The sequence below is a fragment of the Dicentrarchus labrax genome, unplaced genomic scaffold, assembly GCF_905237075.1.
Source record: "Dicentrarchus labrax unplaced genomic scaffold, dlabrax2021, whole genome shotgun sequence".
Taxonomy (NCBI): Eukaryota; Metazoa; Chordata; class Actinopteri; family Moronidae; genus Dicentrarchus; species Dicentrarchus labrax.
Window position 1 is genome coordinate 25,500,456 of NW_026136714.1, and position 55,446 is coordinate 25,555,901.

Here is a 55,446-nt window from a genome sequence, read left to right on the forward strand (position 1 = left end):
AGCAACATCCTCAACACAAAGAAACCAACGAATATTCACATTTGGGAAGCTGAAATCAGAGAAGACTTAGAATAGTTTGCAATTCATTTAATAGTTGACTGTTGACTGTAATTGATTAATCAGCTAATCGTTGCAACTCTAAACTGCTCATTTGTTTGTAACAGAACAGGGGGTCCATACCTTGTTCACCAAATGAATGAAGTGAAATGTGCTGACTTTCAATTCTTTATTTAATTTTATTAAATAAACATTATACATTTGGTGAATGAAAAAGAAAGTTTAATGAGTAGTGTTCACATGTTTAGGATTTCACCTTGTGAACTAATGACTATTCTTTCAACATTTTTAGTGGGAGTGGTACTAATTTGCCTAATTCGAAACATCACTGTTGGTGTATGGAAGCCAAAACATGGCACCACTGCATTTTTAAATTCATTTTCAAAATAATTTAAAAAGATTTTTTGGCCTTTTATTGCCTTTAATAGTTAGTGACAGCTGAAGAGTGACAGGAAAGTGGGGAGAGAGAGACACAAGGGCCACAGGTCGGAGTCGAAGCCATGGCCACTGCAGTAAGGACCCAGCTTTGGTATATGGGGTGCCCCCACAATGGCATTTTAATCCAGTCTCATGTCTACCAGTTAAAGTGTTTGTAATAAAAATGTCGTATAAAGCCTTTTGTGTCTTCAGAGGGAGCTGTGTGAAGTCTGATGAAGGGAAACTCTTGCCCAGTGCGTGCTGACACACTGCAGGCACCCGGAGAACCTGCAGTGTGAATCCCAGCAGACCTCCTCTCACTAAAAGCAATCATACAATTTAACAAAATAATCTAACAAAAAGGTGTTTTCAACTAGGGCTGCACAATATGGTATAAACATCACATTGAGATTATTTTGACAGATATTGCAATGACGATATGGTTTGCGATTGTGAGAATGATCATTTTTGTATTACAAACTCAGTTTTAGCTGGAAAAAAACATTAGAATCACGAAGGGACATTTTTTGGGGTCTGTACCAAACAAACACATTCTCCAACTTGGAGAACAAGATTTGTAGTCCAGGGCATCTCTGCAGAACCACAGTACTTCATTATACTGTGGTTTGTCACACATTTTACCTTTATCAAAAAATGAACGCTGTGATTACCATATTGCACCGCCATATTGCAATTTTGATAATATTTCGATTAATCGTGCAGCCCTACTTTCAACGACATGTCACAGTCAGTGGATGGAAAACTACTAAGTGGACCAATGCGTTAAGATAAAGGCCCAGAATGAACTTTCCCACTCACTCGGAGAATGTGACATTGGTTATTATTTTAATGTTGCTGGCAGCATCTTCACAGTTAATACATTCCTCGCTGCTCTCCACTTCATGAGGTTTTCTTCTCACATATTAGTTTGTGTGTGTTTCACCTCATTACTGCCTTTGCTTTTTATTTGACTTACAAACCCATAAAACCCTCTTTTGCAACCTGAACCTGGAACCGACTGGCACACTGATTTTTTCTGCAGAAATCTGATCTACTGACAGCCGACTATTTGTTGAAGTTTCAGTTAAGACGGTCCATTCTGTTGAAGGATAAGAATCCAGTGTTCTGTTATTGTGTAAATGCAGACAAAGTAGGCAACAGAAATGATGCCAGTCGGATTTCCCTCCCAGGATTTACCCTCATCTGCGTTTTTTGAAAATGCCATGGTATTTTGACAAAGAAAATGTGGCAATTTAATAAATTGTCCTGGAAATGATTTATGGACTATACTGTATTTTGCAATTATTCCCATACATTCACATATTGTGGCTTTCAGCTGTTCCACTGTGGTGGAACCCATAATGACCTTTTGTTACTTTTCTGAGATGAAAAAGTAAACCAGGAAGGAACAGCACTTTTAGGATTTGGAAGCACACCAACTTAAAAACTCATAAAACTGTTGACATCAGTGCTGCAGTGAGACCCCAGTCCTCTGCTTCCTTCTAGCCACACACATATAAAAACATGATCACTGCTCTCAGTGGCCTCATAGAGCAAGATGTGACATTTCTCAAAGCTTGTCTGTTGACCAAACATCTGTTGTTGGAAGGAGCAAACACTAGGTCTTTCATATTATACAAGCTCCTCACTTTTTAATCTCCATTATATAGAAAAAAGGCTTGTACATCGACAAAAAAAATATAATAGTAAGTAGTAAATACAGGGTCAGTTTACACAATTTAATATTCAAAAGTCTGATAAATGTAAAATAAATCATCAAGTATTATATAATATCTTACACTAACATGTATACAAAACCAAAATGCCATAACACTATACATGCATCTATATAATTTCAGATTTCCCCTCTAATAAATGAAACATAATTCTTAGAACCATATTAATGTTTTTGTTTACTCCATTTGTCAGTGTCCCACTGTTCTTTACACCTTGCAAACATGGCTACTGATGATCTTTTTATTATTAAATATTATAATACAGACACATATCCATCTCACTTACTAAAAAGCTGCTGAACTTGAAACATGTTACCAACTGGTTTTGAACGTCTGCCTAATCTTTTTGGACTTTGGATTTCCCGCCTGCGCCTTTGGATTCGTTTGCCTGTTTGGACTGCTTTTCTGGTTTTGACCTTTGTCTGCCTCATTATTCCAGAAGCCTAGTCCAGTTTTGTACAATAAATCCTTTAACTATCAGCCAGCCTGCATTGTCTGCATTTGGGTCCAACTTTTTACTTTTACCCCCTACATTCTTACACAAATCTCTGTACTCCTACATTTTCAAAACAGGCTTGTTGTTTTAGTTTCACTGCATTCGAGAGGAATTACTGATTTATCTTTTATTGAATTTATTTTTGCATCATGGCATGCCTTCCCAACATCAAGATCAACATCACAATGATAACATAAAAGACATAATAATGTAACAAGATCAAACAGATGAGCCAGGTAGTTTCAGTTAGCTTTGCAGAGAAACTTTTTTCCTTTTATACTTTCAGTCCATTTCAGAGCCTGTACTTTTTCACCTTTACTTGAGTAAAAAAGTTGTATGAGTACTTCTACTTTTACCTGTGTCTTTGTTTACACATGTATCTGTGCAGAAGGATGTGTGTACCTTTGCCACCTCTGGCTGTGACTGTAGTTTGCGTACGGGAACTACAATGGCAACATGGAGAGCACTGCACAGAAACTAGTGAAGTTACAGGTACAGGTCACATCCACAAAGGGCTCTGCTACAGTGGTGACAGGCGTTTAGGGCTGGAACTAACAATGGCATAATTGATTTATCTGCTGTTATTATCCCTAATTAAGATCCTCTGGATGAAAAGGTCTCAAGCAGAAAATTAATTTACAATCTGATCTAATTGACTCCTGTAACAGATGACTTTATATTGTTAGTGCATTTGGCACCTGTTCTCAAACATGTACTGGTCTCCGACTTCTTACCGTTACTTTCCATTTAGTGTAGCAGAGCCTTTCCAGTGAGCCAGCATGCACAATGACAGCCCCCTGACTCTGTTTGACCTGAATGGAACCGAACCTTAACTATCACTGATAAAGCCCGTTTACCCAACTACTTTATGTCAAAATCGCTGCTGTGAAGAAGGTCTATATACTGTAGTCCACATGGACATCAAAGAAAGTGAGTGACCCGAGCAGATTTACATGCAAGGCATTACTTGATAAAATGTACATGTTCCCGTGGAGTGTTGGACACCATATCAGGCTGTTTGCAGAAAAAGCTGGCCCTCTAGCAGCAACACAAAATAAATCTCAGAAAAAGAGCAGGGTGTTATTGTCTTATGTGTGTTGCCTAATATGCATTTAATTGAGGATTCTCAGCAATAAATTGGACTATAATAATTCAAGCAGCCCTCTGATGACCTTGCGCTTCATGCATGGTTAGACCTACAGTTACTGTGTGTGTATATATGGCTGCACACACTGCATGTAGTTTCTAATTCACAGCAGAAATTTGATATGAAGCACAAGAGATCAGATCGTTCCTTCCTGCGTGAATGCAGCATTTACACTAGAGACACTGCACATTTGTGTGAACCTGATGGGCTTCTCATCTCTCAGCCGTGCTGGGGCGAGTCCCCTCACAGGTCCTCCTGCTGTGAGACTCAGCTCAGTTTACACTGCAGCACAACAGATTGCCCAAACAGAGAAATGTCTGGCTTCACTCCAACATCCACAGCTAGTGTTCTCCTACAGAGAAAGCAGTCGTAATTTAAAGACCGCATAAAGATTTGGGGCAGCTTACTGCCTCAGTTCTAAATGACTGTACTTATGACAGCTGTAATTCATCGGCTTTATGGTTTATTGGATGTACTCTGGCAGAAAAAGTATAATTGGACTTTACTGTAAACATCCCTCCCCTTTGCCAGTGGGCTTTGAAATGAGATCTGTCTGTGGCAGATGGGGAAACAGAAGATTGTTTGGTATGCAGATGTACCACTCCTATTGTTTTGGTGAGGCAGCTGTATTTTCTCTCCGTGTCTGTGTGGGTTTTCCTCCCACAGAACAGAAGCATGCAGGTTAGGTGGATTAGAGACTCTAATCTACCTGTAGGTGGTGTAGGTGTGATTGTGAATGTAGACTTCACTCCAAGCCACATTTCTCTCCCAATGCATGCTGGGATATGCTCCAGCACCCTGTGGCAGCGGACAAGAAAAGTGATTTTGAGAATGGATAGCTGGCATTTGACAATTTACTGTGACTCACTTCTACTACAGCTACTAGAAAGCAAAGAATGTAATGTCTGTTTCAGGCCACAAGAGGTCAGTGCTGCGCCATTTTAGGCTCCTGTTGAACGCTACAGTACATCAGGGGTTGTGGCTTTGTTTTCTGGGAATCTGGGGACCTGAAGTGTAGTCTGCAGTTTGGAGTGCAAGTTTAAAGGACACATCGGCTTGCTAAGTAATGATTTCAATATTGTTTTAGACTCAATGTCCTTTAACCAAGAATGAGAAAAAAAAACATGCATAAATAAATAAAATTTTAGAGTAGTCAACTCAGACAGTACAGGACTGTGTAGGATTTAGTGAAGCTGCAGACTGCAACCATTCAAATACAGCTCAGTCTTCCAAGCGTGGAGGAGAAACTATTTTGGCTTCCTAACTCCTGAAAAACACGAAAGGCCCCAGCTAGAGCCAGTGTTTGGTTTGTCTGTTCTGGGCTACTGTAGAAACATGGGGTTTAACATTGCGTACTCTAGAAGAGGACCCGCTCCGTTATTATACACTAATGAAAACATAATTATGAATATGATCTTCCTAAATGTTACACTGCATCTTTAAGTACACTGTCCTGATAATACTTCCTGGCTTTTACTTTTGAATTTACTTGTAATTAAGTGTTTTAACTTTAAGGATATTGTTACTTTTACTTAAGAAAAGCATGTGAATGTTTTATCACTGGCAAGTGGATGTTTCGCCACCTGTTCAAGTGTTTTAATCTCATCCAGATGAGTATGGATTACCGAACCCTCAGGTTCACTGCCTGTTGGTTGGCTTTCGATCATTTAATTACCTCAAAATGTGTTTTTCCCCAACATCAGCTAGTCTTGGACCTGCATTATTTTGTAATGTTCACTTATAATGTTCAGCATGTATTCCTAAAATAAGGTTGTGGGAACCAGGGGCCATGTGCTGTTTGGTGAAAGGTAACATATGCAGCGCACTGCGGGCCTGAAGTTGGGGGCCATTAATAGCGACCCAACAAAAGGTCGTTGCTCCAGGCCCTTCTAACTGGTGAATCCAGCCATTCTCCTGGGCTGTAGTGGGGATTTAATTAATATCACGTATCCAACCCTGTTGAGACGTCCCCAAATCCTCTCAGAAATTTGGATCTGACAATATTTTATATTAATTAATACATATTTCAACTTCCCCAATATTTGTCTAAATGTTGTTTAGTCCTCACCACACTGCCAGGAAAAGTTCAATTTAGTCCAGTAAAGTAGTCCAATTTAAATAGATCAAGTCTAAAAATGCATGCAAGGAGCAAATGAAGGTCTAAGTGTCTGATGCCACACTGTTTGATAAACTGTTCACCACTTGTTTTGGTGCTTCGGATCAGTTAGCTGTCTCTTCATGAAAATAAAGTGTAAACGAATGCAGTAGAAAGAGAGATTTTTGGGATGTGGAGGCGGAAAAGTACTTTTGGAGGACAATGTTTATTTACAACCTCAGTACAATTTTTAGAATGTGCAATCTTACATGTCTGACACCTGGAGGGGTTAAAATCACATCTGTGGCAGTGTAAATGCTGCCACAGATGACGGATTGTCTCTCCTACCTCGGGTAAACATGTGGGGGGGGGCAAAGGCTCTTGGGAAATCCACTGCAACAAGAAAGAGAATCTTTTAGCACCGTGTCTGTGTTTCAAAGACACCAGCTGATGGCAGTGTGCTGAGCCGAAGTCACTCTGTCCATTTTAATGGGTTCTTCTCCATTGTACTTTACAGCAGTATATTTCTTATTGTCTCATGATGGTTTGAATGCAGGTTTAGAGCCTCTTCTTTTGTCCAGCTAAAGTAAAATAGTTTATCAGCAGCTGTGAATCAGTTCTTGCAGTGAAAGCAGGATGTGAAGCAGGGTGATACATGCACAAATAATTAAGGAAAAAATAATATTAAACACAGAACAGCAAAGATTTGGTTGCTCCATAACTCAGACCTTTATTATAGCTTAACACACAAAGCACATTGTTTCTTACGCTCAGTTCAAGTATACTGTTGGTATACATAATGTAGCTGTTCAACATGTACTGTACCCTCAGAAAACAGAGGACCAGTTTGATAGCACCATTATAAAAGTACAATAAAACAGGATTCACACACACATTATTGTACGAAAACGTAATTTTAAAATAGTAATAAAACTGTAAAAAGACTAACTTCAGTTAGGTACTCGTGGTTGTCTTTTGAAAATGTAAAGAGTAGAAAAATAGCATATCTGCTACTCTGACTGCCTGAACAGGGAGAAATGCTTTTCCATGTGCTCTCTTGGTTATGAGAAGATGCTATCTGTGCCACAACGGGATGGAAATCAGCTCTTCTGTTTCCTGGGTATAAAGCAGTGCTGTGATAGCAGTCCTGTGATCCTCCTGTAGAGCCCGCAGTGCCACTGGCCGTCCTTGACTTCAGTATCAGATATGAGGTTTAAATTAATCATTAGTATTTTTATTATTCATCAGAAAAAAGAATCAAAAATGTTTTCCAGCCTTGGAGCCTGTGAGTGTTTGTGTCAGTGTGCATGTTTGATTGACAGCTGAGCTGGACACACATGAAACAAACTAGCTCTGCTAACGTTGGCTTACAAGCTCATTTGTTAGAGTGTTTCAGCGATAGAACAGAGATGTCTGCTCACAACACAAAGTGTCATCAATTTCATATATAGTTGTACTTGAGGATCAAACTAAGCAGAGTTGAACGGGACAGGAAACATTCATGCATATTTACTTTGCCCCCTCGAACAAATCCACTAATCACAGCCGCCATTATAAATGCTGTGTAACCAGGCCTAGAATATATAGCACAGACAGGGCGTTTGGTTCTCCTAAGAAATCACAGGACATGTGATTTACACAGTGGATCTGTAGGCTGTAGAATATGCAGTTTAATGTCAGTTGGAAAATATTTGCCACATGCACAGTGTCGTTTCAGCATGACATTGAGCAGTTCATTGGGACATTAGGCAATCTCTGATGGAACCTCAAACAAACAAATACTGGGCTGATTCAAAGGATTACAATTCAGCAGTAACCTGATACCAGGCAGAAAGGCTGAGTTTCACTGCCACAGTATGTCACAGTGTACTGACACACCCTGAAGCACACTTCATCACTGCAGCAAGATGAGAAATTACACCACCATAGGGCAGCAAAAACAAGATTTTTTAGGTGGTTTAATTGCTCTTTAAAGATGGTGAATGAGGGCGTTTAGTAAAAAGGCACTGAACGAGGAGGAGAGAAATATGAGGTCCCATGTTAGTTTCAAAAGCAAAATATTGCTACATATCAGAAAGAGGAAAGAGAGAATATATCAGAACAATAGGATGATGTCTGGGAGCTGAAGCTGAACTCAGTCAGTTTGAAAAAGCTGTTCAATCGCTTCCATTTGCTTTTCGCTAACTGGAAAGTGTAAATAATGCATACTGTAATGTAAATTACAAGCAAATCTGTGAGCAGAGTTCTGCTCAAATAATATTTCTGGACAAACTGAGGTTGCCTAACACCAATGCCCACAAGAATTGTAGTCCAAAACCTCTTTGAAATGTGACTCAGACAGTCTTGTCCATGTATGTGTTTCCAGAGTGATTTCAGAGAACATATTCTCCAGTTATTTTAAAAAAACAAGGTATTGGGGCACTTTAAGGCACTAGGTGGGTTGGTCTTTCTAGCTGAATCAGGCAATTAGCACTTGTCATTGACTTGCTCATAGCTCCTTAGGTAAGGTAACTTCATCCTAAATAACCAGTAATGCAAAAGAAACGCTCTGTTTGCCTCAGTAATATAACCTCAGGGTATGTGGCCTTCAGTGTGTGAAAGCCACTTCATGAAAACTCTTTAAAATGTGGAAGAAAAGTGCATTTCTTTCCAAACAGACGGCTGCTGCTGTTATTGATGGCTCCTCTCAGTCCTCAGGGGACCTGGCACTGACATCCCAACTCTCCAGCAGGGTGAGCTTTGAACAAAGTGTTGCAGCAGGGTTCTGTTAAAGTGCTGCACTTCAAACAGGACACATTCTTTATCACGTTCTCCGACGCTGCACCTGGTGTAAAATACCTGCCTCTTCCCAGCAGGTTTATTTCATCACTCATTCAAAAGAGAAAAAGTCACAGGGCACACGGAGAGCTTTGCCGCTCTCTTTTTTAACCAGTGAGGTTGGAAGGGTTGGTGAGGCTGTAGCTTGGACAGAAGGGGGAATAAAATATTCTTTCTGCTGAGGGGGTCAAAAGGGGGGTGGGGGGTGCAGGGTCAAAGAAAGCTGCTGCCTCCCGGGTGAGGGAGAACATAAAAAAGATGGTTTGACCGGGGCAGGGCTGGCAGGAGCACTCCACCATAGACGGAGAGGTGTAGTGGTTCAGCGGGCTTCAGGTGGCCTCCCTGCCGGGTGGGGGGAGGTGGGGGGGAGACAGGCAGTCGACTCCTCTCCTCTGCTTTGTCTTTACCTGTGGGTCACCTGGTTGTTGAGGAGGCCTGGGAACGTCTGTTCTGTTTCAGTGCTTAATGAGCCACCTAGCAGAGACAGACAAGAGTTACCACATACACTTTGTTCTTGTTTCACACCAGTTTCAGTCACCCCCACTGATACATGCCGGCGGTTTCTGCCCTGCAAAGTGCCCTAGATAAAGAGTCAGTGAATTTTATATTGTCTCTCAGGGCTGTAAGTATTGCGACGCACAGTATAATAAAAGAGTGTAGAACATATTCTTGAAATTTGTACTTTTATAAAAGAATCCTATCTCAAGGTCTAATCACAAGCTTTTTCCAGAGCTTTCAACCAGATTTCACAGTCTCACTGAGACCAGGGTTAACATCTCCCTCCCATATGACAACCTCTTATCCCGTGGCCAAAGTTTCATACAGACTCCATGATGAAAGTGCAAAGTCTTATCTGCTGATGAAGACCATGAGAACGAGCTGAAAGCTTCAGAAATGGACTGTGGCAGTACTAGACGGCGAAGGAGCCTGAGAACCAGTTCTCAATTACTTTGTGAAACATCTCACAGGGACCTTCACAATGAAGAAATGCTTCTTTAATGATAAATGTCTCTTCAAAAAGCAAATGGGATTAGGGGGGTTTCAATGAAAATAAACCTAACAACAAAATAAGGCCTGCAGGCAGCAGGTTATCATGCAAGCAAAACTAGTGGGACGGGGGTCTTTAATGGCTTACAGACCAGAGTTTCTGCCTGAAAACATCTGCTAAAATAAGTTCTGCACTAAGTTAAGCTAGAATCAGAGTGTGCAGTTCCCCAGCTCTCTTATGCCCTAAGGAATAGGCGTTGTCACACCCTGATTGGCCGAGAGGGGAAAGCTGCTCTCAATCACTGTTGAGGAGTCAGTCCCCACACCCTGAGCAACAGGTGATCTGAATAACCCTCCAACCAACCAAAGACGAGTTTGTCAGCTAAAATGAACTGAAATGGGAAAATAAATGACACCAAGTACAAAAGAATCAGAGTCTGCTACAAATAAAAGTCATAACCCGAAAATGGAATAATCCAAAACATGTGATAAATGCCATGAGTGCCTGGCCTTCAGGGTCCATCTCCACCTGCCAATAACCACCGCTGAGATCTATGGTGGTGAACACAGTCGCACCTGCCAGAGATTTAAGTATCTATGTTCATTAACACAACAGAGAACAACATGAAACCGGGGTCTCCCACCATCTTTTCCTGGTACCAATACAACTGGGGATGCGTATGGTGAACAGGAAGGCACAAATAAATAAATAAATAAATAAATAAATAAATTTGATTTAATCATACATGCAAAAACTCTTACGCAAATAGCACTAAGATCTGCCCTGATACAGGTAACCTAGGGGAAAGGGGTTCTTTAATATTTACTCAAACTAAGTTTCAGAAAAGCAAAGACATGTCACAAGGGCCTAAAGACCTTGAGCTTGTAATATATGCTAAAGTGAGGTCTGTACTAAGTTGAGCTAGGATCAGAGAGTGCAGTTCCCCAGCTCTCTAAAAGAATGGGCGTTGTCACACCCTGAATGGGGGAGAGGGGAATGCAATTTGAACAATAAAGTTATAGCTTGATTCTTTTAACGTTATGTTTTAAGACATACTACTGATGTAATGCATTGGTGTGTGTTTTGTGTTCTAAAAACTCGCTGTTATAAATGTTATGAATGTATGTTCATTCCACATGACTGCCCCTATAATGGATGGAAATTACATAATGTCTAAGTAACTGCTGCAATTATATGTGCTCATCAATAACAGTCGGTAGAAGCTTCAGTTGTTAGGTCATCCACATTAAAAGGACAGCAGGTGTTAAAGATAATTGCGAGGTCTTACCATTATGGCAGCTGTACATCCACACACGATGGCCATCGTATCGACATCTGCATTTCATGATGTTATTGGAGTAGTCTGACTCAGGTACTTCATAGTTTGGATTAATTATTATCTGGGAGAGAAAGAACAAGTCAGAGGTGACAGTAAAAGGCTACGGTGTGTAGGTAATTTCACTCGGAACAACGGAACACAGGAAACTTTACCTGGAAAATGTAGTCTCCAGGTTTGAGATCAGTTATGTCGACCCACTGGCAGTCGATGTCGTGCCTGTAGGTATCCCAGCAGCCCACAGTGATGCCCTGCTCTCCGAAGTTAGCACATTCATACCTCTTTTCAATACCTGCAACAATGGTTAGAATACAAAATGAGTTCTAGTTTGCTCTCCTTTTAGTTCGGTTTTGGTCTCCACCAACTCCTTAGCCAAATATCTGGCTCTTTTTCTGCTAGATGCTCCAGCTAGTTGCTCACTGTGTCTGTCTGCTGTTTGGTGCTGGGTACAGCGGGTTTATCAAGACTGTTTAACTGAAAAACAGCTGCCTTGTGTCTGGAAACAAGGTTGATGAGGCGGTTGACTCAACCAAGCAGAAACAAAAATTGCTGTGAATGTCGTGTATGGCCCTATATCTAGAGCCAGTGTTTGGTTTGTCCGTTCTGGGCTACTGTAGAGACATGGCAGTTCAATATGGCAGACTGTAAAGAGGACCCACTCCCTCTGCAGACAAAGCGGCTCATTCTAAGGTAAAAAAACGAAAGACACCAAATAATAGATCCTCCTAAATGTTACACACTGGACCTTTTTAAAAGCTCAGACTGTGTGAAAAGAGTTTCTGCCACATTCTTGAAAAGTAAAAGTATTCACATCTTGAAATCAAGGTAGAAATCCTATTGTGCTTCTCACCTTCATCACACTCTGAGTCCTCCAGGCAGAAACTTGCTTTGTGTCCTTCCGCCACTTTGGTTCCATTGAGGCTGAACATGTCATAGAGCGTGAACACCTCCATGCTGTGATAATGCCTAAACACACAGACAGAAATGTAGTTTTACAATCCTAGTCAGGCAGAAAATGCCAAACAACTGTACAAGAACAAGAATGACAGGACTAATGTAGCCCTAGTCTCTGCTGAAGAATGAACCAATGTTCTTTCAATTCAAAATCACAAACTGGCACCTGAAATCCACAAATGTTCTTTTAAATGGTTGGAGTTTGGCCAGTGAGAGGTGCCTAAGGTTTGATGTGTTGAAAGCCGGTAGCTGTGTGAAGCGGTTCCTCCAGCCAGCACAGGAACCACAAGAATGTGGGACTTTTTGGAGTGCTATGTACAGTAACTTTAGCTCACAGCACACAGTCAATTACAGGGCAGCAGAACGTATGGAAGGGGAAAACTGCTCCAGAAAGGGGCTGAGTCATCTCTCTTTCCCTGAATTAAATCTAATTTGAGATGTCATTTCTGAATCGTTCAAATGTGTTCTTCAATTAGGTAAAATTATCAAAAAACATTGTCTTGCGTCATGAAGTTCAAACTTAGTCATTTGAAATCTTAGGAAGAGTTATTGATAAATGCTTACACAGGACTTTATGCTTGTGATTTCTAATTAAACTGTGATTTATGTTTCTGGAATATACTCTGGTTACAACCGCTTCTGCAAATCCTCTGTGTGTGTGATTAAGAGAGCTATTATATGATAAATGGCTATCATTTTTTTAAAGATATGAATCTGCAACAACCCTGCCTGCCATCATTTCCCATAGGGCACACATGCTCATTGTTCTGTAAGACGGATTGCACAAGTTTCCTTTTTAAATGCCAATATGAATTTTTTTAATTAATTCTGCCAATATTACATGCTTAGATTTAAATATCTTTCTATCGCTGCAAGTATTTATCTTTTAAATATTTTATTAATTTCAGAGTATTTAGGTTTTGGAAAATATACGTATTCACTTTCTATCTGAGAGTGAGACAAGAAGATCAATATCAGTCTCATGTCTGTGTGTTCGTACAGAGCTGGAGCCGGGAGGTGATTAGCTTAGCTTAGCATAAACACTTGAAGCAAGGGGAAAAAGTTAAAATAAAAAATAAAAAAACAAATAATTAACACATGACTTGTTTGTTCCATCTATGAATATAGAGTTTTAGGGGAAGTTACATGCTGGAACTATTTTTTGTCAAACACGACACACGATGGGACCAAAGCTGGCAACCTCGCTGTGGCGACAAGAGGAGAAAGGTCGCTGCACCCAGCTGCTGTTTGTCAAAAATAGTTCTATCTAACTCCCACTAAAACCATCAGCTTATTTATACATAGTGAGCTTTACAGGTGCTGTTAGGCATGTTTTTGGACTTCTTCCTGCTTCCAGTCTTAATGCTAAGCTAGGCCTGGCTCCAGCTGCTGTTCCTGGCTCTGGCTTTCTTAGCAAAACCTACCTGTTGGAGTCCAGTCTGTATGGCGAATATTTGAATATCATTGCTAATTTTATTTTATTGGCTAGAATATAGTCAGTGAAAGAATGAATAAGGATGACTATTCTGTTCATAGATTTCACATGCTTGTTACTCCTTCAGTCTACAGTATGGACAGTTATGCAAAATCTTATCAGACTTGGATCCCTGAGACTCTCTTTAAAAACGGGTCCTGGTCTAATGTGTATCAGTTTGGGGGCGATACCAAAAAGATTGAGAACCACTGAGCTGAAGGACAGCATGTCAGTGTCACGTTTTGCTTCAACTAGAAGTGATACATACAAGCCTTTATGAAGATGCATTACCAGCAGTATAAAGGGCCACAAAGTCTGTGTTTGGAGGAGGTGGACAAAAGTCAAAAACTGCGACCTCAGAAGTCTTTACCTTCAAAGTGTAACCTGATGTTGCATATTTATTATTGCTAACTGGACCACAAAATAGGAACATATAACATGGTTCATGTACTGTGTGACACTGACCTGTGACAGTCGTGCCACACCCAGGAGTGTCTGCTAGCTTTGGGCCGGAAGTCCGACTGGCCGTTGTTGTGGATCTGGGAGGAGAAGCGCAGCAGGCGGCGGTAAGAGTTGGCCGGCACCTCGCCGGAGTTGGAGGACAGACAGTTCTCCTCGTACGCACACTGCAGCATGAACATGGGCCTGTCCTCCATGTAGGTGGTCTGCTCCACCACCTGAGGGTTCAACACCAGGTCAGGAGCCGCTGTGGACAGGAGGATCAGAGGGAAAAACCCACAGAGAAGCAGACGGAGACGAAACATATTTAGACACAGGGAGGAATGGCTCTCAGAAAAGCTCTGGCGCGTGTCAAGTAAATGAGTGGTTTCTGTTTCAAGCTGCACAGTCCTCTTGTGATTCAGGACGGATATTGGAGTTTCAGTTATGCAAACATTTCTCCAAGGCAGGGCTTCTCCAGAGGCAGAAATAATTTCATTTGTTGAATTAAAACTCAATGTGCTGGAGAAGCTTTTCAGTGGGAACTGACAAATTGAAAGGCAAAGGCTCCAGTCAAAGTATAATTAAAAGTGGAAATATCAATTACTTCTTTTCTTTGCTCATTCATTCATGACCATACCACATCTGGGATCTTAAAGGGGCAGCAGACACATTTCACTTATGTAACATTACATGATTTCTGGGCACAATGTTTGACACTTATCTCTCTGAAACATCCTCAACATATGAATTTGGGCATCTTACTCTCAGAGCAGGAGACTCCTGCGGCGTTGCGTCCACCTCCTTTGGGGCAGCTGAGGTGGGTTCCGTGGTGCAGGCAGTGGGACAGAGACATCTCAGTGCCAGAGCAGCGGACGCCACTCATCACAACATTGTCTGCGCTCACCTCTCCCGGCCAATACCACGTCTCCTGTTGTGAAAGCATGTTGTCTCATTTCCAGGTCATCAAATACAGATCTCCCAACCCAAAACGTATTTCTATCTTTCTCAGCTCTGATTGGTTGTTTTCATCGGGCTGGTGGATTCTTGCAAATACCATTAGGAGCACTAGGAGGAGCCAGAGGAACCTGATTTTTTCACAGATTATCTGTCTCATGTACTACTGTCAGGACACAGTGAAAGTTTCAACAATAATGACAAAAAGTTATTTTTTATAAAAGTTACCTACTGCAGCTTTAATGTCACAACTAATATTGGCCTTTTAAAGAGGAAAAAAAGAACTATTATTCTTTCACTGTGGTCAACTTTAGATATGATAAAGGGGCTTTACTAATTACAGCTAGTTGATTTGTTTTATTTTGAAGTGCAGGAAGATTTCACTCAACAGCAAAACCCAGCAGTCAAACCATATTTAAGGGCCATGCTTATGTCTTATTATTACTTTATTATGATTCACCTGCAGAATTAGAAGAGACATTTCAGCTATTTTACTTTACTTTTTTACTTTACTACTTCACTAGTACTATTAGTACTCATTATTCGTAGTGCTGCCATCCTGAACAAACAAGGCATCCCGGTAACAGCCGTGAGTGAGTGCTTTTACACTAATACCATGAATTGTCATGGTGGAAGGTGATTCTCTACTTTGACCACTAGAGGGCACACCCTATCAATTTACAGCATCATGGATGGAACATTACATTGGATAGATCATGTGGTGTATGGGCTGTGCAACTTATGTTCCCATGTCTGGAATATATTAATGTGTAATGGAGCTGCCAGATGAAGAAATGAGATAAGACTGTAACATATTACAACACACAGCACCTCTCAGCCCTGCCTCCACGTGAACCTGACATCCTATAATCATACAGAAAGCATTATTTTGACATTTTTGCTCTGCTTCATGTCCACACACACACACACACACACACACACACACACACACACACACACACACACACACACACACACACACACACACACCTTCTGTTACTGTTATCCTAGTGCATACTGCACTGCAAACCTGCTGAAGTCCTCCTTATCTTTAGGTGACAGTGGGAGTCTATCAATGTATATGGCTTCCAATATAAAACCAAAATCATTTAATTAAACAGGCATTCTATTTTCCATTTGTATGCACATGATAAATGACAAAATAAAAGAAAATTCTCATGTTTGAAAAACCATTACTGCCAAAATGAAAATACACAGCAATAATGATAATAAATTATATATTTACTATCAGACTGGCAGGCAATGTGCAACCTAAAATAAAAAATGTAATTGCAAACTTCACTTTTTCAATTGAATTATGTCCTGATTTTAGCTCGGTTCTAATAAAAATGTCATAAAGGCACAATTCTGTCAGTCCTTTTCTGTAAAAAATAACTCAACCGCTATAAAATGACCACGAATAAGGCCATTTCCATTTCATTTTCTTTAGAAATTAGATAAAATAAGGACATAATTCAAATTCAAATGCAAAAGTTTAATTTTTGTAGCAATTTTAAAATTTGAATTTCTTCAGTTGTAATTATCAAACAAATTCAATTTCGATTTGATTAAATGATTCATTGTAACATTAGCAGTCATATACTTCCCGCAGAATGCAACCTGCCCTATATTATTTTGTAAAAACACAAACAAATGGCAGGTGCACAATAATGTGCCAATGCAACCAAGCTGGATACCAGTACATTACTGTAATTTAGTGGTTCCCCAAATAGCATGCAGATGGGATTGGACAACCGTATGTGCTCTTATCTAAAACGTGAAATGAAAATGTCCACCTTTAAAAAGCCATCAAACTCAAATTGAAATGAAATTTTTTTTTCAAGGATCTCACATGGCTTCCAGATGGGAAATCCATCTAAACCAAACACATTAAATGCAAACACCTTGCTGTGTTTGGCCACTAGGGTAGTAAAAAGAAAAAGTCAGTCAGCCTGGGACTGTGCAGTGGGGGCTACAGTATGTGATGCTGGCTGACTGGCTGTTAATTAAAACAGGCAACTAACTGATGTCAACAGTCATTTAACCTAATAGCAGACAGACAGTTGAAGCAGATGGAAGGAAGAAAGGAAGGTAGCTGAGTTTGACCAAACGAGGAGAGAAGAGAAAATAAGCTTTTAGATGAAAGCAGAAGAAGACTCTGAAATGAAGAAATGGATGTGGTGGATTTATTTTTACACCATATCACATATCACTTCTCTACCATACACAGTGTATTTAAAAACTTTGGCTTGCTCAAGGGCATTTAAGTTGAGATGGCAGATAGATAGTGGTGACCCTCCGGATCCAGAGACAACAATAAGCTTTATTGTTTCTTTCTCTGCGTGATTTTATTTGTCTTATCCCCAGCAGTCACTGGCCACAAAACAAAGTCCCGACATCCATAGTTTGGCTGCATGTCATTTTCAGAAACTTCAAGGACTTCAAGTTTATACAGTGCTGCTGTTGGGAGAATAAACTGCGTCATGGAATAAAACCAAGAGTAATATCAGTGCTTTCTATGGAATGAAAATGTTACCTTGAAAAGCTAAACTTTTATTACAGAGGCGAAGACTGTCTGTTAATAAAGTTTCATCTTATTTATTTTTTTTATTTATCCAGTCAGAAATCAGTGTTTCTTCTTGTCCCTACAGTGTGCTGTTTGAATGCTGTCTGTTTTCACATTCATCTGCTGAAAGTGGAAACTTTCTCTGTGCTCATTGTAAAGCAGATATTAAGGGGCGGGGCCTATGAGCACGGTGGTTACTGCTGAGCCAGCATAGCTCAGCAGTAAGGGTAGCTGCATGCACACAGGTAACACTTTATTTTACTTTATGTTATAGTTTCCCTTCATTTCCTTGAAAATCAGCTGATGTGTGGCCTTTTAATTTGTGGGAAGGATCCTGACACAGTTTGGGTTACTTATAAGAAATACAGATAGAGAATTTCCTCTGGAAATCAACACTTGTTTATAAACTAAATATAACTCATCTCAAATAATAGAACTCTATATTTCCCTATTGTTAACATGAAATAGTTCTTTCCAGGAAACTTAGGTAGTTAATAAGAAATTGTGGACAGCCATACAAGACCAAGGTCAAGACTTTGGAGATCTAAATGTAGCAAAACATAAATACCAATGTGAGGTGTGAGGTGCGAGGTGCAATGAAACATCAGGCCTAAACTTGGACTGCAGAAGAACCTGTTTTCACATCATTGTCTAGGTCTGACAGAATGAAAGAACATTAAACCCAATACACATCATTTGGTGGTTTTGTTCTTAACTATTTTCACATATGTAACATTTGAAGTGAAGGACAAACACAATCCTGTTATGTTCAGGACAAACCCCTAACAGGCTGACTTCCACCCCCTGAGGGGGTGCTGCTGAGACTCGTACCTGGAAAGCATTGCTAGCGAAGCCCAGGCCCAGCTGTCTGCACACCACCATGGCCTCCATGGTCCCCCAGCCTTCACTGCACACCGTCCCCCACACCAGAGAACCGTTCCTCTCCATCAGCACCTCCACACGGCCCTCGTAGGGGTTACGACCTCCGCTCAGACGAAGCTACGGGCATGAAAAACAGAGGCGCCGACTTAAGGCTGAATCCATGCGTTGCTTTTACATGAGATGTTTGAAGTGATATTTGGTGCATGTAGCTGTTTAACATCCCTAAAATGTTGAGGGAAGATTTTTTTCTTTTAACCTCAGTAAAGATTTTGTAGCAGATAATAGTAAGACGTCACTGCAAAGACAAAAATACAGCATACAAGACAAGATATCGAAGAGGGCTTTCAAACTGAATGCAACCAATGATTCTAAACTGTAGGAAAAGCTTTAATACACGCATGATAGGTATAGAAAACGCTAAATTATTACTTAGAGCACTACGAGGAAAAATAAATGCAGTGAAGAATGCTGAGAAAAACTCATGGAAAATGATCCTTATTCTGCAAGACATTTTTTTAAGTGTTGTAAACACTATTAAAATATAGATATTTATATCTTGTTTCGTAGTGAGTATGTTGCTGCAGTGACTCACCGACTCCTGGAAGCCCATAGCGGGAACGTTACATCTGACGGCTGCATCCTCCTCATGGCTGCAACCAAGAGCCTCCTTGTTGAAGAAGCACTCTGTGATGGACTTCTCAAATCCAGAGCACTCCACCTCATTCATATGCACCGGGCCCATACCTGACAAAGACGGAAAAAGAGGCGATTATATGGCTGGCCATTTTAAAATACAGCTCTGGTGTAAAATCTTAAAACTTTCAAAATTTTAAGAAATTTTCTTTTTTGATTTCTTACTGAAAGTTAGATTTCATGTCTGTAAGCAATATTTGAAACTGCAGATTAGCTTAGCTTAGCATAATGACTGGAAGCAAGGGGAAACAGCTGTTTAAAAAGTCTACCTACCAGCACTAAGAGTCTTGTCATCACCAAGAAATAGTAACAACACATAACTCTCCATAAAGCCACAACTTTTATTTTTTAATAATCTTTGGACAGAGCCAAACATCTCTTAACACTTTCACGCTCACAACATGATGAACCCTTCTGATATAAGTTGCCAAAGAGCTTCACTCTGACTCCACCCTTTACCCCAAAAACTCATTTTGACCTCCGCAATCTAAGACTACAAGACAATAAAATAAAAAGGGCTCCAGATAAGAGTTAAAACAGCTCTGATTCATTTTTGCAGGCTTCATGTCTGCTATGTGCTAATGAGTCATGCCTCTGTAACGATACTTGTGTGAAATGTTTTGCTGTTTATTATGGTGTACTATTACCAACTGTTTTTTTTTTCCATGAAGGGTTACAGAGAGCTACTGATGGGAAATCATGATGGAAAACTGTTTTTGGAAAAGGAAAATTCCCTCTATTTCAATATTTTCCATGTCTAATGTTACTGGAATGTGCAGCAATGTACAGCATGTCCCTGTTTATGAAAAAAGAAACACCTCCTATTCCTGCTGCATAGGATTCTTCTTGCAAATTATTGGTACACTTTAGAGAAGAATGTACTTTCTCTATAGTCGATCCTGATAACAGGTGAGCTAGGGCTTTAAAACACTGTATAACACAGGCTGGATATTTGCTGAGTGTGTAATTTAGATGAGGGTGAGTGGCACATTTCAGTTGGGTGGGGGTGTAACAACTTCCAAACCTGTTGTAAAACTCAGCTGACTGGTGCAGTCTGGGAAGAAAGTCCTCAGCCCAGACCATAAAGTGAGACTGCACAGTGAAGGCCTCCATTAGAAAATAACTAGGCAATACAAGGAACCTTCAGGAAGCACACGCTTTGCCTTGTACCTTTCAAAATAAAACATACATTTCCAAAGTGACATGTCTTTCTGTCAGTTATGATAGCAACCCATATTTCTAATGATAACAAAACTAATATTAAGGGCCTGTCCTCACGAATACATGGCCTCACCCAATATGATGTCGTTTGGAAAGAAATCTCCGTAAACACGGCGTCGTTTCCAGAAATATCTGCGTCCACACGGATTCACTGAAACAACCCAGAACATATGCCAGGCCTGTATGTGGTGCTGTGACGCCACCACACCAATACACTAAAACCGGAAGAGAAGCCATGGAGCATGCGCTGTTTACGAACAAGTAGTAGTAGTCCGCCATTGTTGTTGTTGTTATGGCGCGTCTAGCGGCAGCGGCTGAGGTTAAAGGCTAAAGAGGCGGGGCTATTCCGTTTTCACCGTCCAGACGACTCCGTGCAATCCGGCGTTTTCGGATTTTCCCACTCTGGGACCCGTTTCCAAAAAATACCGCTTTCACACCCCGAAAACGCCGTATCCGTCTGGACGCGAGGCTGATACAATAAAGTATTTATCCGGATTCGAGAAAAACGTATTTGTGAGGACAGGGCTGTGGGGCTCTATCTTGCACTAAGCGCAATTGAGTTTGTGCGCTGGCGCTTGTATAATTCCTATTTTGCACTCGACGCACATTGGAATTTTCCCTCCACCGACGCACGTCCTTAAATTAGGGAATGAACTTGCGCTCCGGGGGGCGGTTCAGCAAAAAGAGGAGGCGTGTTCCGGGGCAAACGTTCCCTGGTGCTATTTTGCTGTTTCAGAAAACAATTCCGCCACAGACCAGGAAAAACCTAGTCTAAAGTCAGTGGTGCTTATTCAGATGCTATTTTAAGGGCGCAGACTTGAGGGGATGCGCCTGAGAGGCAGCAGCAACATCGCCACCCGGTCAAGATGGGCATTAATACTTTGACGCATCCCGGACAGCTCCCGCTCCAGCATGTCAAACCCGGTTTGCTGCAGGAACGGGTGGTCCTCCGGCGTGTAGTGGGTCTGGATCCTCTGCTCCTTGGTGTTTGCGCCGCTCCCTCCTCAGCGGCCCTTGCGCACTGCTTCCGAGGCCAGGGTCTTCTTCTTGCGAAGCTGCGTTACATTGTTTAGATTTATTGTATGGCTGTGTTACATTTATTTCACGTCAATAATGTCACTTCTCTGTATTTTACGGCCCTGACGAGAACCTCGGTCCCCTCGGCTGTGAACCGCTCCTGGCGTGCGCCTGGCAAATCCACCGTTATAATAGCAATCCGCCATGGAACAAGTGCGCCTGCTTTTAAAGGGAATGTGAGATGACGCTCTGATTGGTTTATTGCACGTTACGCCCAAACCACACCTATGACTAATGTAGCTACTTCAGGCCAACCCATTTTAGATTTGCGCCGGGCGCAAGAGTCATTTAACCCGCAGGCATAATAGCAACAGTGCCGAGATCCGCCCAAAAAGCTACTTGAGTTTTGCTTTTGATACTTGCGTTTCAGATCGGCAAGATAGGGCCCACAGTGTTTCTACTGACAAACCCACTGAGAATTAGCACCAGATTCTGCAGATTCCCTTATCTTTACGGAGCCTTTTAGCCTCTTTCAGCTCATTGTTTTGGTCTTCAGGCCAACAACTTTACCGTTTTGGTTCACTGACACTGCTGTAATCATCCTTGTTTCCACTGGGCAGCTGCTTTCATTCAGCAAAACCTGTTATACACTACCTGCCCATGCACCAAACAGTTGACAGCCAAAGTTAGCAACTAGCTGGTGAACGTAGTGGAGCATTTAGCAGCTAAAGAGACAGATAAAAAACAGAGCTAAAGAGAGAGACAGTACAGGAGTTCAAGTTGCCAATAGGTGAATTTAATAGATGGATCGTGTTGTTAACATGTTACCACAACTACATCAGTCCCTCGAAGAAGTTGAGATCGCAACAATTAACGCAAATTCAACCAATCGCCTTGAATTCTGCACGACCAGTTTTTCCCAATCACTGAAACTTTTCCTGTAAGTTTGACCACTCATAGCAGTCCCTCATGCAAAATGTAGAACTATACACCACCAAACTACTAGCAATGTTATTTTCACTGAAACAAGTGTCCTTTGATTTTTAATGAATTAATTTTTTTTTACAATTTTCACTTCCTCCCACAATTTCATTCCAAAAAAAATTATAAAAACATTGCAACATGCAACAAATTATTTTTGGAAATGCTGCCATTTTTGGCCACAACAATCCCCCAAAAAGCCTGCAAAATCCTGTAGGGACTTTGTGATGTAACGTCGTTTACAGCTTGATATACTACCCCCAATTGGTAAAAAAAACAAAAATGAATGCAGCTTTAATGTACAAAATAAATTCTACGTATAGATAGATACCAATCCAATCCAAATGGTAATTTTATGCCACAGCATCTAAACAGAAAGTAATGGGTTAGAGGTTTAAGTTTTGTGCAGAGACTTTTCTCTACAGGCTCTGTCCAGCTGAGCAAGGCTTTCCTTTCTTTTTTCCTCTTGCAGTGCAGAGTGATTTCCAAGCTGAATACCCAGGAACCTAGTTCATACAGTATATCCTTGCAGAAAGATATCTGAGTTCATACCAGCTCAGGAATGGATTCCCTCTTCACTGACCTGCACAATGTAACTAATCCTGTTCTGCAGAGGAAATTCACTTTCACCATCAGGTCTGTGAGTTCATGATACTCTGCTCGGTGGCAGACGGGGGTGGTATGAGGAGAAAACCTAAAGGATAGAATTACTGCCTGAAATGTTTGGGATATGTGGTTTTGCTACACAGTCTTAACCTTCCATCTCGTGCCATGTAGGCAATATACATGGACAGTTGTTCCAACAATAAAGACTGTCATTCTGAGCTCATTGGCATGGGGTTGTGTCAGGTCTACTGTGTACTTAGTCCAGGCTGTTTTTTCTGTTTTTTCTGCACTGGTATGCTGCTCACAGTCCATTTCTGTATGCTTTTCCCTCTGGTTGCACTACACAGCTGTTTACAACAGAGGAAGAAGGTGTTGGAGGAGAGGAAGAGCAGCACTTGAATGAAATCAAAAAGCTCTTAAACCCTTAACCTGTTCCTCTGAGTCGTCCCTGCTCAGAGTGGCACTGCATAAGTAACAATGAAAATGTAAAGCCATATACCTTGCCCCAGGCGACCTCCAGACAGGGCTTCTTTGGCCGTACCGAAGCCCAGCTCTCGACACACCACGGTGGCAGACAGCAGGCTCCAGTTGTCATCACATATGGTGCCCCACTCCCCGTTTTTCAACACCTCCACTCTGCCCTCGCCTACGATGGCCCCACCACGAAGACGAACCAACGGTTGCTGAAGGGGAAAAACAGAGACACTGTAAAAGACATTGCTGTAAAATGTTCAAATTCTCAAACCGCATATTTAGGTTATTCTGGTTCTTTCACAAATAATGAGCTCAGCTGAAAGTTTGGACCAAACTTTTCCTTCTCCGTGATGAGAAAGCTGAGGCAGCAGACTGGGTGGCTTCATGTTTATAGAACATGCTTTTAATGCGGTTCTCCCATTAACTGTTTAGGCAAACTGGGAGAATGAAGTAAACATATTAGCAAAGTTTAAGCTGCCTAACTGCTATTTGTATCCACAAAGTAAAGCCCAGATGTCGTAATGTGTGGGGTCTTGTAACAACTCCTTACTCCAGCTATTTACAGTACATCCTCCACATAGTTTCATTAACATTAAACCCTTTAAAGACCCCCTTCAGAATAAGACATACATACGATTAGTCTGCTTGGAACAATAATGTGTGTACTTCACTGTAAAGTCCATTCTCAGTGGATGTGCACTGGTGGCTTCAAGTTTCTACATCACACTGTACAAGTTGATACTGGACCAGGACTGACTTATTATTATAAACTATTTGTGATGTCACAAATCATGCTGGTAGGCCCCACCCCTTAAAATCAGATGTTCAATGAGCACAGAGAAACTTTCCACTTTCAGCAGATGAATGTGAAAACATCCTTCTAGTGTGAAGCTTTTACAGCTTTTACAATATATCATTGAAATAGTCAAAATAACATGTTTTTTTTAACTGTTGCGGTTGCAATTTCAGGACATCACCTTTGAAACTGGCATTTTTAACTACTTTATGACATCATTTCACAGACGGTGTCATGTTTGAACTGCAAACTAAAATATGTAGACAATATGAAAACTGTCATGATTATACTGGATAATATATATATGTCACAATATTAAAATAATAATCTAAACACACTTAAAACTCTTAAAATGGCACTCAAACATACAGGAATCTGTTTACCTTACATTTTGTTAGAAAAATAATATATAATATAATAAATAATTATTGCCTTATAAAAGGACACTTCATCTCCCTGTCCTATTGTATTTAATGTGTATCAGTGTGTAAGTCAAAGATTTTAATGTACTTCCAGCCAGCAGGACGTTTTTATCAGACTTTGTTCCTTCCAAACAGTAAATATCTGTTTTTAGGATGCCGAGTGTGTTGGAAGATTTGGGATGTGATGTCAGACACGACACTCCCAGCCTGGCACTCAGCTGTGGAAGGAGACGGAGAGCAGGCAAGCTCGAACCTCTCGTCAGAATGTGGATGGAGTCACACAGACAGAAATTCCCTTCAGCTTAGTAGTGCTGTAAATATTGGCGGTAGTTCCTTGCTTGATTTAAACGTTGGTGTGGTTGTTTACAGACTGAGTGAGTTTCATGACCCTTGAAACCTTAAGACAAAAACTGTGAGTCAGAAAAAAATCCTTCTTTTACCCACTGAGGTGGTCAAAGGTCAGAATCAGGACGAGAACAGCACCCATGGAGCCAGTTGGGAGTCATGAAAAGACTTACTGAAGGCAAAAAAAAGTTTCTGTATGACAATATCACAAAATTTGGTCAAAAACTGTTTTGGTCAGAGTCTCTTTACCTCACACAGTCATGCATATGTAATTATAATTATTTAGCATGCACACAACATGGCCAAAAGTGTGGACACCAAAGCATTACACCCACATTTGACAAGTCATTCCAAAATCATGGCCATTATGTGCCGCAATCACAACCTCCACTCTTCTGGTTTCAGGCTTTCCACCAGATTTTGGAACCTGGCTGCAGAGATTTGCACTCATTCAGCCAGAAGAGCGTTAGTGGGGTCGGACACTGATGTTGGGTGATAAGGTCTGGTTGGAGGCGGCCCAGAAGTGTTGGATGGTGTTCTGACTGAGAAAACAATTTTTTTATGGACCTGGCTTTGCATGAGGGTATTGTCATGTTGAAACCAACCCGGTCTAGCTCCAAAGTCATCTTGCAGCCTCTGCTTCGAAAAATGACGCTGTAGGTATCCCTCCAGCATTATTTCTGGACACAGCGTCATATTTAACGGCAGAGAGCCACTGACCCAGCAGCAGTATTTGATGAGCCGGAAGTGAGAACATGTTGGTTGAAACAGGTAAAGGCCTTCCTCAAACTGCTGCCACAAACCTTGAATTGTTAAATGCTTCCCTTATCTCGCAATAAGGCTTCTTGCCAAAACCATGACCAACATCCACAGACCAAACAGTTAATGCACACCTGGTGAACAGCTGCGTAGGAAAATGGAATCCTGTGGAAAAAAGGTTGAAACACATAACACTGTGTCTCTAATAAACGCACTAAAAAGAGCTGACAGTAAAAAAAAGTCCCTTTAGTATTGTTGCAAACAGAGCATCCAGCCTCTGTGAATTACAATCCCAACTCATGAGGTTTCAACTATCAACTGCACAGGGCTCTTCTGGAGGGCTCGTCTGAATTTCTTAGTGAATAAAACAAGAACTCTTCAAGCAATAGATGTGTAGAAAACGGCCTAATGAAGCAGTTTTCACTGACTCTGGGTCCTGCTTCCATGCTCACGGTCATTTGAGGGGAATAAAAGTTAGCTGACATTGGCGTGGCTTTCTGGAGACCCATGTTTTTTCCTTTCCCTGTCCCAAGAAATTTTACTACATCGTGTCATCTTTTAAACCCTGAGATGATCATAACTCATTTTGATGAGCGATGGCCAGGGCAGCTACAGCTGCAGTTCACAAAGTGACACCGAGTACAGGACGTCAGTGTTGGCCAGATGTCTAACCAAAACATTTCTTCTCCCTCCCTCAACATTAGAGCCAGCGAACTGAAGTGAACTGGAGCAGCTATTTGCTGTTTGTTTACCATTTCAGCTAATTGACACCATACATAGACATCACACATATTTACTTTGCCGCTGACAGATTAGTAGTATAAACTTCCTGTTACAGTTGCCATTCTTTTTTATGTTTCTAAAACGAGTTTGTACTGAATGTACTGATTTTGAATACATGACATTTGTTATTTAATTCATCAAGTATTCAAGTTCATAATTTACCTCATGTCGGAAGGCCTTCCTGAATCCCGTCATGGGTGTCGGTGCAAAGGCTTTTCCGGGCACACAGCTCACTACCACAGGCAGCCCTCCGGCACAGGTCTCATTGGGCTTCAGTGTTGTAGCCTGCCCCAGTTTACAGCTGGATAAATGGGCTTCATTGCCAGTGCAGTTCACAGAGTAGTCCCAGTATGAGGGCTTTCTCCTGCGAGCAAACATCCTGGACAGATGGATGAGAAGGAAAGCAGATTAATAAAGTCTTTGAGAGGATGGGAGGTTACTCGTTTTCAACTAACAGACGAGTAGGTGCTTTTACCTACCACTGGACAGTAAGAGTTAAAGTGAGTTAAGTGTATAATGTGTGACATGTATGAATCACAGAGAATTATCCCCAGACTCTGTAGGTCTACAGAGCCTTTAAGCATCTTTCAGCTAATTGTTTTGGTTTTTAAAGATTAATCCAGGGATACTCAACTTGCCAGAGTTGCCCTCTGAGCCTTAAATTGCATCATTTTCCACCTAATCCTCACTACAGCAGCTGTTTTGGCAAAAAACACCCTAATAAACCTGAAAGTATGGGACCTGCCCAGCACCAAACGGCTAACAAACATGGACAGCTGTTAGTTTGGGAACATGGTTGAGCATTTAGTCGCTAAAAAGCCAGATACTTCCCTCAGGAGTTGCTGGAAACCCAGACAGAGCAAAAAAAAAGATTGAATATTGGACTTAAATATGTCAGTTCACCAGATAGGCAACTCCAAATCAAAGTTGCTCCATGTATGATGATGCTGATGTATAAATAGTCAACAGTTTCGGCACATTAGCTTAACAACTTGTAAGGATGTTCAGTTGTTGTGGAGTTTGGTAACCAATAAACAAAGATGATGACAGTTTATGTACTTTTTTCTCAAATCATTTGAATACATTTTTTACTCCAGGTGAGTACCATTTTTGGGGTGGATGAGAAAATAGGTTTTCATCAACTTGCTCAAGGGCACTTCATCAGGGGGACTGAACCTGCAGTTGAATGTCTAGCTCTACTGTTTGAGAATCACATACAAATGCCTTTGGAACATGTCATATTAATAGCCAACATTCATCAAGATCTGAATTATTAGACTTATCAGAACGCTTTATCTTGACACCGTAAAACCTGACAAGGGCAATCACATTAGCATATTGTATAATTATAAGCAAAAGTGAAAGGTTAGCAAACAGCTGGAGAGTTCACAGTCTACCATATGAACTTGAACAAACTGGGGTTAATGACACTCTTTCAAGCCTGCCGGGCTGCTAATCTCTTCCTCCCCATTTATTACTGAGCCCATATTATGTATTTAATGAGCCTCATTTGCAGAATGGCATGTCCTGTCCTTGTGTCTCATGTCTGAGGTGTACGTGAAAAAATATATCAAGACAGGACAGACAGCATTTGTGTCTTTCATTAGGAAGCTGGCGAGTGGCAGGCTGCTGACTGGAGGCTATCCAAAGCTAATGTTCTGCACAGAGGACCGCCTCTGCTATCTCCTCAAATGCAATCTGAACACCATGCATGATGCATATCAGCGATGTCCAAATGGAGCGATGATTGCATAAACTGGCGGTCCAGAGGCTGTGAAAGTTGACTTCTCACCAAAATCTTTCAATCTAGCTTCAAATATGGTTACATGTTTATATTGAAGTTGTGCTTTTGATAAGCTTGACTGCTATTCTACACTACTAACTTTCTACTTGAAATTATGATTTAATAACAATAATAATAATAATGACTTGAGTTGAGCAGGTAGGCGATGAGAGGCAATATCTGCAGCTTAAAGATATTTTAAGCAACTTTTACAAGATAGTTTAATTTGTTGGACAATGTTTTCAATGTCATTGTTAAAATAGCAATGGTATTATTAAGTACTCATATCGGTATGTAAGTACCCAAATGTATGTACTTGTACTTGAGGGACATCACTTGAGTCAACTTGGCCTGGGCTTGGAGACCACCAAATTTCCAGTACAGTAAAATATCTCTGGAGTACTACAACTCTACTACAACAACAAAAAAACACATATTAGTGTTACATGTTTCTTTATCCACACACATTACATACATAACATTGAACTCTTGACTTCGATTTTTCATAGAGACATTTTAATTTAAACCTGTCAAAGTGACTCTGGATAAAGCTAAACTAGAAGCAACACAGGAGCATGAGGCCTGGGGCCAACTCAAGATTATGAAACTGCAGCGTCAAATGGCAGCCACTGAAGACACACTGCACGTTTCACACGGCTGTAGCAGGAGGAGGCTGACACGTAGATGGAAAGTTAAGGAGCCGTCGTGCTCTGCTGTGGTTACCTAAAGCAGAGGAAACTTCCAGCCCAGGCTCAGACAGTAAATTCGAGGCTAACTTGAGTGCTGGATGTTTTATGGTACGCCGCGATTAACCTGTGGCCATTCGGCTGCAAGCTTCATCATGTAAGCAAGATTTAGATCCCTCAGCAGTCCCTTGTGGGTTACGACAGCTTTGTGGAATGCACTGATGTACAAGTATGTTCAAGGTATAAGGGCCTGTGATGTTAAGCATGTGACCCACACAAAGGAAGACTTGGGACAACTGGGGTTATTTCAATGTATTTCAACCCTTTAACACCAACTCCTGTTATGGTGGTAGTCTTCCTAAATTTCAACAAATGGGCTGTTTGTGATCATTAGACCTTAGCTTTTATTTCAACATGGCTTTATTACACTGTTGAACTGCTAGAAGGTATGGATACGTCATATTTCTAAGGATTCAGCTGTATATTTGCTGTGAATTGAAACAGGATTATTTTTACAGAAGGTCTCTTAACACTAACAACATGGCAATCCATATTAGTTGTAGCGCCAGTGTCCTGATGGAAGAACAGAGGGTGGTATAAGGTTAAAAAAAATACTGTATAATAAGCATATTTAGGTCAGGGCCCTGACAAGCTGACTAAAACATTTTATGTAATGAGTCTCAACTTTAGGTTGGAAAAGTAGCCCACCACATAGTTGAATGATTTCCACTATGGTACTTGACATCCCTCAGTAGATATCACATGTCAGGTGAAAAAGCCCCAGGTTTCTGTAGGCATCCCAAGTCAAAATCTAGATTTAAGAACTTTTTGTTTGAGTTGATACTATACTATTGTGCTATTGTTGTGATATATGTGATATAGATCGAAGAAGGTCTGATAAACTCTCTGTACACTACCTGCCCAGCACAAAACAGCTGACAGATGAAGAATCAACCTGAACATAGAGGAGCTTTAGCAGTAGAAGAGCCGTTTTAGTTTTCTCAGTTGGTGGAGACCAAAAAAGAGCTAAAGGAGAGTAAATATTGGACCTTATTTCTAATTCATTTGTTGGACAGAAAGTAGTTTTCACACACATAAATATACTCTGTATCTCTGTAATATATCTCTGTTTCAAGATGGTGTACCAAGTAAAGGTAAAAATCATCTGCCAGTTCCCCTGAGGCAGATTATCCAATAAATCACCCACTGACTAACAATGTTACAAAATACCTGAAAAACCATGTACAATGAAGGGGCCACTGGTGAATCAAACCCTAAATCCTCCTCTGCCCTTTGAGTTACCCAGGACCACACATACACGTACAGTAGTGGAAGACTCACTTGTAGACTCTGGCATTGTACTTCCTCTCCCCAGGGAAGCCAAACATGCCACAGATGACTCTGCTGTTAAGCTGTGTCCACTCTGCGTTGCAGATCTGCTTCCATTTACCACCATCCTTGACCTCCACGTAGCCCTCTGTTACAGGGATCCGCTTACGATACGATGACAGGATAGCTCGTATGCGCACATCCTCCACTTGAATATCAAGGTTCTGTGGACCAAAGAAATTGACAAAATGTGCACATAGGTCAAGAAACATGCTTTAATCGCAGTAGTAAAAATGTAAAACCCATTTTTTGTAGCAACAAATTTTACATTTTTTGACATGTTCATGGAAACTATGAATATGTGTTTATACAGTTTAAACATATATCAAAATAATGTGTTGGTCCATTTCTGTAATTGAAACTTCATGTTCATTTGAGAAATATGTTAGTTTTACACATCTTGCAGTCTTGTGTTTAAATTTTCTGGCTAGACAGAACTCAGTCGCAATCTGACGTGACGTAAACTGGGTATACATATACAGCATTTCCTGTCTTACATAACATGCAATCAAATACCCTCACCCCCCCATCCAGACTGCAACCACAGCCGCTCAGCTCTGTGTGCGCTGCTTGTAAATCTTCTCCTGGTCACTTAAACATTTTTAAAGTAAATCACCTTGTAAATGCTAAACACCGTGACCGACTGCCCTCTAACTGTTTTTGACTTTAAAAGCCAGAGGTATCAAAGGGTTTTCATGGTAGCACGTGCAACACGTGTAAAGCACTCAATAAAGGAAAATGCACAAACACAGCATTGTGAGTGCACGTGGAGTAAGGAGGCAATTAAGAAACTGCCATTTCTTTCCAGACGCCTCACGTCTACATCACCATCTACCACAGACTTGAGCAGTACAGGCCTTGGACAGTCCCATAATACTTAGACAGAACACCAATAGTTGTTTTGTGTTGGCATCCTTAAAGGTTTTACTTTTGAGCCCTGACTTCTTTCGTCAAAATTAACTCCCTTGGGTCCTCAGCAATACGCCCAACAAGTGTGGCGGCTGTGGCTCAGAGGAAGAGCGGGTCGTCCACTAATCGAAAGGGTTGTTGGTTTGATCCCTGGCTCCTCCCACCACATGTCAAAGTATCCTTGAGCAAGATACTGAGACCCAAATTTTGCATCGCTGTGTGAATGTGTATGAATTTGTATGTATGAGTTAGTTTCTGTTTGATGGGCTTTGCCATTACTGAGTATGTGAAAGGGCGAATGTGGCATGTAATGTAAAAGTGCTTTGAGTGGACTAGAAAGGCGCAATACAAGTACAGGTCCATTTACCATTTACCAATCAGGTGAACATTTCTCGAGATATGTGAAGGACACAAAGATTCCTTTCATTCTAGTTAGATGATGGTGCAGCTACCGCACCACCTATTAGCCACATTGCATCAAATTTGTCCTGGTCACGTAGACATCATACATACATATGTTCACTAAATGTGTTCAGGAGATGTGACATTTTTTGTAATCTAAGCACTGTCCATAGCATTTGAGCCGATTTTGAAGGCAATCTATATCAAAAGTTCAATCTACTAGAGCAACAAGATTGATGATTTTAGTCTGTAGGTCCACCAACTAACAGTTTTCCATCTTTTTCTAACTTATCAATGTAAGGCAGACTAAAACAGAGTCATCTGATTATCTAAGCAAAACCCAGTGGCCTGTTACCTCACAGGCAGTGTGAGGCTGTCAAAAAACAACTCAGAGCCTTTCCTCTTGGACTTTTTGCAGGGATTAAATAAACATTTTCCTCTCCCATAGACCAAACCCACATTCTTGTGCTACGTGACAGTGTGGGCTGAGGGGACGGAGCTCAGTCTGGCTGGGGGGGGTGTACATTGCTTCACTCAACAGATGGGCTGGTACAGACTCCTCTCATATACAGCCAAGAAGAACCTAGACATCAAATAATGAGAAAGTAGGGTTTCCTAAATTGCCATTTGCCTCGGGGGAAGGGCAGATGCCACCGGAGTGAAAACTACAAATCATCAGTCTTTCTATGCTCTATGCTCTATGCTGCTATTTTCTCCCAAAGATAACCACATTAATCATTCTGGTCAGAGGCAACGAGGTCTGGACTGCAGAGGATATAAAACTGTATAAAGGCTGAAATCATGGAACATGATAATGACTGGCAATGTGGTGATGGTGACCTTGTCTGGATTTACTGGATATACAGTACATGAGTCAGTGGCAGACATGCAAAAAAACAGTCAGAACCAAACACTGTGAGTTGGATTGGCAAGGAAATCCGGACTGCTTAAACCAGTGGTTCCCAATCTTTTCCCTTAAGGGTATCATTTAGTAAACTGACGACCCCGAAGTGACATATTTTATGGATATTTAATATTATATTTAATGCATAACAATAACAGTAGAGAGTAACTGATAAACTGAACAATGAACCCAAAAAATCAAAACAATAACTGCAGGAAGTTTGTGTAAAATGAGAGATTTGGCTCTGAGAAGGCTCTGTGAATATAACTGGTGTTCAGGTCTTCCATTTACTTTTTTTTTTTTTTTTAGTTTAAATCTTAAATAATAATCTTAACTTTAAATGTAACAATTTCATTTAGTTTTCTTCACAGAAATGAACAAATGCTGAGATATGGGCCTACAGAGTTTTGTTACACCCCTTGGAATCAAGAAGGCCTCACAACCCCCTGTGAAGCTTTGGCCACCCCTAGTGGGGGTTCCGACCCTCAGGTTGCTTTAAACATCCAACCAAACAGGGCTCTGGGATACTGACAAAGACTGCTATAGGTAAGCTTGTGCTCAAATATTGAGACTGAATGTCTGGTAAACAGAAACAAAATACTTTCTCCCCTCTAAAGATTGAACCAAAAACTCATAAGAGAAGGTCCGAAAAAAACTGCATTTTTTTCTATTGTTTTGAGGTAAGCACCCCCCCCCCCTCCAGTTTAGAGTTCAGATGGTCCTCACGTGTGTGTTTACAGTCCAAACGTCCATTGGTCTGCAGAGAAGACAAGGTTTCTAACATGTGCGTCTTGTTTCGGAACAGAGGGCCTTTCCTGAGTCTTTGCTTATCCAGGAGAAGTAGCACAGATGGAAAAGCCATTAGTGGGATGAGTTGTACGGGAGAGGTGAGGGGGCCCCAATGTGCTGCAACTGAGCTCTGATTCACAGAGGCTACTTCGAGGCTGAAATCCACATTTTTCTATTTCGAAAGCTCTTTCATTGCTTGGAGCTTCAATCCCTCAATTTTGAATATCACTACACTGTGGTCCTGGAATCTCTTTCACTAAACTTTAGTGAACTTCCATATGTAGGGAGGAAGCCACTGCTTAAAGGAGCAAACCATTCCTTCCTAAAACACTGCAGCTGTCATGTAACATTAAATTAGAAATGGAAAGGAAACAGTGGTTCTGTAGGAATCCATTTTGAATCTCATGACTAAAGTATAGTAGCACTGTCTGTAGTTACACTTCCTGGATGTTAAAGCAGCATTCATTGATACTTTGACCAACTGAGGGCGGAAGAACGAGCTAAACACAGCTAAATGTTAGCTCATATGTTAGCTTTGAATGTTGTTGGTCTATTTACACATCCAGCAGACTCAGAGAGAAAAATATCTGGCTCTCTAGCTGCTACATTTTTGACTGTCTTCGTTCAGATTGTTATTAAGTGTCAAATTGAAATGATCCCTACAGAGATAGAGGGTTAAAAACACAAAAAGGTCACACAATAACACAAACAAGCTAACCGGCAGTGGTAGACCAGCAGCCCCTGTGCTCTGTGTAAAATTACTGTTTTTGTCAATTGAGTCTGGTGGCTTTGAAGAGAGCGATATAACGGCTGTTTCTGGTTAAACCAATGGGGTAAACAAAAAGAGTACTCTTTAACTAAAAGGTCTATCTCTGTGGGTATCCTAAAAAGCACTTTTAGTTGATGCAGTTCACAGTGCGAAACTGCACAAAGAAGTACATTGCGTCCTCTTTTGAGGCTGCGGGCTGCTGCACTCCCGCTCAATACTGGACCAATTTCAAAAATTGATGTCCCCATTAGTCAGGTAGACACAAAAACAAGGGGAGAAACAGTCCAGGTTGAAAAATACACAAGTTTCCCTTTAATATACCAAGTAGTAGGCTAAACTGGCTAAAAGCAGCTAAAACACTCCATAGAGTTAGGGGACTTGCAGCGTCGAGAGACAACTCTTTGTTTTTTAGCACTATGAGCAACAGTCACAATAAACACAGTATCTGAATCTATTGTTCATAAAATGGATTGTTTTGTGCAGCTTTAAAGAAGAGAATGACATAATCTTTATGTGTGAATACTGACTACACAGCAGTGATGAGACGCTGGTTGCTTAAGACCTTTATTGGAACCAGATGAGAATATTTTGCATTGAATTCACTGAAACCACACATAAATGAGTCTCAGCATCCAGACTTTGACCAAAACATGCTGCTGAAGTGATTTAATGCCAGCTTTATCTGAGGACCACAGGACATAAATATAAAGACAACTAGGCTAGGACTAGGAACCAGCTATGAATCACTTCAAAAAATGGACCTAATAACTTAATTCACTACATAGAAGGTTGCTGGTGCCTGTGTTCTGACCATTAACGCTGCACTCTCTGCTACCATTGTAAGAAGTGCATTTAAGCTATCTTATCTAACTCTTTCTGAACAGCACCCCCTGTGGTCATAAGTCGCAATTACAGGTAAACAGCTCACTGAATTTCCCTTTCCATAGAGTTTCATGAATAAGTTGCTTCAAAAACATCATCATCATGCAACCAGACTGGGGGGGGGGGACGGGATGCCTGAAACAATAAGAATGCCTCCTGGTGAGGCAGCTACGCCGTTTTCTCCCCCCCTTGTTTTACTTTGGTAAAAAAACTGGTGAGTGTTTGTAACATAGTGTAACATTAGCACAATATAGAAAAGTCATAAAGTTAGCTAAGTGAGTTTGTAAAGCCTGTTACAAAGCAATAGCTATCCAAAGCTTGCATTAGCCACCAAAAACTACTGGCACCAAGTAAGGCTGTAGCAGCAAAAGTATAGTGTGTATTGGATTAAGTAACCTTTCATTTGTCAGGAAGAATGTGTTATTTCTCCTCTGTAAGACTACAGTCCGAGTTAGCCAAATCAAGTGGGTAAATTCCAAGACGCAAGACAACATCACATTTTCAGTTTGTCAAATAGAAAGAATCATATTGCCACTTCCTCTCTCCTTTATTCTTCCTCTCAGTTAAAATTAGAACATGTACAGAACAGGAACCTGTTGGTTGTACCATTGTTCTTCTCATACTGTTTGTCTAAATGTTCGTCCATTGTCCTCAAAAAGTTCCAAAACGGCAAGTTTCCAGACTGGATGAGGGGAGGTCTCTGAGAAAAGCTGGATAGCCAAAGCCCAAAGGCCAATCAACAACCATAGTCCAGGTCATTTCGTTCTCACTCCTTTTGTCACTTGGATACAAACCACACTTCTGAAACATCTAAAACAGAAAATTTAAATACCCTCCACAGTTTTGAAATATTGCTTTTGCTCCCTTATTTCTCCCACTGCCATCTGTGACTACTAGACAAAGAATGAACCCAGAATATACCACAGTTTTTAGTTACACTGTATAACTCCTCCACAGTCCACAGTGGGGTAAAGACCACATTCAACAGCAAAAATAAAGTGCAAGAAGCTTAGGAACATATGGTTCCAATAGAGGTCTTCAACAACTCTGCCAGCAGAAATCACCTCACATCCACTGCAAAATACCACGAAACTGGGTTCATTTGCAGAGCTGTATGTAGCTGCAAGCCTCGTTCTGAGAATTCTAATGAGCCTGCAGTCATTTACAGGTATGTATGTTGTCACCAAGTCCCGGTCTGGACTTCAAGAAATAAAAACAGGTCTAATTAACACAGTCTTTCTTGAGAGCTGATTATTCCACCAGCTGTGTCATAAATTGAGGATTATGTGTTTACGGAGATAGTGTTTACAGAATGCAGAGAATGCTGTGTGGCAGTGTGCAGTTCCTCCTCCAACATCCATTAAAAAGGGCTTTTGTTAACAAACTGAAAGCAGATGTTTTTACAAAGTCGTGACAAACCCTGAACTGGAGCGTAAATTACAAAGACAATGATTGAATGGAAATGAGCTGCTTTTAAATGGCATTAAAGCAAAGATGTGACATGAAAACATGTGGAAAATAAAGACACACTGGGGAGTGATTTCAGGGTACAGGGGGATCTGGCTGGTGGTTCTGCTAATCTCATTTAGTATTTCAAAATAAAAGTTCTTAGCATTGTTGTCTGTTGACGACAAACTAAATCAAAAATACTGGAGCTGACAAAGCTTACAGGGTGACACACCTACTGAAGTACACAATGCATTTAGACAGCTTCACCAATATTCAGACAGGACTCTACACTGCTGCTGTGTCTTCTCATTTGCTCCTCTGTTCTGTACAGGTAGGTTAGATAAGCCATCTGTATGTGGAAGGTTTTCTGTTGGTGCAAACACAAGACCTTTGTGCACACACAGTTGGCAGTGAGGTATAAAAACCTGCATACACAAAGAGCAGCTGTCTGTTATCCACCACTGTGGTTGTAACCTGTTTGTTCTTTTATATATATACTCTAATGCGATAAGTTATTTTAACTAAAATGTTGAAATGGATTACATAAAAATTAACAAAAAGTAACAGACTCAATTTTGTAAATTAAATAAATATTCTTGATTAAGCAGCTTTTACTAGTTTTAAGTGACACTCACTATAGTTTTGTAAGTTAAAGAAACATTCTTGATTTACTTACAAAATTAAGTTATTTTTACTAAACAGTTTCAGTAGTATAGTTTACTTATTGGGATTTACAGTGTGATTAACTTATCCACATGTCTAAAAATCCAGGAAATTGGGAAAGTAGCCTTAATCTCAACATAGAATGTGATCTTTTTAACTCACATTCACAGCCAGTTCACTGAAAGCTCCCCCTTTCAGAAATGTACTGTAAGACATATATATATATTCAAATATTATACAATAATGTGTGTGAAAAATAACAATTGCCATACTGAAATCCTTAAAAAGACATCTACTCCTACAACCTCAGTAAAAATTCCAGAATCTTTGAATATGTAAATTTTGTTCATTTCTTAAGTCTTCCTGCTGAACACAGAAACACACATACATCCTTCTGCACAGTGAAGATCAAACATCCTACTGTAGAAACAAGAGGAAAAACAGATTTTTCACTGGAAGGGGACTTTTTGAGACAAGAATAATGTCCAGTTCTGCAGGTATCTGGAAATAAATCAAAGTATTGGACAAATTAAACTTTTAACCTGATGTTTGCATTAAATGAATCACATATTAGAATTCCTCCTGGGAGGTGGGGGGACTTGAAACATTACGCTCAAAACAACAAATGTCAGTTTCATGGTGGTGCTCGAGGGAAAGTAAAGTCAGTGGATTCATCCTCTAGTGAAGATAAGTGTGAAAAGCTCAATAAAACGCTAGTAAGTGGACCTTGAGTTGTGGTTGTTTCCTCTAACTACTTTCCAAGGTCAAGAATGAACCTTTGACGTAAATAAACATCCCGTTACTTTTAAATTCACACAATGCTGATTAAGCCTATCACCACTGGGTAAATCTGTCTGTGTTTCACAGAATACAGAGTTTTGGAATCAGGTGACTGTGTTTTGATGCGTTTTGATTGGATTTCTCGAGCTGAAGGGTTGATTGACCCTGACCTGCTCTATTTGAAAAGTGTCCTGAGATAACTTTTGTCATGAATTGGCGCTATACAAATAAAATTGAATTGAATTGAATTGAATTGAATTGAATTGACGGAATAGGCTGCAGCAATAAGGAATATGGTGGAGCCTATGGAGGAAAAACCTAAGAAACGTCCAAGAAAAGTTTCTGATGCTTCAGATTAAGATAAATCATTAAGAGGAAGGATTACTGTCTGATGAAGCTTTTCATCGTTGAGTTGGGAATGTTTATTTTTTATCAAACTACTATTTTCAAGGGCAAGAATGAACTTTGATTCTATGTTTTAATTGTGATATAACCTTTTTACAACGGTGCCTTTGTCTGTCCGCACAGACAATATGTGACACATGTTCCACATTGTGAGGGAAGAACCGAAAAGAAAAACATCTGTGGAGAAGAGCCAAAGAGAACACTAGCAGACAAATGACAACAAAACAACCAATTAAAAGGGACTAATCTGTTCTGCACATGACTAGAAAAACAGCCAGAATAATCAAAGGCATTACTTCCTTTGACACTGATGCATGTTTGTCAGCCTCGAAGAACAGAGTAAAACGAGCTGGAAATCCACCTTTCTTATTTTAACATAAAAAAAATCCCATTGCCTGTGAAGCTAGCGAGCTCTGCCCCGAGTGTGATCCTCCATTCACACTGGTGTCAGATGAGAGATTCATTTTAGAGTCTCCAGAGGCTAAACATCCGCCTGCGTTGCACTGTGGGAATGTGATACCTCGGGGCCAAACCTTTTACGTAGCTGCAGAAACATCTACCAGCTATGTGAAAAATAATTAAATGGTTAAAACCATTTTAAGATTGTGACACAAAAGGGCAGCCATGTATTAATCCATGTTCACAGTGCAAATGTGCTGAAGGGCTGACGAGGCAATTTATGGCACCCTGCCGCGACACAGTCGGAGGTTTACAGGGAAGAAAGTGGAAGATTTGACCTTAAGGCCTCAGAGGGAAACAATGACTAAAGAGAGGAAAATGGGAGTTGTAAACTCTGCTTGGGGTGACTTCATGGCTGCTTGTAATCTACTTCTATGAGAGAGAGAGAGAGAGAGAGAGAGAGAGAGAGAGAGAGAGAGAGAGAGAGAGAGAGAGAGAGAGAGAAGGGAATGAGACGAGGGAGGGAAAAGAAGAGCGAATCTGCAGTAGGAGAAGAAAAGAGATTGAGATTAAAATGCAAAGAGAGTGGAGAGCTTTGGTTCTACTAATCCCCACAGCCAGATTTCATCACTGCCTGTTCTAGCATGACACCCACAGAGGATCTGTCAGAGGTAAACTGAGCAAGGCAGCATGGGATGTGCCCTATAGGCATGTGTTATCACTAAGATCTTCTTCCACTATCCAAATGTTCTCACAATGAGCTACATGTTGTGCTCTCTTTTAGTCAAGGTATTCTATTCACATAAGATAGAAGGCTGAGGGCTCTGTTTATTTCTTTTATTATTCATTTACAAAAGCATGATTCAACCCATACTGTTGTACTTTCCCCCTGCTTCTTTACTGTGCTAACTATATCTGACAAAAACAAACTTACACTGCCTCCAAAATCATCTGCCTTCTCACATCCCTTCTCTTACACATGAACCACAGAGCCATCAGACACCCAGCACTCACAGTAGCAAATGACACTAATCACCCCGTCAATCAAAACTTCCCATTACTTCCATTAGGATGGAGATACAGCACTTTAAAATGGAGAAGCAGCTGGAATTTTGTCCCTCCTGCCACAGCAGCCCTGAAGAAACTGCCTTACTGACACTGCTGTGAGCTGCTATGTCTGAATGTACACGTGAAGATTTTATGTATTGTCTATATCTGTATGTTTCTGTGTTGCACTGGCAGTGAAAACAAATGTCTCGCTGGCACAATAATATATATTTATATTAACCTTGCAAATAATATATAATAATGAAACTATTCGTGCCTTCTGTAAGTCTTACAAAATAATTGGAAATATGAACTAAATATCTGTGGTATTAAACACTGACCCCCTAAATTCAGGAAACTGAGAATAAAATAACACCATTTATATCTCTAACCACAAATCACAAAAAAAGAATCAATTCTTCCCTCAGGAGCACAATCTTTGCTGCCTTAATTAATATTCAGTGTTACACTGCCACCTTTAAATCAAAGTATTAAAATAAGTAATCCCGCAATAACTGATTCTTTGTGGCCAATTAGGGACATCACAACAAGCTATTGACATATTCCCATATTATAAAGTTGACATGGCTAATGTGTTAGCAAAGAAATTGCATATTTACATGTCTAGCATGACATGGCATAACATTAGCATTGATTTGGAGTTGCGTTTGTGGCCACAGGATGAATGAAATCCAACATTCACCCTCCTTTTAGCTCTGCTTTTGGTCTCCACTCCTAAGGGAAATATCTGGCTCTTTAGCTGCTAAATGCTCTGCTAATTTCACCACCTATTTGCTAACTGTGTCTGTCTGTTGTTTGGTGCTGAGCAGGTAGTGTACAGTGTGTATCGAAAAACGCTTAAAAGGGAACTGCAGAGATGGTGATAATTCTCTGTGGGTTTCACTACGCACAACCAGTTTCAAATTACACATAGTTATTTGAACCTTTGCTCACATCAAAAATATGAATTAGTGCAGCTTTAATATTTTTATTCCCACACAGTAAGAGGTTAAGAAAGCTTGAATACAGCCTAAAAGGTGAGTATCCTTAATATTAATAGTATATCCTGACCAATACCAATATTAATATTTTTAAACTCTGATAACAATATAATATGACTATGACTGATACACAATAACTGAAGGCGACTCATCTCATCTATAGGGCTGCAACTATGAGACACTGGAACAAGGTAATGACATTTTTGCACACAAAATTAATTAAAGATTATTTGATATTTCTGTCAACGGACTAATCAATGAATCCACTCGTCTGGACTATGGCAGCTGGACAATAAGAGTACAGCGTTTAGAGAAAAAAAGGGATATCAAAAAGTGACCAGTGGAACAAGATTCTAAGAGTCCAACATTAAAAACCATTTTCTCTCCCTTTTCAAAAGCTTTTGATGACTTATAATTGCAGGCGTTTGCACCAAAAATATCCACAATTACAATACTCAGCCCTGATTACATCTCTCCAGTTTTTCCTCAGTGCTGACAGACATTTCTATAATGCTCCATTGTGAAGCCCGTCTCCACATCAGTTGACATTTCCCCATAAAGTCAAATGACTGAGAATATTCCCCTCTCACAGGCTGCTCCTCAGATGTCTCTAACGGCTGTTTTTGTCCTTTTCTGGGTGTTGACTTGAATAAATTGAGTTGAGAAATCTGACTGCATCACTGTTCATATAATTTGTATAAATGAGGCAGCCTGTTGGACCAGTGTGGAAACGGGCACTGCCAAACATCACATTTCATAAACCCTGGAATTTCTTCATGTTGAAATTGGTCTGAAATGGAATGTAATGCACGCCTGATCACAGGTCAGACCTCAGTGATTCTCTGTAGCCACTGCCGCATGGACTGAAATGTTGAGGCGAGGCAACTTCCTCAAAGCACGGCAGGAATATATAAATAAACATTGGAGAGATGCCGTGGTAAATATTCCAGACGCAGAAGTGAACACTGGGTGTCAATCTGTGTTGTTTACTGTGAAGCTGACTGAGACACAATGCTAAATATACAGTCACTGGAGTCCATGCAAACCCGTGCGCTTCGCTGACCACAAGAGAACAACAACATGTTTCTTTTTTGCAAGTTTACAAGTTGGTAAAAAAAAAAACTGGCTCAAAATGCAACACACACAACAAAGCATTCACAGAGAGGAATCTGAGCGCACATGTCAAAGGTCAGCGACACGTGCGTGCAAGGCTTCGTGTTTCACCTCCCTCTTAGCTCACTCTCTGGGTATTTCCTCTGTGGTGGACTGGCTGGCCATTGTACTGAGGTTACCCTCACCTGTGATGCCTCTACATGCCAGTTCCTAAGTGCTCTGAAAGCCTACTAATCATCCCATACCACAAAACCCCCAGCGACATGTCGTCATGGCTGCCATTACACCAGAAAGCACTGCGCCTGAGTGAGACACCAGATTACCGCTTCCAGATGATAAGGCCAAGCCCGGCTGGCTGCGTTTTACAAACTCCAAGCCCACGTGACTTCTTTCAGTGAATGGAAAAGCTGAGTCTGATGGGTTTTTTTTGTTTTCAGCTACTATCCCAGTTTGACTCCAGACGTCTAGACCTCTCCAACCGTGCTCTCTGGAGAATCATAATCTTTACCATTTCTCTCTGTAAACCTCTGCACAGGAAGTCAGCTAGATGTACCCACTCCCATAATGCAGCTTTAAATGGGACCCATTATGCTAATTTCCAGCTCTGTATTCTTAGAGACTTCACCAGAGTAGTTTTGCATGATTCACCCTTTAAAAAACTTCCTTATACTGGCCCTTCAATGCAGCACTCAGCTTCAGTAACTGAGCATGGACAATAGTGATATGGGGCACTAAACTGGATGAATTTACTGTTTATCAGTCCACAAATGAGACAAGAATTAGGTTGGAAAAATGACCCACGCCACTGGAGTGGAGGGTTTCAGGGGACTGGGCCTTACTGGTTACTGTACAAACCAAAAGGTAGTGTACAGTGGGTTTTTGGAGCCGTTTCACTGAAAACAGCTGCCTGCTGCGTCTGAAACGACGCTGTGAGAGTGAAACAAAACAGTAAAGTTGCAGCCGGACAGATCAACAATGAGCTGAAACTCACTATAAAGCTCTGTAAAGCCGAGGGGAGCTGCAGATTCAGGTAATAACTCTGTGTAGGTTCATTACTAAGAGCACATTGTGTTCACAACATCATTTCTTACATTGTTATTTTTAAAATTAAACAAACTCTGCAGTCAGAGGGAATACATCTGACAACATGAGGGACTCCATGAATAGTTTTTTAACCCAAGCCAACCATAGCAGCCCTTAAATCCAGCTAGTTGCTTTTGAAAAAAAAAAGAAAAGCTCTGCTGAGCTGTCCACACATGTTTTGAGGGCATTATGAAAAACGTTATATTAGCTTATAAACTCTCCAAAGAAGCAGAGGAGTGGGTCAGAAAGAGAGACAGAAGCTGAGAGTTTGCTCTGGTCTGAAGTTTGCTCATAACATTGGAATGTGGATCCATGAGGCCTGCACAGTGGGCCGAAAGATAACATTCTGCCTTTGGTGGCAATTAGCTTGGAGCCTATTGGCCAGCCCATAAAGCGACGCTCAGTGGAGCCCCTCAGTGATCCGGCCAGACAACTCTGAAAGTTATGAGTGCAACACCTAACAATTACCAGTTTAACTTCACTTTCGCTGACACACTTGCACTGCAGGCAATTTAGAAAGGACTGTCATCAAAACAGAGGATGGGTCATTGACTTTAAGTGTGCAGTTAAAAACCAGGGAATATTTATTATTTAAAGGAGAAATAGGAGTACTGCTAGGGCCGTGGAAACAACTGTATAATGTTTTCTGTGACTCTGGAGGAGCGTTGTGAAGTCTGAAAGAAAAACCCTAATGTGGGCGTTTACCATAACCTGCACTTGCAAGATCACGCGAGAATCCATCTAGCCAGACTTCAAACTATGCACATGTCTGAGGAACTACTGGCAGCTGCGGCATGAGCTACATTCATGGTTGAACGCTAAGAGAAGCGACTATTGTGCTGCTAGCATCAGTTGCCCGGGATAGATGGTGATAGACAGACAGTTCTGTATTTTTTGAAAGTGCCTGACCTTTCCAAACTATTTCAAACAATTACTTCCCAGATGGTTCTGTATAACAAACCCGTTCTTTTACGATTTTGTGGACTTTTTTGGGGGAATGTTGCCACCTAAAACGCCTGATTTCATATCAGCTTCTCTGCATGCATGTTGCGATGTTTTTAGGCAGTTTTTTGCGGTGAAATTGTCAACGCTTTACATGCGAAGTTACAATGATTGCTTGAATTTGTAACCCTAACCCTAACCCCTAACCCTGGAGGAACAAACCATCTTGTGCAGTCAGGCTACATTTACCATGCAAAGAGGGTTTAATGAAAAGACCCTATTAAGTTGCATCATAGGAAATGTAGGTTCCAGTGGTTTTGGACTTTGACCTACACCAAGCAATAAACGTCAGGATATCTCAGCCTGTGCTGCTTTTTTGATTTTAAGTAATCTTTTTTAAAAAATCGGTTTTTAATCTGTCACAGATTCTCTGATACATTATTGCTAATAAATTTAGCCTTCAATGGCAAAATAAAATCCATTACTGATAACAGCCTGTGGTGCTCTCCAGCTGAATGAGCATTGTGACTTCCATAACTGTCCTGTCATGTGTAAATATGGTCATCACTAAGATTTAGATTCGCCTATTACTTTACGAGATACATCTACAGAATGTGTAAGATTTCAGACACTGCATGTTTACCTCAATATGGTTGGGCAGCGTGTTGATAAATTTGAATCCTGGGATCCTCTTGTCGCTGCACACCACGCCTACGTCTTCACTGTGTTTGCAGTCTGAAACACCGATCCCATTGGAGGGACACAGCGCCAAAGTCTTTTCTTTGCCAGTGCAGTGGAGATTGTCAAACCAGATGGGTCCTGACCAGACAAAAGAGAGATTCATCAGTGCTTCCATGGGGAGGAATTTTCCCCTTTAATAGTGGCAACAACAAAGGAAAAATAGATTTCTTATAAAGGCTAAGCTGATTTCTCCAAGTGGGAAACATTTACTGTGAACCAGTTACCAAAGAGAGCAGCACAACTAAGTTATAAATTGAAGATCATGCACAGGGGTTACATCAGTGTACTACATGTACAGCTAATAGTGCAGTAACAGTGTTTTATTATATGAACCTTCTCCTTTCCCATATTTGGAGGATGGTGACCATGAGACAGCTTCCAGGTAGCCCAGCTCTCTGCACACCACCTGAGCGGCGTGGATAGTGAAGTCATCATCACAGACGGTGCCCCATTCGCCATTGTAGAAAACCTCCACGCGGCCCTCGTTGTGTTTCCTCTTATCTCCCGCCAGTCGGAGCTGAATCCTGGGCGTGTCTGCTGCCAGCTGTGGGGCAGTGTACTGTTCCTGTTCCGGGTCCGGGTACCCCGGCGGGTAGCCGAGGTGCTCGTACTGGGAAAGAGCCAGCTCTAATAGCACTGACAGAATGACAGTGCAGCAGGGCAGACACTGGGTGGCCAGCATTTTGGTTGGAGCTGATGAAAAGATGAAAAGAGAGGAGCGGTCATCAACATTTCTTGGCAACTGTCTCAGATGGTTCTTCACAATGGTACTTTATAGAGAAGAATCAGACTGTGTAACAAGTATGGGAGGGGAGCATTAAAGAGGCATTTCAGTGTTTTTGAAACTTGACCCAGACAAGGGACTAAAAATCTGGATAGCTCTGCCTCTGCCACATTCTTTGTTTCTGTCTCTTATCAGTCCCCCAAAGAAAAAAAAAATGTACCCCTTTAAACAGCTCGCCACCAATAATTGGAATATTAATGCTGTACTAATCAATATTTTTATTTTAAAGGACCAGTGCGTAGGATTTACTGGCATCTATTGATGAAGTTTCAGATTGTCACTAACTGAATACAGCTCAGCCTTCCAAGCGTTTAGGAGAAATTACGGTGGCTGCGAAACTGGTGAAAAACATAAAAGGCCCCTATCTAGAACCAGTGTTTGGTTTGTGTGTTCTGGACCACTGTTTTTAGGTCAAAAGTCAATTAAAGACCCTGTCCAAACATGCATTTTCTGATTAACTTTTCAAAAGCTTGCATGTTGTGCTTGGGTGAATGTATTACTTCCTATGCAGCAGAGGATTTTTCACAGGATAGAGGAACACCCTCTTAGGTCTTTAAAACAGCAAATGGAATAAAAATCCCATAACTGGCTAACAGGGTTGAATCACTAAAAAAAGTAACTCAATATGAATTTCCGTTCAAAAGTTGCACAGTTATTCAAGTTACTGTGTGTCAAGAGGTGATCATACTATAGTTTTCTTTGACTTAAGTTCAGAAAATGAGTCCAAGAAGAGCTGGAGCCTAAAACAGACACCTGCAGGGTGATGTAATGCCAATCTCCCACAGAAAAATATTGATATATGGCTAGGCACTGCTTGTACCTACATACCAAGTCAAAGACTTGTATAAACAAGAGTCCATGGTCAGAATGCAGAAATATGGATCCAACTGAAACTTATCAACAGCTGCATTTCCACAACCCATTAAATGTTAAAAGCTCGAAGGCTTGTGCTTTTGTGTAAAAACATCTGGCAAGAGACAGATTATCCTTCAACTGCGGGGTTTCGACTTTCCTCATTGTAACGTGGCAGTGGTTACACAAGCTAGAAACAACACACATTACAGAATAAGCAGATGGAATGAAGCGCCCAGCCTCTGGGTCTGCTTAAAATGTGTCCAAACAGCCATGTTGTCATTAGAAAAACACGGTCAGCATGTACATAAAAACTAAGGTTCAGCTGAGGCAGTGCACACAGAACTGCACTTTGTTAGCAACTCATTTCGGCAAGTGATCCATTTCAAGCTCAAGAAGCAAAAATGAACTCTATCGCGATTTCCCAGGCAAATGGGTTGACTTTCAGGACTGATGAGGATTGGACGGAGCTGCAGGCACTGAGCAACATCAAATCAATCAGAGCAACATATCCGGGATCTTCTGGCCCCCCTTAAAGCAAGAACCTCAATGATTAAGAAACCCTGAAATCTGAAACCTCTGCTGCCTTTCGCCTCAGAAACACTGACAGATGTTTCCGGACTAAAGAAAGCTAATTTGTGATACTTTCAATCAAATCCTGCTACCAAATAGCTGAACCCTTCTTTAAAAACTCTAAATGTCAGTGCCACCGTGCTGCGAGGACGGTCTGAAGGGCTTTTGTCTCTTGACTCTCTGTCTCCAACTGCTTTCACCTTCGTGCAAGTCCCACCTGCTGCTGCAGGGGATCTATGCTTTGGTTGGAAAGGTCAAAATGTCAGGTTTTGTAATGTCAACTGCTCTTCTGGTGCCCTTCACTGAAGCACTCAGAGGAGAGAGCTTCACTACAAGCACACACAGAGGAAAAAGGGTTGAGACTGAAATGCACCAGAAGGGTTTGGACTGTCACATGTTTGTTCTCGATTCCACAACGTCCTCTGAGATAGGTTTTTAAAATCTTTTTGACCAACAGAAGAAAACCCAAGGGCCAGATTCATACAGAGAATACTGTATCCTATATGCATGTAGATACAATAAATTACCTGCTGATGTAACAGAGGTTGCAATGATTATTTTCCTTCTCGATTCATCTGTTTATTACTGTTCAAATTATTATGTTTGTGGGTTTAGACGATTAAATGCAAGAAAATACTAAAAAGACACTGGAGCCAGCAAATGCTTGGTATTGTTGCTTGATAAATGAATTAGTCGATTATCAATATTGCTGGTGATTAATCATGAACCATGAACTAACTGAGTAGTTGACTCCATTTTTTAATATGTAATGCACAAGGCCATACACTACAGGTATGTTTAAATGATTTAAAAACAGTTACAGACTGAAATTGTTTCTATAACTTTAGCTCATACTTGATCTCTCACAACAACTCCTTCAAAACTATGATGGATTTTAGAGCCAACTTCAGACCATGATGCAGCCACTGACTCAGACACAAAGGAAACTCTTTACTGACCATCACATAACAATGAGCCTCAATAACAAAGAGCATACAGCTTTGATCCTTTACATTCTGCATGTTGTGAGGTTGAACTTACTTTGGTGGTCGCAGCTGTGGACTGTCCCTGCCTCCAGAGGCTGTGCGCTCCTGCAGGCTGCGGTATCAGACAGACCGAAGCCCAAACTCAGCTGCTGCTTCTTCTCCTTGCTCCTCTCTGAACTTTCACTCCCTCTCATGTAAGTCTCAGCCTTGGGCCGGAGCTGCGGTGGCCCCGCCCACGTACTGACGCCCACCTTTACGATGACCTCACCGGAGATGGCCCGGGACGTGGAAATAACGGATCGGACCTGAACACAGCGCTGTGACAATGGTGCATTCGGAGACCGTCGGAAAAGAGTTTAAAACCATGAAACAACCATGAACACTAGGGTCAATAGAGGAACATATATTTACTGCAGAAACAATAGGTGTTTGAATGGGATTTCAGTAGCTTATCTACAGTTTAAGTGTACATAAATACGGGCCTAGTTGTTTTAGGGAAAACTGGGAAAAAAAGAGCTAAAGATGTCCATTAAAGCTGCCGTATTAATTTTTATAAAAATAATGTTTTGTCATATTTGCTGACACAACTATATTCTGACAGTAGTGCATGAGACCAATCTGTGACACAAATCAGGTTCCTCCTCCTCTGATGGCATTTGCAAGAATCCAGCAGGCCTGGACAAAAACAACCAATCAGAACCAAGAAAGATAGCTGATAGCTGAGTCTCATCCCCAGGGTGTCATAGACCAACGCTTTGGTACCTGTGAATGAGACTAAACAATCTCCTATCTTTAAGCCTCCAATCCAAAGCGTCTTTGTAGCTCTGATTGGTTGTTTTCATCGAGGCCCGGTAGATTCTCGCAAATGCCACAAGAGGAGCCAGTGGAACCTGATTTCATCACAGATTATCTGTCTCGTGTACTACTGTCAGAACACAATGAATATTTCAGCAATAATGACAAAACGTTATTTTTATAAACGTTACCTACTTTAAGCTTACAAAAAAGTAGGCTGCCAAATTTAACACATCAATTAGAATAGTTAGTTGTCAGAGTTGATGTGTTAGAAGCAGGAAAAATGGGCAGCGTGAGGATTTGAGCGGCTTTGACAAGAACCACATTGTGATGGCTAGACGACTGGGTCAGAGCATCTCCAAACCTTCAGCTCTTGTGGGGTGTTCCCGGTCTGCAGAGGTCAGTACCTATCAAAAGTGCTCCAAGGAAGGAACAGCAGTGAACCGGAGACAGGGTCATGGGGGGGCCAAGGCTCACTTATGCACGTGGGGAGTGAAGGCTGGCCCATGTGGTCTATTCAATGCTTTACTAATGCGCCACAATAATGTAATGTTCATATAACTTCATTTCTAGGATATTTCTAGCAAATATTGATATATGTGATTATTTGTAATTAAATCATCATATATATTGGTTTGTCCATTAGGGCTACTGTAGAAACATGGCAATTCAACATGGTGGACTCCATGGAACGTGACCCCACGACATCTGTAGATAAAAACAGCTCATTCTAAGGTAACAGAAACACCATTTCTATATTCAGGTGATTATACACTAATGAAAACATACCTAAGGGATATTGCATTTATGCTAATATATCCTCCTAAATGTTACACACTGGTCCTTTATATTTTTATAATAATATATAATATAATATATATAATAATCATAGGAATACAATATAATCTCTTAGTTTTCTTTCCTCATTGGATTACTTTTCTTCTGCCACAATGCACTGATCTTTAAAATCGGAAATGATCTTTCTTAATGTTGCACAAAACACATCATTACTTAACCTTACAATATAATTACAGTTTTTAAATCAGCTTGGCAATGTAAACTGTAAGGTAATTATGTTCCATCAGTCTACAGTGGAGGGCAAAGAAAACAAAGTGGGAGTATGATTCCTTGTTCTCCCTCTAAACTCATTATAACACAATATAAACAATAAGACTTTCTGAATATGCTTTGTTGGATTTTTAAGTGCTTTCGGCTGGAAGATGATAATTAAACTAATGGAGTGTGTTCTTATTCTGGCTTCTGCCTCAGTTTAGAAATAACAGGCACAGAGCTGCACTTCACTTCAAAATGAGGAGGAACAAATGTCCATCAGACATGAAGCTAATTTATATTTGTATTCACTTATTATGGAAATGCACAGCTACGTATAATATTATACATGTGGAACCAAACAAATTCACCGTTACTATGAATTGTTGACACTCTCCATACTCTATCTATTATGTCATATCACAGGTATCTGCAGGTTTATGAATGATATTTCCTAAAGTGCATGAAGGTAACTTGGACCTGTCTTCGGTAGGTGGTCTTCTCCATCTGGCACCGTTTGGTAGCGAATTTGTTCATGACCTATAATTGAACAGTGATCACAATCATGCACTGCAGCGGACTGAACTCGACTCTGCTGCCCCCTTGTGTAAAACAGGACAGGACACTTTTTCTTTGCAAACTTTGTGGCGCTCTGGCCAAGTGTAACACGTTCAACTAGTGTTCCATGCATAAAATGATGTGCTGATGGCAGTGTGTTGTTATTTTGTGAACAGCAGGAAATAAATCAGTGTGTGTTGTGAGGATAGCTGTGGTTGTCTGACACAAGACGGTTCAGATCAAGACCACAGAACAAAGTGCTGCCAGAAGTCTATCTGGCTCTTCTGAGTCATGTGAAGAGCCTTGAAGTCATATCACTCATATCAGACATGAAAAACAGGTTTGACTATGGTTAGCTTTGTTGTGTGACTTCCCTACCACAAGTGATGCCGTTTATTTCAGGTTTCTTTCCATTTGTAGCTTTCACTGATGATCCTGCGTTCCTTCACTCTCGGTCGTTGCAGCCGCAGTGCAGACTGTAACTACACTGCTGCTGCTGCCGGTCCTTTCCTTTTTGAGACAAATGACACATCAAGCAGCAACTGATGGCAATCAGTGTTGCATGAACTCACTTCACCTTCCCCTCTTTCATGTCTGCACAGCTGAGGTGTGGGGGGACATGTGACATAAAGCATTGTCCCTTTGCCATTATATTTCACCTAATCAGAATGAAGGAGGTAGGTTTGATCTCCCGCATGCATCCTTTCTGTGCTGAGTTTCAGATTTTCTGCATCCAATTTAGGGAAATATGCTTATTCACATCTCAAGTTAGATGAGAAGATCAATACCCCTTTTCATGTCTGTTCATTAAATATGAATAGAGACAGGAAAAGGTGGGCTCTGCATGATGGTCGGTAGCTGGAGTCTAAACTGGTTGCCGGGCAACCCCACAATGACGACAAAGTTCCCAGAAGTAACTGGAAAAGAAATAATCCAGCACATAATCCTTGGTTGGTCCAACACTGAAATATTTGAACAGACAACAACGCCTCAGGATGAATGTAATAAGTTTGGAGATTCCTTAACCTTTCATCTAGTGTCAAAATCTAAAAAAACTTTTAATTTGTGCAATATTATGACCAAATATGCAAAACCTTACCTCAGCTGCACTTTGTTTCAGTGCTCATTGTGAACATGTTAGCATTGTCAGCGGGGCTAAGGATTCATCAAACAAGATATGTGTTAATTAGTAACTTTTAGTAGGCAGACACATTATTTTTACCGTGGGAAAGAACCAGGATAGTTTCCAGTCTTTAAGGATTTAAGGGAAATTTTGAGGAAAAGCTAAGCAAAGCTACTCGGCTGCAGCTTCATATTTGCCATACCACTCATGTGATACAACAATGTTATCTATCCTTTGAGCAAACTTTCTGCAAGGAAGCAAATATATATTTGCCAAACTCTGTCAAACACCTTTCATCAATACATTTGCAGAATTACCACGTGTTGTTATAATCCTTGAGTCCTTCAAGGTTACAACCAAGCACCAGACCTCGTCCAGGGCCTTCCGAGCTGCTTTCCATTACAATGGGAGTTGTGAATCTCCCCTCTGTTGTACTGTAGCCCAACAACCATACTGGAGTCCCTTTAATGCATAGACAGTGAGACATCTGATGTGTTTTGGTGGTTTCACTCTCACAGTTCTATGTTGGGCCCTGTGCTGTACATATTCTGTAGACTTCCTCCAGGGGTTTTCTCTACTTCTGTCTTTTGTGGCTTTGACAAAAAAAAGTACTTCAGCAAGGATTTGAGGTTAACTGTGAAGGCAATCTCAGGACAGCCTGTGTGTGGTTGACCAGCAAGTGTCATGAAAGAGAATCAGCTGAATCACACCTGTGGCTACCTTGTGTGTCCCCGTCCTGTGCTGGTATATTCTGACTATCCAGCCAGATTCCACCTCATGGTTGAGGGAAATATTAAAAGATGGTATCAGCTGTACAGTATCATTGTTTTGAGTCTCAACAGAAGTCTGCATGGCAGAGTAGAGTTGAAGCTCAAATATGAAAATCCTTTCATAGTAAACCAATTTCAAAATGGACACCAGATTGTTCATTATAGTTTTGGGAAGAAGATGAAAGCTATTTCCATGGTTTCCCAGGAAGTCCTTAACAAGACTCACTTCAAGCAAATGGCCCAAAATCTGATGAGCGGCATTTTGACAGATTCTTTTATGTGTGCTTCAGATGGTTTACTGATCAAAGTGCATTAATAATGATGGTGATGGTTCTGGAAAACCACTGTAAATGAAGGAAAAGGGTACGTATTTTTCTGCAGCTGTTTGCGCTACATGGGCCGATGTGGAATACAGAATCATGAGGGGTAAGAGCATTTGCATTTCCAGATTAGTCGAAGACTTAGTCTTAAAGCAGTGAGCAAAGGGTTGCACTCTGTCAGCATTAAGTTAACTGGAAAAGCAACATTTGATCACAGATCTCAGTCATTAAACAATAAGAAGCCAGCTTTACACACTTTGTTGCCTGGAGATTCACCTTAGGAACACATATCTGTGGTAAAAAGACTCAAGGTGTCTTCTATTTCTATTTTCTATTTCATGGCTTTCTTCAGTGAATTCAATTTGCTCAGATGACCTACATGCAGAACTTTGGTTATGTGATAACATATAGGACAACCAGTTATGGTCCATTTGCTAATAAAGGCAGTGGAATATGGCCAAAAGCACTGGGAAACAATAAGAAATTGAACTTTTGAGTTGTAGATTATTTTACCAACATTTATAATTTTTGGAAAAGGAATACATTTGAGCTTTATGAGGCTAGTTTGCCTTTAGTGGTGAAAGTAAATAAATCTGTCCACACACTACTGCATTTTTTGGGATTTAGAGTCCATAGCTAACCTAGGTAAGGAAACTAAACACTAGTAGTCCCCGCTATTGAGGTTTGGCAAAATAGAGGAAAAGACAAACCAATTGTGTGTAATGGCTACACATTTTTACAATTGGAGACTGGCATTTCTATATAATCATAACAATAACAAATTGTGCCACGCTAAGCTCCAGTGCATCATGGGAATTTTTATTCTTTGGCGCAAAAGCAATCTTAAATATCATTTCAAATAAATATTGACATCCACAACAGACACAGATAATTCTCACAGCTGCCCGTACATCCAAAATAGAACTTATGCTGTTTAACAAACATTTTTTAGGCCACACACCATCTACGATTACCAAACTGATTTTGCATGGACGGGTTTGATGCGCTGAAATTTTCTTCATTCATTTTCTTCTTGAAGCAGTGGCTGTGGAGGAGAGTAGATAAGGATGGTTATGAAATACTTGATGAAAATAAATCCTCTAATCTCTTTTATTGCATATCAACTGTACTGCTGTTCTCACCGCGTAAGCCATGTCCTCAGGTCTGGACTCTGGTCGCTGCCAGTTAAGGGTGGACAAAATCTTTAGGACAACCAAGCCGAAGGCCACAATCAAAACTCCTAATGAATTTCCTAACACAGCCTCGGCTGGGAGGTTAGCATATGACTGAGTTCCATTGCCGTTCCCTTTGCTGTGGAAAAATACATGTAAGAGAACAATGTTATCAGTTTAAAGTTTAAATTAACAACTTCCAGTTAGTCCAGCCCACTTCTGGTTTAAGCACCACCATGTCCTGTTTAGGCCCCGCCCATTCTGAGTACAGATATAAACAAATAATTTAGTTGGTGCAGGTACAGATAATGGTGTACTTCTATATAGTTATTCTTAAAGCCTGCCAACGGGGCCGATACCTTGAAATCAATGAACCGAGGTGGTAGAAACACTACCGCTTTTATCCACAGGGGCTGCCAGAGTCAACAATATAGCACTCACAGAACAAAGAAGAGTTTCTCGTTGATTCCCGAGATGCAGGCAGCGATGCTGAGCCACAGTATGCTGCCTCCCAGCCACACATGTACTGGTTTCAGCAGTTTACGTAGTGATATGGGGGAGCAGGGCAGGAGGAAGCCAGCCATACCCACCACCCACTGGATGGATGGATGCAGGGACAGACATTCACAGATACAGGGAACACAAAGGCAGGTAAACAAAACTTTATCATGTCTCAGAATGAGAAAAAAAGCCTCACATCCACCTTATTGGCTAAAGCAGTTCTGCTTCTGCATGTCCAGCTGTGTACCTGTATGGCGAAAAGAGCTGTAGCAGCGATCCCAATCCAGCTGTGCAAGGAGTAGAGGTTGGGAGTGTTTTTGGCATTGTGGAAATCAAACACGGCACAAAGGCCCACGATTGACAGGACCAGCGCGAGGAGCATCAGTGTGGCATGCAGCAGCTTCCAGGGGAGTTTATTCTGACCCCAGGTCAGGGGGACGCGGTACAACACAGCTCCTGCAGAGAGGAGGCAACAAAAGAAAAGATGCTAAATGTATTTTAAAATAGGTGTCAATATGTTAGTTTGCGTACAGTAGTTGTATAACCTCTGCTATCTAAATGTAGCCAATTATGTCGCCTGCTTTCTAAATGCACTTTGGTTCTCTCAGTTTAGGGTTGGGCAATTACTTGGCAGTCTGAAGATGCCACTGAGTTGCATTATGGGAAATATGACTTGAAAACACTGCAGATCACAGATTAGTCAGTGAGAATGGTCAGTTGTGTGAAACGGAGCATTGTATCGCACTGAAGAAGATGTTACAGCAGTTACAACACAAAAACAAAATCAAGACGTACCTGCTACCAAAAACGAGTGGAGCCGAAAGGAGTCAGTACTGCGTCACTCCAGTGATTACACTAGTTTGCTTCGATGTTTTGGAGTTAAATATGTGTGTCTTTGTTTGAACATACTCAGAACATGTATTGCACTCAGCCTTTGATGCACCCATAACAGTAAAGACTAAATGATTTCTCAGATTTTATATCCTGCTGCAGAAAAAACCATGTTCTATTTCAACTGTACATTTTATAATTCAAATGACAAATAAGACTTAAACTTAAAGTGAATTTGCCTCTTTGGTATGTATTGTAAACGTATAAAGCCCAGGTGTCATCAGCATGAGCGGGACCACAGTTCTGGTATGCAGAATTTCACTCGTGTTTTTCAGTTATCTGTCTCACAGCTGTCTGACTGAACAGATACACTTCTATTTGAATCTGATGGACGTTACTGAGGCCCACTGACTTCATATCTAACCAACTATAAAACCTCATTATGTAATATTAGACAAGTGATCAGTATCATAGTGTGATACATGTCTATTGGTCACTTATAATTACAATCAATGTCTATGAGAATCCCTTAGAAATG

General features: G+C 40.8%; 2 protein-coding genes across 8 annotated transcripts in view; both read right to left on the reverse strand.

Moving 5' to 3' along the window:
• Positions 1 to 6,653: 6,653 nt before the first annotated feature.
• On the reverse strand, positions 6,654 to 48,093 carry loxl2b (lysyl oxidase-like 2b). The gene is made up of 14 exons (XM_051422073.1): positions 47,844 to 48,093; positions 44,927 to 45,286; positions 44,496 to 44,671; positions 30,268 to 30,479; positions 26,620 to 26,836; positions 23,378 to 23,561; positions 18,953 to 19,104; positions 18,310 to 18,477; positions 14,721 to 14,886; positions 13,983 to 14,223; positions 11,940 to 12,055; positions 11,245 to 11,381; positions 11,042 to 11,153; positions 6,654 to 9,239 (listed from the first exon to the last, which is right to left on the reverse strand). Exons 1-14 carry the CDS (start codon positions 47,980 to 47,982, stop codon positions 9,169 to 9,171), a joined length of 2,451 nt encoding a protein of 816 aa, XP_051278033.1. The 5' UTR covers positions 47,983 to 48,093; the 3' UTR covers positions 6,654 to 9,168.
• Positions 48,094 to 53,202: 5,109 nt separating this feature from the next.
• Positions 53,203 to 55,446, reverse strand: part of LOC127375808 (lysosomal membrane ascorbate-dependent ferrireductase CYB561A3) — a 4,436-nt gene continuing 2,192 nt past the window's right edge. For all 7 annotated transcript variants that reach the window (XM_051422094.1, XM_051422090.1, XM_051422093.1 and 4 more), the window contains 4 exons: positions 54,325 to 54,533; positions 54,018 to 54,172; positions 53,547 to 53,715; positions 53,203 to 53,449 (listed from right to left, as the gene is read on the reverse strand). In XM_051422094.1, the coding sequence (XP_051278054.1) occupies positions 53,423 to 53,449; positions 53,547 to 53,715; positions 54,018 to 54,172; positions 54,325 to 54,533 (560 nt within the window). In that variant the 3' untranslated portion in view covers positions 53,203 to 53,422. The remainder of the gene's footprint in view (positions 53,450 to 53,546; positions 53,716 to 54,017; positions 54,173 to 54,324; positions 54,534 to 55,446) is intronic.

Bases quoted from the DNA above. Each gene is read 5' to 3' on its own strand.
- loxl2b (XM_051422073.1), bottom strand. From the start codon at position 47,982: ATGAGAGGGAGTGAAAGTTCAGAGAGGAGCAAGGAGAAGAAGCAGCAG. The intron at 44,672-44,926 runs GTTCATATAATA...TTGTCTGGTCAG, and splicing joins CAAATATGGGAAAGGAGAAG to GACCCATCTGGTTTGACAAT. The intron at 11,154-11,244 runs GTAAAGTTTCCT...TTTCTCTCCCAG, and splicing joins CTGGAGACTACATTTTCCAG to ATAATAATTAATCCAAACTA.